The 72,089-nt window shown below is 42.8% G+C and overlaps 1 long non-coding RNA gene across 1 annotated transcript; it reads right to left on the bottom strand.

The window, feature by feature from the left end:
* Nucleotides 1–36,870: 36,870 nt before the first annotated feature.
* On the bottom strand, nt 36,871–58,977 carry LOC125921960 (uncharacterized). The gene is made up of 5 exons (XR_007457541.1): nt 58,738–58,977; nt 58,362–58,493; nt 52,837–52,913; nt 37,375–37,508; nt 36,871–37,036 (listed from the first exon to the last, which is right to left on the bottom strand). It is a non-coding gene; the product is annotated as an uncharacterized LOC125921960 (long non-coding RNA).
* Nucleotides 58,978–72,089: the final 13,112 nt, after the last annotated feature.

Raw genomic sequence — 72,089 nt, 5'->3', positions numbered from 1 at the left:
TCAATAGTAGAATAAATAGTTATATTTAAACAATGGAATACTATTCAGTAACCTTAATAAATGAAATATCGCTGCATACAACATTAGGGCTAAAATCTCACAAGATAATGTTTAATAAAAGAAGCTAGGCACAAAAGAATATATACCATATGATGTGATTATATAAAGTTGAAAAAATAGACAAAAATTAATCTATGGTATTAGAATTCAATGTAGTGGTCAAGCTTTGGGGAGGAGGGCTGGAGATCCAGAGGGGATATTCTGGGATACTGGCTGGGATCATTGTATTTCCTTCATCCACAGTGGTTACTTATAATGGGTTATTCACTTTGCAATAATTCATCAATCTGTACACTTATAACACTTTTCAGTCTGTATATTTTACTTTAATGATGAAGTTTAAATTAAAAAAAATAACTTTAGCAATTAGATAAAATTCCTGCCATACTAATTGATGGATATTTACCTAATCTCACTAAGCTGCAGTGTCCTTATTTATACTATACAGATAAATAACACCTAGCTCAAAAGATTGTTTTGAGGACTATTAAGATAGAGTATGGTGTATACACACACACACACACACACACACACACACACACACACACACATAAAATAAGATCCCAGGGTCTGGCACAAGTAAATAATAGACAATAAATCAATACTGCTGTCATCATCCTCATCATTACCAAGGCAAGGGGAGCCTTCTCCCAACTCTGGGCCATGCTTTGTTATGTGAGCCCCTATAGCAGCTCAGCTCAGGTCTGATCTCATAAAGTCCTAACTACCTGTATTTGCTTTTAGACTCTGCAGAGTGATCCTAAATCAGCTAAGGGGGGAAGAGAATCATGTTGTCTCTTTCTGTTTATCTGCTGATCACAAAAGATCCCAAGCATGTGTGATGAGACTGCCCTTCTCCCTGCTCCCCACATTGAAGTGAGGATGGGAAGAAGGCCTAGATGGTTAAAGCCTTTGAACAAGGCAGTTTCCAAGGTTAACTAGTTAGAAGATACTTTTCATGTGACCCAAGCTCAGGCATTGGTCCTGATGTGATGATTTCAGCATCAAAGTACAATTATTAAGGTCAATTGAAACAAGTGGGGTCCTTGGAGGAGTATGAGCTGCTAATTAATGAGTTAATAGAATGGGTAGAATAATTAGATGGACAAAGGGCCCAGCAGTTAAACAGGGTCAGTCACAAAAGACAAATATAAAGGGGGTTTGCAGTATATTCCAAGGTAATAAGTTTCCTAAATATCCTGCAGAGGGTTGCTGAGAACATAGACTCAACTCCTAGGGAATGAAATCCTGTTGGTTCCACTAATGATAATAAAAACAACAGTAAAGACACAGATGTTGTTTATAACCCTAAATAGAGCAGATCAGTCTATCCCAATATAGGGCATTGCATTATATAGTCTTGGCCAAGACTTAAAATACATTATTTTCAGAGGCAAACACCAAGTCTTGGTGACAAACTTAAATCTAGAAAAGAGAGTGGACTTAAAAAGTCCAAGTAATCTGGGGTGCCTGGGTGGCTCAGTCGGTTAAGTGTCCGACTTCAGCTCAGGCCATGATCTCACAGCTCATGGGTTTGAGCCCCACGTCAGGCTCTGTGCTGATAGCTCAAAGCCTGGAACTTGCTTCAGATTCTGTGTCTCCCTCTCTCTCTGCCCCTCCCCTGCTCATACTCTGTCTCTCTCTGTCTCAAAATAAAACATTAAAAAAAAAAAGCCTAAGTAACTTAACAACTAAATTTTGCAGTAAGAAAAAGGGGCTCAGTATTGTAATTAATGGTTGGATTTTAATTAGTTGGGGAAAAACTGAATTTTGTGCTCCAAGAAATGGTAAAAAAAAAAAAAATCCAGAACCTCAGTGAGTTTTGGGGTCTGAGAATTGTGACCTAGAACATATCAAACTAATATTATTGAACATTAGGAAGATGCCAAAATAAGATCATCCATAATGCTAGGAATGTATAAAGCAACTTTAATGAAGAAATAAACTCAACATATGGCATTTGATATATAGAATAGTTTAAAGTTAGATATAATAAGTCTTGTTATATTTGTGTATGTTGTCTGCTATCTAAGGTATTGAAATAGTCAAAAGAATCAATCATATTGGATTTGCAATTTCAGTTAAAGTTAAGGGAATTCAATCAAATTTTCTATTAATGCATAAATGCTCAATCCGTTGAACATTAAGTAAAGTTCATATCATTGTGGGTGTTCCTGTCTTTGCATAAAGCCCTCTCATATATTAAAGACTAATCCACATGCCCAGCAGAGTCAGCCTCTTGAGACAGAAGGACCATGACTCACAAAGCATCCTGTATTCCAGGAAGATTCCTGTCTTCGTAAGCTCGGGCTGCCATAATAAGTAGACAGACTGGGTGACTTAAACAACAGAAGTTTGCTTCCTTACAGTTCTGGAGTCTAGAAGTCTGAGATCACGATGTCCACAGTGTTGATTTCTTCAGAAGGCTCCCTCCTTGGCTTGTAGTGGGCACTCTTCTCTCTGTCTTCATGTGGTTTTCTGTATACGCCTATGGCCTAATCTCCTCTTATAAACTCACCACACTGGGTCAGAGTTCACCCATATGAACTCATCTTACGTTAATTATCTCTTTAAAGGCCATGTCTCCAAATACAGTCACAATCTGAGGTATTTTAACATATGGATTTGGGAGGAACATAATTCAGTCAATAACAATTTCTAAGACCCAAGAATCTGGGGAGTCATTCACTGCAGGCAGAAGGACCCAGCCTTGGAAAGCTGCTGAGTAGCAATTCTAAGGAGAGAGAGAGAAGGAACTGAATAGAGGAGCTGAAATTGGGCAGGTGGGAGGGTCTTGAGGAAGGTGAGAGAACAGTGAGCCCTAAGGTTGTGGTACAGAAACCTGCTCACTACACATTGGTCACCAGGGTGCTTTAAAATATCTCAATGCTGGGGCACCAGGGTGGCTCAGTCATTAAGCATCCAACTTTGGCTCAGGTCATGATCTCCTGGTTCACTAGTTCGAGCCCTGCATTGGGCTCTGTGCTGACAGCTCAGAGCCTGGAGCCTGCTTTGGATTCTGTGTCTCCCTCTCTCTCTGCCCCTCCCCTGCTGTCACTCAGTCTCTCTCTCTCTCTCTCTCTCTCTCTCTCAAATAAATAAAGACATTAAAAAATAAATAAAAATAAAATAAAACATCTCAATGCCCAGGGCATACCCTAGAACAATGAAATCAGAATGTCTGAGGGTAAGACTTGGGCTTCAGTAACTTTTAAAGCTCCCCTCACCCCGGGTGATTCTAATAGTGTAGCCATGTAGCCGAGGTTGAAAGCCTAAAGGTTTGATCACGAGGTCTCAAGCTCCAGTAGCCTGCACAAGGAAAGTTAGACTAGAGGGTATAACTCTCAGATCCCTCACTCTGCAAAAGGTGATGAATGATGGTCCCCAGCCCCACACTAAAATCAATGGCAGGTCCCCCTGTCATATTCACTCTGGGCCAGGGGATCATATGAAAGGGGCACTGGTGGTAATGACCCCAACCTGAGAAATACTGAGGCCGATACTCCTGTCGCCATTGACTCTTCCCAGGCACTTTGCCCCTGATATTGAGCCTCCATTGTGTTTCCATAGCTGTGTTCAAACTCCACACACACACTCCTTACCCTCTATCCCCAAGTAGCAAGGAGGAAATGAGAAAGCTAGTTTTATATAGATGCAGACATACATATTCCCAAGTATGTTGGGAATGTTTGAACCATGTTATGGGGTGACTACTGCTACCCAACCCTTGAAGAATACTACATCATGGAAATACTGTACTTAGAATAACACAATATCACCAAGGGCCTCTCTGACCTGTGCAAATACAGTCTTTAACAGAAATGATCAAAAACAGATGTTTCATATCTAGAATGTTTTCTCACAGAGAGTTTCAATAGAAATATTTTAGCTGTTCAGATACATCCAAATAAAATATTTGGTCTTGAAACATTCTATTTTAAAAGTCAGTGAATTGTGACTTTATGACAACAGAAAAAGCACAAATCAGGGATCTGTTTTATCTTCCATTTCTCGTCTTCAGGCAAGCAAAGGTGAACTGTGAAAAGTGATGAAACTCTGAACTCTAGTGATTCAGGGATGATTTTTAAAATATATGCATCCCTCATGCAATAAAATTGAGAAATGCCAGTGACATGTACTCTTAAAACCTGCTTGGTGGCTCCTTTCACATTGATTTGCATTATAAAACTAGAAGTGGCTTTTGATTAGAAAAAATTTATTCTGAGGATATAATAAAATTATGCATATAGCCAAATTTTAAAGTCGCATCTTCAGAGATAGATGTATCACTCTAAAGAGACATAATATTACCCAAATCTCAATATTATTAATAAGGTGTATTAAACACCAGAGAAAAACATGGAAAGTGAAAATATGCTACAACAATGCTTCTCAAATTTTAATTTGCATGAGAATCAACTGGGGATCTTGTTAATTCTGATTCTGGTAGGGCCCAAGATTCTGCATTTCTAACAAGCTCTCAGAGGATGCTAATGCTGCCAGTCTGTAGAACAGGATCTTTGAAAGCTTGATTTCCTCCTCCCCTAATTATACCCACTCCAAAGGCAGCAATTCCTAAAGCTTTAGTTTTCCACTAACATTTTCACCAGCATTGAACAGTATTGACCGTTACAACTTTATCAGCATTATCACCCCTCCAATTTTTATTTAATTTCTTAGGGGGTCTCTTTGCATGCAATTTTTTTCTTACCACCACTTTGATACTTGATTGTATAGCCTATTAAAAAATGCCTAAAGATCACCAACTCATTATTAATTAGCAAGGACTTCTCTCCAGTGCCTTATAGGAAGTGTACTAGTAAGACAATTTCCTAATATTTAGCAATGATCACCCATAGCACCTCCAGTAATGACAACTATTGTTGACTGAGTACTTACTATTTGTCAGACATAGTGGTGATTTATTTAACTCATCTTAATTGTTATCAGAACTCAATGAAGAAGATATTTTCTTTAGCGAACAGTTATACAATGCTACGTGTCAGGATTTGTTCTAAGTGCTCTACAAATATTCACTCACTCAATCCTCATACACTGTATAAGGTTGGTGCTATTATTATATTCATTGCACAGATGAGGAAGTGAACATAAAAAAAAGCTAAGTAACTTGTCCCAAATTAGTTAGAAGGAGGTGGTTTGATTAGAACCTAAGCAGTCTAGCTCCTCCTCATCCTCCTGTTTCAGAGGAGGAAACAGGTGACCAACCCAAAAGTTAGCTACTTATAAGAGGAGGAGACAGAGGTCAAAGCAAAGTCTGTGGACTCCCTGTGACCCCCAGTCTCTGACCACTCTCCATTGTCTCTCTAAATTGGCAAGAAGTGCTGCTATTGAACATTTGATTCTCATTGAGTCAATATGATCTCATAAAACAATGGATCATTTCTGTCTTCCTTAAAGACTGTTAGAATGATTTTACCTGCCTAAAATGTGGTTCTAGATATTAGATCATATCTGAAGTTTAAATATGACATACTAATGCATACAGTTATAGAGGGAGCAGAAAGTTACATGAACAAATAATCCATTGGCAGCAGCAGAAACAAAATTGTCTCATGATATCCCTAAATTCCATCTGTTCAGTGGATTGTGATTCTTACAGCAAACTGTAATAATTTAATCAAACTACCAAGTGTCTTAAACATATTTAGTTAAAACCAGGGATATTTCCAATTTTATGATGTACAAATTAGGAAATATCTATTCAGTGATTAATTGGATGTTAACTTCTCTCTCATATAGTTGGGTCTTGCTTTTAAAAAAAAATCTAGCCCAATAGTTCCATGCCTTTTGATTGGAGCATATAACCCATCTACAATCAATGTACTTATTGATATGGTTGGATTTAGGTCTACATTTTGCTATTTGTTTTCTATTTGTCCCATCATCTGTTTCTCCTTTTCCCTCTTCATACAAGTTAATCAAATATAGTTGAGTATTCCATTTAGATTTCTCTACTTTTAAGATGTATGTCTTTGTCAATAGATGAATGGATAAAGGTGTACTATATATATATGTATATGTATATATGTGTGTATATATATATGTATATACATATACATACATACACACACACATAAATATAATGGAATATTACTCAGCCATGAAAAATGAGATCTGGGGCTCCTGGGTGGCCCTCAGTCTGTTGATTCTTGATTTTGGCTCAGGATCCCAGGATTGTGGGATTGAGCCTTGCAGCAGGCTCCACACTCAGCATGTTAATATTCTCTCTCTCTTTCCCTCTGCCCCTCTCCCCTAATTGTGTGCTCTCTCTCTCTCTCTCTCCCTCTCTAAAATAAAAAATAAAAATAAAAATAAATGAATGAGATCTGGCCATTTGCAATAACATGGATGGAGCTAGAGGGTATAATGCTAGGTGAAATTAAGTCAGGCAGAGAAAGACAAATACCATATGATTTTATTCATATATGGAATTTAAGAAACAAAATTAATGAACAAACAAAGAGAAAACAAACAAAAAAAGACAAATGCAGAGAACAAATTGGTGTTTGCCAGAGGGGAGGTTGTGGGGGGATGGGTGAAATAGATAAAGGGGATTAAAAGGCACAAACTTGCAGTTACAAAATAAATAAGTCACAAAGATGAAAAACACAGCATAGGGAATGTGGTCAGTACGATTGTAATTGCACAACTGTAAGATTGTAACATTGTTTGGTGACAGATGGTGACTACATTTACAAGGAACACTGAGCAATGCACAGAACTGTTGAATCGTTATGTTGTATACCTCAAACTAATATAACAGTATGTTAATTATATTTCAATAAAAAAGACATATCTCTTTGGTAGCTTTTTATTGGTTGCTCTAAGGATTACAATCTGCATCTTAATTTATCACAATCTATTTAGAGTTAATACTGTAACGCTTCCCTCAAAATATTAGGGTTTGTAACAGTAACATTCCATTTATGCCACTCCAACCCTTGTGCTAATATTATTACATATTTTACATTTACGTAGATTATAACCTCACAATACAATGTTATACATTTTTGTTTTACACAATCAGTTGTCATTTAAATAAATTAAGGGAAGAATAAGTAGTCTTTTACAGCTATCCAAATATTTACTATTTCCAGCGTTTGCCCTTCCTTCCCATCGATTCAAACTCCTATTTGATGCTGCCTCACATCAGCCGGAAAAACTTCCTTTTGTATTTCTCATAGAATGAGGCTGTTAATGACAAATTCTCTCAGCTTTTGTTAATCTAAAAGTGTCTGGGTTGACAGTTTTTATTTTCTTCTAGCACTTTAAAGATGTTATTCCATTGTCTTCTGGCCTCCATTATTTTTCCTGATCAGAAGTAAGCTGTCATTTGTGTTGTTTTTCTCCTATATGTAATATGTCTTCTTTCGGTTGCTGATTTCAAGATGTTCTCTTTATCCTTAGTTTTCAGCAGTGTGATTATGATGTTACTAGATGAAGTTTCCCTTGTATCTGTCTGCTTCAAGTTTGCGGAGATTCTTAGATCTCCAAGTTGACATTTTTCACCATTATTTCTTTAAATATATACATATTTTTCTGTCGCATTTTCTATCTGGTCTCCTTCTGATTCTCCAACCCACATATATTAGATCCCTTGATATTGCTCTATAGGTCACTGAAACTCTTTTTGTTTTTTTCTATCTTTTTTTTTCTTTCTGTTCTTCAGATTTGATTTTTTCTATTAATCTGTCTTCAAGTTTATTGACCCTTTTTTCTATTACTTCCAAAATGCTATTAAGTATTTTCTTCATTTCTGATTTCATTTCCAGATCTAGAATTCTCATTTGGTTCTTTATTTATTGTGTCAATTTCTTTGCTGGTATTTCCCATCTATTCAATCATTATGACACCTTTTCCTTTGAGTCCTTGAACATATTTATAATAGCTGAAGCAGAGTCTTTGTCTGCTAATTCCAATATTTAATTCCAGAGTTGATTTCTACTGATCACTTCTCCTTTTAGTTTTAGATCACATTTTCTTATTTCTTTGCATTGTGCCTGTTATTACTTTATTGGAGCTTAGTGGAGAAGCCTGGAGGAACACTGCTGGAGGAAGGACACTTCTCTTCCTGGTTCTGACATGCTGCATTATTTTCACTTGCTTCTGTTGCAGAGTTCATCAGTATGTGTGTGGGCGGGAACATTCAGTGGTGCACTGCTCTGAGTCTGTGCCCAGAGCACATAGTCTTTTGGTGACCTGGCAGTCCTTTCCCAGACCTAATGACCACCACGCAGTGGCCATCTGATGTGGACAATAGCACATTTCAGGCCTTATACTGGGTACTCAAATTTCCTTTGTGCAACTGCCTACCAGCCTCATTTTGCCTACATCCCAGAGAACTGGTTCCTGTTGCCCTCCTGCCTCAGACCTTGCAGTGGCAGTGGTGCTCTAACTCTGCCTTGCCTTGCCTGCACCCCAGAGAATTGTTTCCTAGGGTCCCCCAGACATGCACATTACCCACCCCAGGCTGCACCACTCCACCAGCAAGCAGGCTCCTAACACCCTGACTCCCTCTGGACACACTGGCCAGTATCGCTTGCCTAGGTACTGGGAGGCTGTTTCCTATTGCCTGCTGATGTGGACCAGCTCTAGATTGAGTGACCAGTGAACTTCTCTGTCACCCACTGCATTATATCCACACCTTCTCCAATGAGGTCTGAACCCTAGTCTTGAGAAGGAAGCCCCTTCCAAGTTTGTTCTTCCTTGACTACTCTCCCTCAGCCCCAGAGTGCCATTTTGAGTTCTCTGTATATGTTGATGTTTTTAATTTTTTTAACTTTGAGTTCTCTTTACATCTTTCAATAATCACTTTTATCATAATTTAATAATTCTTTATATTAAACTTCTCTTGTTTAAATTACTCTGTGTGGTGGGGCGCCTGGGTGGCTCAGTCGGTTGAGAGTCCGACTTCAGCTCAGGTCACGATCTCACGGACCGTGAGTTCGAGCCCCGCTTCGGGCTCTGGGCTGATGGCTCAGAGCCTGGAGCCTGCTTCCAGTTCTGTGTCTCCCTCTCTCTCTGCCCCTCCCCTGTTCATGCTCTGTCTCTCTCTGTCTCAAAAATAAATAAACGTTAAAAAAAAAATTTTTTTTAAATAAAAATAAATAAAAAAAATAAATTACTCTGTGTGGTTTCTGTTTTCTGATTAGACTCAGGATGATACAACCTATCTAGTATTTTTTAAAATTATATATTGGACATTATAATTTACATGTTGTAGAGACCCTGGATTGTATTATCTTCCCCTGAACAGTATTGATTTTTTTTTAATTTTTTTTTTAACGTTTATTTATTTTTGAGACAGAGAGAGACAGAGCATGAATGGGGGAGGGTCAGAGACAGGGAGACACAGAATCCGAAACAGGCTCCAGGCTCTGAGCTGTCAGCACAGAGCCCGACGCAGGGCTCAAACTCATGGACCGTGAGATCATGACCTGAGCCTAAGTCGGCCGCTTAACCGACTGAGCCACCCAGGCGCCCCCAGTATTGATTTTTTAATTGTTTATTTATTTATTTATTTGAGAGAGAGAGAGAGACAGAGAGAGAGACAGAGAGAGAGACAGAGAGAGTGTGCATGAGTAGGGGAGAGGCAGAGAGATGGAGAGAGAATCCCAAGCAGGCTCCATGCTGTCAGCCTGATGTGGGGCTTGATCTCATGAAATGTTAAGATCGTGACCTGAGCCTAAATCAAGTTGGACACTTGACTGAACTACTCAGATGCCCCTGAACAGTGTTGATTTTTGTTCTAGTCATCAGTTTAATTAATTATGGACTCATCACCCTGAATTTCTGTAGACTTTGGTTTTATACTTTGTGAGGGCAGGTCTGTTTCAGTTTTGCTTTGTTTCAGTTTTGCCTTTACTCCTAGGGCAAATACCCAGTCCTGAGGCATAGTAATTTTTCCTGTAAAATTCATAGGAATTTCAATTGAAGGTTTGAGGTATTTACCAAGCCCTTTTAATTCTGCAGATCCAAACTTTAAATTTAGCCTCCCCATGCTATGCAGCAACTGAAATATCTACTTATCTTTATGGCCATCTAGCTGTTACTTTCCACTGGGCTCCTTGAAGTCTCTCCCATGCATGCACAGGTCAGAAATCAGCAAAGGATGTGAGGGGAGCTTATATACAGATTTAGGGCTCCCCCTCTTTGTCTCTCTTTCAGAGATTTCCTCCTTTTATTTCTACATGTTTTAGGAGCTTTGAATTCCATTCTTTGACATTTCAAACCAACAAAATTGCAGATTTCCATTTGAATTCTAGCCACTTTGCATAGTTTGTACTAGGGTGTGCTTTCAGGGGCAAAGCTGTATAAATATGGGTCTCCTCCTTCCTTATTTTCTTCAGTTTGGACTCTTGGTGCCTCATGATAGTTCTTTATATTTTGTCTAAAGTTTACCATTGTTATCCTTAGGAAGATTAGTCTGATATAAGCTTGTCTGCCATTACCAGGACCAGAACTCCAAATTGCAGATTAAGACATTATCCAGGGGCACCTGGGTGGCTCAGTCGGTCGAGCATCTGACTGTTGATTTCAGTTCAGGTCATGATCTCAGGGTGGTAGGATTGAGCCCCATGCTTAAGATATTCTCTCTCTCTCCCTCTGCCCCTCTCCTCTGCTTGTACACTCTCTCTCAAAAAAATAATACAATGAAATAAAATAAAATGCAAAAATAAATATATAAATGAGGCATTATTCAAATAAGTTGTTGACAGAGGGATTAGCAATATTAATACTGGAAAGGATTTCATTAAACAAAAATCAGAGAAACCATATCTCTGAGTCAATTTCTGATATTAAAGTAGCAAGTTATTTTTTCAATTCAAATTGTCTTTTAAGGAAAAAACAAATTTTGCTTATGTTATACAATACTAAAGTCTGGATACTGAGTTTGCCCTCGAAGTGCCCTATTCAGCAATCAACAGATTGTGTAAAATATGTTAAATATTAAATATTTTAAAATTAAGATTTCAACTAGGGAAAAAAAAGGAGTTGTTGCTTAATGTTTACTTATTTATATTGAGAGAGTGTGTGAGTGGGGGAAGTGCAGAGAAAGAGGGAGACATAGAACCCCAAGCAGGTGCCTTGTTCTCGGCACAGAGCCTGACATGAGGGCAGAGCCCTACATGAGGCTTGATCTCGCAACCATGAGATCATGACCTGAGCCGAAATCAAGAGTCAGAGGCTTACCTGACTTAGCCACCCAGGCACCTCAAGCATCTGACCTTGATATTGGTTCAGGTCATGATCTCACGGTGGGATCGAACCCTGTGGTGGGACTGAGGTTTTGTTGGGCTCCGTGCTGAGCAGAGTCTACTTGGAATTCTATCTTTCTCTCCTTCTGCCCCTCCCCTGCTCACTCTCTCTCTCAAAATAAATAAATAAACTTAAATAAATAAATAAAATAAATAGATTTTAAAAAGCTTTCTTTCCAAAACTGGGCTGATTACGACATATGAGAGTATATTTTGATGAACATGGTAGAAAAGAACATAAGGGGTCAGACAAGATATTTAGATACAAATGTTCCATATTTAGGACATCTTCCTGTTTGTGTACCATAGCACTGTCAACAATGAGGTTAATCTTGAGAATCAGCTAAATGAGGATATAAAAACAAACATTTTTTAAATATATGCATTTTAAAGTTTATTTATTTTGAGAGAGAGAGAGAGAGAGAGAGAGAGCGCACACATGTGAACAGGGGAGGGACAGAGAAAGGGGGAGAGAGAGAGAGAATCCCAAGCAGGGCACAGAGCCCCATGTGGAGCTGGATCCCATGAACTATGAGATCATGATTCTGATTCTGATTTCTGAGCCAAAATCAAGAGTTGGGTGCTTAACTGACTGAGCCACCCAGGAACCCCTAAAAACAAACACTTTTAATAGGAAATAGAAAATTTGGAAATGTGTGAGAAGCTTTAATAATTTTCTATTTCTTTCTTATGTAGTTGCTTGTAGAAACCAGAATGACTACATGACAAAACACAGGGTTGTATTTTTACTATCTTCTACCTTTTTTATTGTGGTATTTTGTGGTTAAGAATTTTTTTTATATTAACAAGTATTCAAATGCATACTGTATTTTAATAAAACAGGGAGGTACCAGTGTTGACTATAAAATCCTTTGTTTCAAGGGCTATCTGCAAACTGCTATCCTAATGTAAGATTGTCTCTGGTTACCTGAATTCTTAGTATGTTAAAAGCTTCCCATCCAGGGTGGTATCTTCTCTAGGTGACAGCAACATACTATGATTCTTTTTTTTTTATTTATCTTTTTAACATTTATTTATTTTTGACACAGAGACAAAGCACAAGCAGGGAAGGGGCAGAGAGAGGGAGATACAGAACCTGAAGCAGGCTCCAGGCTCTGAGCTGTCAGCACAGAGCCCGACACAGGGCTTGAACCCATGAACCATGAGACTGTGACCTGAGCCGAAGTCAGATGCTTAACCAACTGAGCCACCCAGGCACCCCAACATTCTGTGGTTCTTAAAAGTGGCAGAAAGGTCTTCCTTAAATGTAAAACCCTGGGATTCATAACCTGTTATCCTTTCTTGACTCTCACAGACTTTTTACTGCACATTCTGTATGCACAGAAAGCTTAAGACCACATACTATTATTTGTCCAATTCCAGAGAATTTTATTCGGTATAGGTAATTACATTCTGACATGGCTAAAAGCATTCATTTGTCTTTTCCAGCTCGGCCAGGTTTAGGGCCTCTCTACCCTGACTCATGGTTCAAACATGGCTGGTTGGTTTTGTTCTCACAGGCTTTAGTCCCATTTTAGGCCACCTCCTGTAGGACCTGTTTTGAACCTGGGAATGGCAGCCCCCTTTTCACTCTGGGCTGCCAGTCACCTCGTGGGCTTTAGGTTGAATCTGGTTTGGCAGTCACCTTGATCCACCGTCCCTAGACTTTGATCATCAAGAGATGTTTTGGAGTCTCTTCTGAGGTGCTGGCTGGCTCTGTGACACAGTATCTCCACCAAGCTTGAGTAAACTGGTTGCCAATATGTGCCATTTCATTTTTTATTGAAGCAGAGTTGCCACACAATGTCACATTAGTTTCAGGTATACACATAAGCGATTGTACAACTCTATACGTTATACTATGCACACCACAAAGTGTAAGAACTTTCTGTCACCACACAATGCTATTACGATTCCATTGACTATATTCCTTATGCTGTGCTTTTTATTCCCGTGATTTGTTTATACCATAACTGGAAGCCTGTACCTCCCACTCCCCTTCACCCATTTTGCCTATTCCCCCCCCACCCTCTGGCAACCACCAGTTTGTTTTCTGTTTTTATAGGTTTTGGTTTTTAGATTACACATATAAGTGAAGTCATATGGTTTATCTTTCTCTGTCTGACTTATTCCACTCAGTAGAATACCCTCTAGGTCCATCCATGTTGTCTCAAATGGCAAGATCTCATTCTTTTTTATGGCTGAGCAATATTCCTTGGTGTATATATACCATATCTTCTTTATCCATTCATCTATCTATGGACACTTAGGATGCGTCCATGTCTTGAATACATGCCATTTTATTGATAAAATTGTATCAGTCCTAAAAAAGTCAGGTAAGGCATGCCCCTTTGTGTGGAATTCTGACCAACTGAGAAATGTGCAAGCTGGTCCTCAGTATGTCTAGGTTTTAATTGTGTCTATTAGGTCCTATAAACCAGGTGACTTATGTGTGACTGATGAATATAAATGCCTAATTTTAATTTTTCTTTTTTGTCTTACCTAATAAAGAATAAGGAATACGAGTTAATAATTCCCACATCAGTTAATCTATTGTGGATGGGGCTGGATGGGAAACCCTACTCACAAAGCACATGGAAGGCTGAGGTGGTGGCATTAGTCCCAAAGGCAGGAAAAGAGAACCAGCCCAGGAATATATTCCCCCAATGGAAGCGTAGGCTGGGAAGCAGAGGCTATAGGAAGAAATGCCAAAAAAAGTGCCTTCTCTAGGTCTGTGCTTAGTCCTGTCTCAGATCACTGATGAGACGTAGAGATGGCTGAGAAGTCTGGTCAATCTTAGAAAATTATATGGAAAGCAGGAAAATAAATGGACTAGAGGTACCAAAAGTTTGGGTTGGGTATCATCTTGAGACATTTGAAATATGCTTAAATTACACCTTTGAACTTAGCTGGCACCATTTTGTCCTTGGTTAAGATTGACCCTACATGGTAGGAGATCTGAGCAGGGCTGTGATTATCTCAGTGACTTTAGTGTCTACCAGTGGCCACGTGTACATTTTTAACATTATTACTATTATTATTATTATTATTACTTAGAGGAGATAAGAGATAGTGGATTCACATATATGTGTATTTTGTGAGTCCAGTTCAACTATCTTCTCATGGATTTAAAATACTATAAACATATTTGGCACACCGGTTCTTTATTGTATTCTGTATATCCCTGCACACACTGCAAAGAGTTGTAGAAGCAAAGTTATATATACTATGTACTTTATGGAATATACAATGTATTTTCAGGAGTATACTGGATTAAATTATAGGCTTTTTTTTAATTACACATTGATTTTAGAATCTTTATGCTAGGTAAGACTAATTCTATTCTATAGGGCTCTTGATAAGCAAATAAAATATGTTCTATTTATATTTTATCTTCACACATGAGTTTATTATATTCATTTATTATAATTGTTATAAAAATAAACCCTAAAGCGATGTCTTAATTATTAGTTTTGGACAATTTACATTTATTACATGGGGGTATAAGAGGAATGGTCTTCTTTACTAGCTGCCCTAAGATATCGGGAACTTAGGAGGACTCAGGACAGGGGTGGTACTCACCTTCGATGAGGAATTATGCCGAGCCAGTTGACAGGAATACCACATACTTAGGGATGCTTATCACAAAAGCATTTTCTTGATTTCAATTCCTTGCATTTCTCACCTTGGTTTTCTATAAAAAAAAAAAAAAAAAAAAAAAAAAAAAATTAAAAAAACAACTATAAGATAGGAAATGTATTCAACAGTGAGGGTTGATGAAATTTTTGTTAGGTTTTCCAAAAAGGACCTGAGAGAAGTTAGTATATAAGGAGCTAGCAGATTAGACAGTATAAGCATGACTATCACAGAGGAATGATGAAAAACACTTATGCAAACTTTGAAAAAGTTGCATGAATGCCCAGAAAGACTCTTTCATTCTGGAGAGAAACTGCTGTGCAGGAATTACACAGTCTCTCTCATCCAGCTTGATGACTGATATTATCTCAAATCACACAGCCTGGGAAACTGATGACCGCAGTGAGCTGAAAAATGTAATATTAGGAGCTGTGCCAGTGTCAAGCCCCTGCTATCAATTGGCAATTAAGCTAAGGCATTTGATTTGAAATCATGCTTACATGAAAATTTACCTATAAACCTGGCAGAAATACATGCTTTGGAAAATATATTTAAGACAACAGGAGTAAATACAAAATAATACAATTATTTTGAGTAAATCAAAATAATGTTTTTGCTCTTTGCAAGAAAAGGGGGATTTTTAAAAAAGATCGTTTTGTCCACATTGCTTAGGTGATAGATACTTCTGTCTCTGTGAAGGCCTAATTGTTAAAAGATTGATCTAGAGTCATAGTTAATGGGAACAGTCTGCTGACTTCCAATTCAGAGTAGAACATATCTGGTATTCTTGGGAAGATGTTTGGAATCTCCAATCCCTGTAAAGGAATGTAGGCCGTCCGCCTCACTGGGCAGCCCTTCCCGGTGCAGACGCACACATAAGCACACACATGCACACACACACACACACACACACACACGCACATATGTACACACACAGCTTGTGCTGTGCCTTTCTCTTTAGAATGAGGACTAAAAAATTTGAACTATGCAGGAAAATGATAAACTATTCAGGGAAAACTAATGTGAGCAATATAATAGGATCCTTAGCTCTGGGCAAACAAAGTTCTGTTCCAGGAATGTAACTGAGAGGTCACAGTAAACTGAAAACATTGTTCTATTTTGCTTTTGTGGCCCCAAGGAAATGAACCAAACCAATAATGAAATGCTAAAAATCATTAAGAAAGACACACGAAATGAAAAGAAACACCCTCCTGCCAGTTTATTGAACCTGGAATATGTCGTTCTAGTCATTGCATTTAAAGAAACAAAAATATAGCAGACTTTTAAAAAGTGGAGGAGACTTCCATATACAGAGATCAGAGACATTCCCTTTCTACCTAAAAAGGCTGAGGCAGACAGAACTCAAATACCTACAATGAGAGAGGCTATGGCTAGATAAACAGTCTTACCAAGAGTGAGTGTACCAAACCCAGAGTTCCCTTGTGAAGTTAAAAAAGGTCTAAATTCAGATAAACAAAAAGAAGTCTTACTTTGCACAGGAGTAACTTTTATGCACGTCTTTAAAGATGTAATCTTAAACATGCAAGTCTGTTTGCCAGAGATGGAGGTGGCAAACATCCACAATGCCAAGAAAGCCTTGGAGAGTGACAGTGATGCCCGTTAGATAGCGTTAGATGGTCTTGGGATTAAATTCCAGTCAGGGGATTTGCTACGAGTGACTGGAGATAAATTAATTGCCCTGAGTTTATATTACTTTATAAATTGAAGGCCATGACATTATCTACCTCACTGAGTTGGTGGGGGGATTAAATGAGACAATGGATAAAAACACCTAGCACATGGGGGCTGAAATAAAGGGGGAGAAGGGTGACCGAAGGGACACCGGGCAGAAGGGCGAACAGGGCAAGTCCAGGGGTGCCTGCTTCCCAACCCTGGCTCTCCAGGCTATCCTGGGATTACAAGTCCCAAGAGAGTGAGTTCAGGGGCTAGCCCTGCCCACCTGGACCTCTGGGACCCCTGGTATCGGCCACAAGGAGCGCGGGGGGCCTTCTCGGGCCCCTGACCCTGGACCCCTTTCCTTTCCCGGTCCTTACAGGTAGACTATCAGTGTTCCTGCCCACCCAAGCCCCCCTGGGCCTCCTGGGCCCCCCAGAGCCAGAGGCACCTCCTCAGGGGTTAGGACCTGGACCAGTACCAGATCACTCAGGACAGGGTGCCGGAGGAGCCGGAGGGCTGGCTGGCTCATCTTTGTGGCCGACGGGGAAGAGCTATACGTCTGGGTCCCAAACAAGTTCCAAAAGGTCCTGCTGGAGGCGCGGACGCCGCTCCCAGGAGGGACGCACAACGCAGTGGCCGCCTCGCACCCCCGCGGAGCACCATGACACCCTTGCACGAGGGCAACCCATACCCCCAGCAGCAGCTCCCCCACTCCACCGCGCAGCCCTGGAGGGCAGATGACATCGCGGCCCGCCCTGTCTGCCTGCGGGACCCCCAACCCTCCCCTAGGGCCCAGCACTCTTACTTCCAGCCAGCGTGCCCCACCGGCGGCCCGCCCACGCCTACGTCCATCAGGTGCTCCACCTGGTTGAGCCCAAAGGCCCGCAGCCAGGTGGCCTGCGAGGCATCCGCCTTGCAGACTTCCAGCGCTTCCTTCCGGCAGGCGGGCGCGCGCGCGGCGCGGGGCTGGCCGGCACCTGCGGACCCTCTGCAGCCTGGTGCGCCGCGCCCAGAGCGCACGCGTGCCCATCGTTAACCTCGGGGACCGGGTGCTCTTTCCCAGCTGGGAGGCCTTGTCCTCCGGCTCCGAGGGCCGGCTGAAGCCCCGGCCCACGTCTTCTTCGTCGACGGCAGACGTGTGCTGCAGCCCCTCACCTGGCCGCAGAAGAGCGTGCGGCACGGCTCAGACCCCAAGGGGGCCGGCTCCTCGACAGCTACTGCGAGACGTGTCGGACCGAGGCCGCGTCTCCACGGGCCAGGCCCCCTAGCTGCCGGCGCGCAGACTGCCGGAGCTCAAAGCCGCGAGCTGCCACGACGCCCTCACTGCCCTCGGCGTGGCGTGGGCGTCGTCGGCGTGGAGAACAGCTTCATGACCTCCTCCAAGTGGAGGCCCAGCCGGCCCAGGCAAGACAGGTGGCCGGAGGGGAGGCTAGGTGGCAGGGGAGCAGAGAAGCCGCAGTGCAGGAGTGTTGGCTGGCACCCCCCCCCACCCCCCCGCAAGGTGGGAACCGGGCTGGGACACTCTCCTGTATGGTTCATGTTTCATGAAACCCTCAAGAAAGAAAAGCCAAAGAGTGTATTTTTCAAAAAAAGTTTAAAACAAAAGCAAAACAAGGCAAGACAAACATACAAACAAAAACACCTAGCACAGAGCCTGGCACATAAGAGGTCAACAGAGGTTAACTGGTGATATTATTCATGGATAAGAGTTCCTTGTCTCAAAATGTTATTATATAAGCCCCCACTAGGAGCTCACCAGAAGAAACTTGGTGGCTTTGATGCTGTGTATGAATTCTTAGGCTCTCAGACAGGGATCAACAAACATTTTCTGTAAGAACTGGAGAGTAAGAAGTTCAGGTTTTGTGGGACAGACGGTCTCTGTCAAGAATACTCAACTCTGCCCTTTAGCAAGAAAGCAGCCATAGACAATCTAAATGAATTTGCATGGCCGTGTTCTAATTAAACTCTATTTATGGACATTGGAATTTGAATTTCACATAATTTTCAAATGTCACTAAATATTCTTCTTTTGTCTTTTTTTTAATTTTATTTTTAAACAATTTAAAAATGTGAAAAACATTCTTCTGGACCATACAAAAACAGGTGGTAGGCTGGATTTGGCCCACAGGTTGTAGTTTGCATACTGCTGCTCTAAGATAATGAGGGGTTCAGACCAAACCACACCAGAATGCGCCACTTTGGCATGCGGCTTATTTTGAGCTGAAGGCAATCAAGACCCAGCAGACACAGGAAAAGCTTCTTAACTCCCCCATAACTGCCTAAGAGAAACTAGAATGGGGGTCTGCACCAGGAAAAGAGTTATTACCAGAGATAACCTTTTCATCTGAAAGACTTAGCTGCAAGTCAGAGCAACCTTTGTTTACTGAACATGTGCTCTTTTTACCTTCCTATGAATTGTCTTCTTCCCGTTTGAAGCCTCAGGCCCCATCCCTTTCCTTAGCTTAGGAGGTATATAAGCCTCAAGTGCCTGGCTGCTTTTGGGTCATATCTTTGTGATGCTCCCAAGGGTACATAATTCTGTTTTTCTCCTGTTACTTTCTTTACCATGGGAGGGGTCTCAGCTGAGAAACTAGAAGGGTAGAGGGAAAATTCATTACCCTTCCCCACCGATAATTCAGTTCTAAACTTAGTTCTGGCGAAATTAAGAGCAGTTCTCAATCTCTCTAATTTTGTAATACTCCATCCTCATTCGAGGACACACGTAATCTGCTGCTCAGTGTGCTGCTAACCTGTATTAGGTTAATGTTAATTAAAATATACTTTAAATGTTTATTTATTTTTGAGAGAGCGTGAGAGCACGAGCCAGGGAAGGGAGAGAGAGGGGAGAGAGAATCCTAAGCAGGCTCCGCCCTGTCAGTGCAGAGCTGGACAGAGGGCTCAGACCCATGAACCGTGAGATCATGATCTGAGCCGAAATCAAAAGTCAGACGCTCAACCAACTGAGCCACCCAGGCACCCCTGATATCTTTTGAAAAGAACAGAAAATTTTCAAGATTCCATCTTAAATTCTGACCATCTGTAGACCTGTAGAATAAGGTAGGAAAAATTGAATCAGCACCACACTGACAAAGAAAATTGTGATAAATTTTCAGATAAATTCTGAAAATGACAAATGTGAAATATTTTAAGAGCCATTGCCAATCTTCTGTCTCTCTATTTGTGACTCAGTGAATCATAAGACTGGATACTCAATTAATCAACGGCTGGAAAATATTATGATAATGAAGCCCAAGATTCTGAAGGTAGCTTTGTAAACATCTTTTAAATAGTTTTTCTCATGACTAATGCTAGTACATCTTCAATGATGTTCGTAGTAAATGACAAAATTTATTCTTGGGATTTCTGCTAGTATGCTTAAATAAAATTTCCTTTAAAATTGGAAACTGTAATCCTTTATTAATACAGTGCTGTGGTGATTTGTGTGTGGGAAATGATACCTCCCTTCACATACACTCCCCCACCCTTCAAAGAGAATTAGAGCTTCAGAAATGACACCTGAGAGCAGAAAGCTCAGGGCCAGTGTGGAAAGATGGAAGGAAACGCAATGAAGGATTTTCTGCAAACCTCCATCTCCTGAATATGACTTTTAGAAACTTTGAACTATGAAGAAAGTGTTTTAATACATAATGCTAGCATATTTGTCCTTTATAGCAATACAACAGGAAAATATAGTTTTAAATATTTTTTATGGAGGAAGAGGCCCATGAAGGTGAAACTGCCTAGGGCCCTCAAAAGTCATAATGGGGGGCACCTGGGTAGCTCAGTCGGTTAAGAGTTGGACTCTTGCTTTCAGCTCAGGTCATGACCTGAGTTAGAGCCCTGCATGGGGCTCTGTGCTGACAGCATGGAGCCTGCTTGGGATTCTCTCTCTCTCTCTCTCTCTCTCTCTCTCTCTCTCTCCCTCTCTCTCTGCCCCTCCCTACTCGTGTTCTCTCTCTCTCTCTCTCTCTCTCTCAAAATGAAATAAACTTTAAAAGTCATAATGTGGCCCTGCCTCGTAGGCCCTCAACTCACTGTCATAGGCTGCAAAGGGAAAGGAGAAAACATAAGTTACAATCTCACTCCCCAGCTTTACTCCTTGGTTCTAGTCACTCTGGGTGCCCAACCCGGCAAAACAGGGAGAAGGTGTTCTGGACCTTGTCCTTTTGGTCCCAGCAACACACTGAGTTGAATATCTCCCCGAATGGAGCTTCAAGGACATCCTCACCAAGACTGCCTGCTGATGGTCTTACAGAGCAAAGTAGATGGCGTGGACTCAGTATAGCAGCCCCTCTCTGTGGAGCAGCACCTCGATATCCTGGGAAAGGGGTGGAACCCACTTAGAAACTGTGGAGCCAGGTTTTGGGGAAATGTCTGACCCAGGACTTGCGGCACGAACAGAGTCTGACTTGCACAGGGCCTCTGGACATTGCGCTAAGACTGAGAGGGTCGACTCCCTCATCGGCTTTGCTCTGTTTTCTTTTGCTTTGTTCTGTTCTGTGTGTCTGAGCCTCCATGGACACAGTTTCTGCAGTGTGAATCCATTCCAGAAAAGAAAGGAAGTCAGAGGTAGATATCAGGGGGATGGGCAGTGTGAGTAGCATACACAGGCGGAGGGTCCCCAGGCCCAACTGCTCAGAGAGCAGCTCATCTCACTCTCTGGGGTCAGCTGGTAATGCCACTTCACCAAGTGTCCACCACAGTGATGGAAGACCTGGACAGCAGGGTTTCCTGAAGCCAAGAGGCTATACTACGACCTGGTCCTAGACCAGACCTTGTTCCCTGCCTCTGGAGTATAGAATCCCCAAAGGCCATAGGACCTGATCCCAGCAAGGCTAGATTAATGTCTGTTTTTGGAGCAATAGTAGCAGTCATATCAGAGTTTGTAGAGAAATGGCTTCCTACGTGTAATTTTTTTTTTTAATTTTTGATTTTTTATGGTTTTTAACTGGAGTGAGGAGTCTTAATCCTGAGTCACCCTGGATGTGTCAGTTCTTCTCTTAGCCAGCTGGAGGAACTGACGCTCAATGAGGGCTCTGGGGGGCATCTCCAAGAGAGCTGGTGGTGATGACTCAATGGCAAGTGAGGGAACAGGTTTCTGCAGAGGTTGCAAGAAACAAAATGAGGGAGTTCACAGTAGACTATCGCGTTTCTCCACTATCGGTGGAGAAGGTTACCACTAGAGTCACTAATCTTTGTATGTAAGTTATTACAAAGGCTGTCAGCAACCTTTTTATAGTCTACTTTATGGGAGTGGGGATGGCTTCTAATTTCTTCCAGGAGGTAGTCTATATATACATTTATAAGCCAAAAGTACCATTCTGCAATGTTGTTTAAATGATCCCAGAATAGTTCAATAGTGTACTAGGGGCCCTCCGTTTCTAGGTACCTGGTCAGGGTTTGGAGGACTTGGGCTTAGACTTTTTTTGCTGATAGCTTCCAGGAATGATGGTGCTGAGGTTATGTGCCCGTCCCCACAAAGCAGATCTAACAGGTCAACAGATACTGCAGGTAGATGGTCAGAAGCCACACGACCAGGCCCTCTGAGATCGATCTATCACTGCCCAGACAACGTCATCCAGGAGAATAGGGATAATAGTCAACCTATGTAGCCATCTGGTCGAGAAAGGGCATGGGACCACACTTTCTGCATTACAGGCAGTAGGTGGAACCTGCCCTTCCTCAAGCAGAAGCTTGCCTTACTTCATAAAGGCAGTAATGTCCAAAATGGAGATTATATCCCAGTGCCTGGCAACTTGACATCACATTTTGCAAAGGTTTCTATGTGGAGTTAATAAATGCATAGCAGAGGGAAGAGGGAAATGGTCCACGTGTGCTTTCAGACACAAGGGTCGGCTGCAGCATCTACTTGGCACAGCGTGATGAAGAGCTTTGACACTAGTTCAGAACGCCTCATGACCAAGAGGTGCTGAACAACCCTACACTTTGCACAAACAAAAAGCTGTCTGAACTTGCACTTAAAATTTTTTTTTAATGTTTATTTATTTTTGAGAGAGAGAGAGAGAACATGAGCTAGCAGGGAGGGACAGAGAGAGAGGTTAGACAGAGAATCTGAAGCAGGCTCTAGGCTCTGAGCTGTCAGCACAGAGCCTGATGTGGGGCTCAAACTCATGAACCATGAGCTCATGACCTGAGCGGAAGTCGGACGCTTAACCAACTGAGCCACCCGGGCTCTCCTGAACTTGCACTTTAATAAATGAATTAGAAAGGAATAGAAGGATCCAGTGAGCAGGATTCCTCAGAGAATACCAGGGGGCACCTGAGGAGCCCTCGGCGGCGGCCAGATGGTTGTAGAGGAAGGATGAGCATGTTTCATACCCCTCCCAGGGCCTTCTCAGAGTCCCTGCAGGGCTTTGGTCACAGACAATGTCCCCTAATTTGGTTTCACTGTAACATGACATTGTGGTTGATCATAGACAGGATTGCTGTAGGCCTCAGGCACAAACCCTCTGAAGTCCAGAAAATCTCAGTTCATGAGAAATTGACCCCAATCTTGGTGGGTGGAGATAACTGCTTGTAGGTTTCCATTCTGGCAAAGAGGCATGTCTGATGAGGACCTGTACCCTGAGGCGAAACAAAACTCAGCAAACACCCCACCTTCTAACTCTGGAAGAAGAAACAGACCTTGTTTGGGATGTGTGTGTATTAGATTATATCTAGATGTTGACATGCTTTCCTGCCATCTAGTTTCAAATTTCCCAGGCTTTCTAGAACGTATTTTACAAACTATAATCCTTGGCCTATTAGTGGATTGTGAAATCAATTTGGTAGGCCACAACCAATATTTTTGTTTTATTTAAAAAAAAATTTTTTTTGATGTTTATTTATTTTTGAGAGACAGAGACAGACAGAAAGAGACAGAGTGTGAGTGGGGGAGGGGAAGAGAGAGAGAGAAAGACACAGAATCTGAAGAGGCTCCAGGCTCTGAGCTGTCATCACAGAGCCCCATGCAGGGCTCGAACTCACAAGCCGTGAGATCATGACCTGAGCCAAAGTCAGATGCTTAACCAACTGAGACACCCAGGTGCCCCTATTTTAATTTTTTTATTATGGAAGACATATATAGAATATATAGAATATTAGGAAGAATAGTATCATGTCCTGCCATGTGCCTCTTGCCCAGTTTCAACAGTCACCGCCTCAAACTCAGTCTCGTTTCATCTACATTTCATTTCATCTGTCTCATTTATTTTGAAGCCAGTTCCAAAACTTCTATCATCTTATCTGTAAATACTTTGGTATATATCCCTAAAAGATAATGATTATTCACATTTTTTTTAAATTTTTTTTTAACATTTTTTAATTTATTTTTGAGACAGAGACAGAGCATGAACGGGGGAGGAGCAGAGAGAGAGGGAGACACAGAATCGGAAGCAGGCTCCAGGCTCTGGGCCATCAGCCCAGAGCCCGACACGGGGCTCGAACTCACGGACCGTGAGATCGTGACCTGAGCTGAAGTCGGATGCTTAACCGACTGAGCCACCCAGGCGCCCCGATTATTCACATTTTTAAATGACATATATAGAATATAATAGAAAGTGAAGGTTAAGTCATCTTTTACTAAACTTTTATTACAGTTGTGTGTGTGTGTGCACAGTGCACATTTGGCTGCAGTGTAAAATGTATTTCTTACAGTGCAGTTCAGAGTCATTGTTCTAGAAGAAACTCTCTGTTAGGGCCCAGTCCTCAGAGACAGCCTCGCATCCACCCACCCACCCCCCCCCCCCCCCCCCCCCCCCCCCCCCACTCACTGATGTCAGAGGGGAATCTGGCTCAACCTGATAGGAGAGAAGTGTTGGGGTGGAACGCTGGGGTGGGTGGAGGGTGGTCTGGATGGTGTGATGTCCTTCCTGTCTTCAGAGGCACATTCATGGAACTTTCACTAGGGGGAATTTGTGACGGGGCTAAAGAAAAAGTATAGGATAATAAATATTTGCAGCCTCCCCCTCTTTTCAAACGAGGCCTTGGAGCCTGGCTTTGTGTTGCTGCTGAGAACAAAAGATGAATTGAAGGAGGCCTACAGAAGCAAAACTCATCCTATTCAATGAAGAGCTGAGCAGAAGTGGGAAGGGCAGGTGGAAGGGAAGTGGTGAGGCTGGAGGAGATCAGGGAGGAGAGTTTGAGAACAGGTAGGGAAAGCAGCCAGGAGGGTTTTCCGCGTGGCTGCTGTGGAGACGGGCAAGGGTAGCTCAGGAGGGATTTTAGGATAATTTGCTCTGATTCATGGAGTGTATCTTGCGTTAGACTCATTTTAAAAACTTCAGGAGAGTTTTAAAATCCTTTCCAGTGCTATTTGGATGTTGAGCTAGTGTTTCTGTTGAATGCCACTTTAGGAAGAATAGCTCAGCTTGTGTGGGTCAGGGTGAATTGTTACAGTCTCCTCCATCCCCTACTTTATACACCTGATTCTCATTTTTCTCTCAGCCTACAGCTCGGGAAGCCTTGCTTCCAGAAAGCTCCTCCTTGGTGCTTCCATAGCCCTTGCCCAACTCCCCACCCTGGGCCTCGTTGTTACCAATACTTCTATACTCCATGGTGCTGAAGGATGGTTACAGGCCAGGACCCTGTCTGGCTCATCTGAGGCTGCCAGCAGAGAACACAACCTTTGTTGATTCTCTGTCTTCAAGGAAATGAGAATCCCATTGGGGGGTCTTGGGAAACAATAGGGAAAAATACAATTGGGAATAGAAGTAAGCTCTAAGTGTGTGATATGGACTACCCTGCATGATTTATGAGTTTAGAACAGAAATGATAGATTGAAAACAACAAAAACAACAATAGTAAACACTTTTTAGTGCTTTCAGTATACCAGACACTGTCCTAAGTACTTCACATATGTAAACTCCTGTAATCCTCACAAGAACCCTCTGACTTGGGTACTCTTTTTGTTCTCATTTTGCAGATGAGGAGAACAAGGCACGGAGAGGTGAAGTGGATAATGGACCCACTGCCAGTGAGGGCGGAGCTGTGCCATCTGGTTCTAGACTCTGAACTTTTAGCCATGGCCACATCCTGAGTGATGGGCAGGTGTTTATGAAGGAGGAGGATTCAGGCTGTTGAGAGGAGAGAGGAGGTAATTCTGGGGCACGTGTGAAAGTGCGGGGGCAGAGAAGGATTTTGGTGTGTTCATTGCCTTATGAAGCAGTATCTTTCAGAAGAGGTGCTGGGAAATCAGCTGGAATGGGAGGCATGGAGCCTGGTGATGGAGTTGAGAGCCGATGTTGTTGGAACCAAGGAGTCAAGTCTTCGGTTGGAGAACTGCTGTGATGAAGGTCACTGCCCTGGAAGATTAAGTGTGGGGGCCACAGGCTGGTAGGATTTGTGTGTGTGTGTGTGTGTGTGTGTGTGTGTGTGGTGAAGGGGTGGGGCAAGTGAGAGTCAGTGGTCTCTAAAATGCTGTCAGAGGGTCAAAGATAGAGGCCCGAGGGTCTCCATGTGACAAAGGGGCTCCTCTCTGCCACATGGATGGTGAGAATGGGGATCATAGAGCAGATGAGAGATTTGAGAGGGGTGATCCATTGGATAATATTCCCAATGAGAGGGCATAGAGGTGACCCCAGGGTTTCACAACCCTGTGGGGAAAATGGGAGTCTCAGGGAGTCCCTGAGAAAGGCATGTTCATGAAGATTTCAAAATGGCAAAAAGGGGAGCAAGGTGTAGGCAAGATGAAAGTGAGAGACCTGAAGGCACCAAGGCCCTTCTCAGGGCCTGCTCTTTCCACAAGGTCTGGCCCTGACCTGACCTGCTTAACCTCCTTCCCTGAGAACCAGGAATTTCCTGTCCTCAGGGTTTTTCTGCATACCTCCCCACCCCCAGCTTTTCTGACTCTCTCTTTTTAATCCTTTGGTCTTTGCTTGAACTGCTACCTTGTCAAGGAAATGGATCCTGATACCCCTGAAACGAGGGTAGTCCGCTCATTATCCGCTCCCATAGCATCTGGCACTCTTCTTCATAATTCTCATCACATTAGTGACTGTTTCAATCTGCCAGCCAATAAATATTTACTGAGCACCTACTGTGGGCCAGGCACTGTTCTGGCTGCTGAGGAGGCTGCAGTCAACAGGACAAAACCCTTACACACGTGAAGCTTACTTTCTAGGTGCAGGGTGATGGGACACAGAAAAGGTAAAAAGTACAGGAATAGGAACCAGGTCAGAGAGTGAGCAGTATTATGTGAGGAATTAAAATAGAGTGGTGTCATACTAGGTTGGGAAGTCTGAGAAGGAGACACTGGAGCCAGAGGCTGAATAGCAAGAGTCAACCAAGCAAGACCAGGGTGGACGGCTGGTGCGAAGGCCCTGAAGTGGGAATGAGCCCGCCTTGTGGCAAGAGTGAAAGATCTCATTGCTGGAACGCGGTAGATGAGGGCAAGAGTCACGTGAAATGAAGCATGAGAGGCCGGATCATGGAAACAGGGACACAGAATTAAAAAAAAAAAAAAAGAGAGACAAAGATGTTAGCTTTCTAAATGCAATGGAAGCCATGAGGAAGCTATTAAACAGGAGTCGTCTCTTGATATAATTCATGTTTCTAAAAGATAGTCTAGACGGTGTAAGGAAAGTGGATGGTAGAAGGACAAGAGTGGAAATCAGGAGGCTGTAACTTGAGCAATCTAGAGAGGGAGGATGGTGGCTTGCGCCAGGGTAGAGTTGCTGAAGCTGAAAAAGAATGAGTGGATTCAGGATATGTCTTGGAATTAGGGTCAACAGGGCTGCTTGCTGGATTGGATGTGGGGGAGACAAAGAAAAGAATCAAGGATAACTTGTGTATCTCAGAAGGGAATTATGAAGAAGACATTTATTGGGACAGAAAAGAATGTGAGAGAGGGTGGGCAGCAGGTGATGCCTCCAGAGTTCTGTTTGAATCATGTCAAGTTGGAGATGCCTATTAAGGTACGTAAGTTTAAGGGCGCCTGGGTGGACTCAGTTGGTTGAGCATCTGACTCTTGATTTCGGCTCATGTCATGATCTCACAGTTCATGGGATTGACCCCCATGTCGGGATCTGAGCTGATAGCACTGAGCCTACTTAGGATATTCTCTCTCTCTCTCTCTCTCTCTCTCCCTCTCTCTCTCCCTCTCTCTCTCCAAGTAAATAAATAAACATTAAAAAAATATATGTAAGTGTATATCTAAGTTGGGGGACCAGATACTAGTTTGTGGTTCTTAGTGGGGATCAAGGCTAGAGATATGGATTCCTGGTCCTCAACCTAAACATGGTATTTCAAGTCAAGGGCCTGGTTGAGATCATCTGAAGCTTGTTTGATTTCTGATTGAAATGATGGAGAAGTCATTGTGAAGGAAATGGGATCCAGACCTCAAGTGGATGGGGGTGGCCTCTGGGGACATTTCATTTAGAGACTGAGAGAAGGTGGGTGGAGATTTCTACATAGATGCTGCCAGATTAGAAGTCTATGTCCTAGGTTGGTGAAGCAGTTCCTCCCTGATTAGCTCTAGTATCTCAATGAAAAATGTGAAAAGTTACTAGCTGAGCATGAAGCAGGGAAGGAGGTGTTAGAAGTTTGAAATGGTGGATCAATTTTTGTCCAATACCTTTCTTTCCAAAAGAGTATCAGCCCCATGGGAGCAAGAATTGGATCTGTCTTATCCATTGCCATTCCTAGTATCCAGCAAGTTGCTGCTCATATAGTAAGTGTTCAGCCAACAATTGTTAAATGAATGAATCAGCAATTGAATAGAAGTTAGACATCTCTTCCAGTTATTTATTACTGCATGACAAACCACCTTGAGATTTGGGGGCTTAAAGCAACCACTTATTAGTATCTCTCACCATTCTGGGTGGGGTTTTTTTAATTAATTTATTTATTTTGAGAAAGAGAGACAGAGCACTTTCATGTGTGAAAGCAGGTAAGGGGCAGAGAGAGAGGAAAAGAGAGGATCCCAAGCAGGCTCTGCATAGAGCCTGATGCAGGGCTCGAACTCACTAACCATGAGATCAGGACCCGAGGCAAAATTAGGAGTCACATGCTTAGCCGACTGAGCCACCCAGACACCTCAGATCTATGGTTTTGATAAGCTCACCTGGTAGTTCTCACCTGGATTGCAGTCAGATGGCAGGTAAGGCTGAAGTTATGGCTTCTTAATTCATGTGTCTGGTGCTTGGGCTGTGATGTCTGGGCCGGCTGGGGGCTCGTTGGGCATCACTCTCTCCATACGGCTTCTCCTTGTTGCAGGCATGGGCTTCCTTGCAGTATGGTGATCTTAGGGTAGTTGGATACTTTCACAGTGGTTGGCTTCTCCAGGAACACTAGTTCCAGGAGACTCGGGCAGAAGTTGTAAGGCTTCTTAAAACCTACCCCAAGAAGTTTCACAGCACTCCATCCACTCTGTTCTCTTAGTCAAAGCAGTCACAGGCCCCTCAGATTCAAGGGGGTGAAGGGACAGGCTGTGCCTTTCAACAAGGGAAGGATGTGATGCAACTTTCTTGGGGACAAGCTACAACAACATCCATGTGACTGTGTCCTGTAGACCTGGAATTTCAGGGAAAGGATAGAAATCATAGGGATAAGGAGCTGGATTCATGAAAATGGATTGGTTCCCTTAAGGAAGTAATTGTAAGAAGGCTAAGACTTGGAGGTCATCCCTGCCGCACACATCCCCTAGTCAAAGGTCGAAAGACGAAGAGGGGAGAGGGAGAGGACCTGGGAGGAAGAGAGGCAAAGAGGAAGGGGCAAGGACTGAGGGAAAGAGTGGGGGGATAGAGAGGGAGAGGGAGAAGAAGGGAAGGGGAGGGGGAGGAGGGAGAGAAATATTGGAAGACTGGGTACCCAACCAACTTTAGCTTGAAGCCTAAATAAGAGCCCACTAATCTGAAGGGTAAAACCAAATTCTCAAAGCTGTTTATTTTCAGAGTCTACTAAGTGTACTTAATAAAATTCCTAGTAGTTGCTGCTTTAGCCCTACATGGAGCAGAACCTTAAAATGTTATGCTTGGGTTTGAGATTCTAGCTGCACCCAAGTCTGTTCCAGTTTGGTTTAGGTTCAGTCTGGTGACTGCGCAGTTTGTTCGCATCGATTCTCATTGTAGATATCACCATTCACCCGCCCCACCGCAGTGCTCGATTACGTTTCACAAAACCTTCACAAAGTAGTGATTTTGGTTCCGTTTTGCATTTGAAAGAGGATAATAGTTATGCCAGATTTAAAGCTGGGTTTGGGCTAGGGTCACCTATCTGGCTCATTCAATAATTTTCTTTTTTTCTTTGCCAGTTCAGCCAATTCCTGAGTATACTTTGCATCTGAGTCTCGGTTTTCATTGAGAAATGAGATTTTATCTTTGCAGAGTGGGAAGGGAAAATAGAAAGCAGCGGGTCCTGTCAAAAGGAAAGGTGAACTCAGTGTCAAATGATGGAACTGCAAAATTAGAGAGCCAGAGGCTCTAATGAGGAGGAATAAAAGGGCAGAGAACAAAAGGCAGCAGGAAATGATGGAAGGGAGAGGAAGTCAAACGGTCTCGGTTGATCTGATATGTTTTCTCTTAGAAATAGGAGACAGCGGTGCTGCAGCCTTGCAGCCAAGGAAAATGGCTCACTTATTTATTCACTGTGTTACTTCTCTTTATTTTTTGTAAAATCATACAGCACGTGTGATCTTTAAACAACAACAGCCAACTTAAAGTGTAGTTTGCAATCTTTTTACCTTAGGGGGAATCAGTACCTACGCTCCCGTTCTTACACAGACCCTTCATGTCTTCTCCATGCTCTGAGCTGAGGCCGGGATCAGAGGCTCGGATTCGGCCATGAGTCTGTGAGCTGTTTATGAAAAGCAATTGCTCTCAGTTTAAATTAAAGTTCCTGTGTTGAGACGGCCTCCACGCGGGAAGTTGAACGTTGACACTTAATGTTGGTTCTGGAAGGTACTCTTCCAAGCTCATCAGTCCCTGTCTTTCATCCGACAGATGCGAACACGCAGGCACCAGCATCCCAGGGATCAACTTATTCATTTTGCTGAAAAGACGGTGACTTTCACAAGAGATTTCATAAATAAAGCTACGTAGATACCTTCAAAAAGATCATTAGCAGTCCACGTATTGTACTCCTCCACACCATCTGAATGAACTCATCCTTGTCATAAATGTTCTGAGCTGAGACACAGCAGAATGGGAGATGTCTTTTGGACCTCACTTCTAATGTTTTTAAGTCACTATTCTGGGCTTTGTCAACTTCTTGACAAAGTTAGTCCTTTAAGCCTGAATAGAAAATATCTACATAGTGACTCTACGTTCATTAGGGTTACCTAACTGCCGCCATAAATAAAACTCCTAATCAGTAGCTTCACACTTGTTTGGGTGACAGTTTCCTCATCTGTAGAATGAGGGCCATGTTGTTTTGTGTATCAAACGAGCTAATATTTACAAAGCCTTTAGAATAGTGCCTGGCACATAGCAAATCTCTGTAAGTGGTTTCTGAATGAATGGATGAATGAATGAATAAGTGAATGAATGAGTAAATGTTTGTTTCTTGCTTCCTCACACAGTGTGGGTGTCCCTGGCCTTTCGTCGGTTTTTCCTGCGCTCACTCAGGGCCCAGCTTCCTTGCTTCTTGGGGCTCCACTTCCATGATGCACCCCTGGTCCTCTCCTTCCCCAGGAACATCCAGCATTTGGGCACCCAGTGTGCCCTCCTCTTCCTGACACCAAAATTGGAAATGATCTAAATTGCCTGAGTGGGGAAAGATCTTGATTCAGCTGCCGCTACAGAAAAGAGACCTCGTTCGAGAGATGTCAGTAATGACCCCCACCTCGTTGGGCTCATTTGAGAATTGTTTAAAATAATACATCTACAGTACCTGGCACACAGTACCAAGCCACTATTTGTCCCTGCTTGTTTACATTTGTCTTCTGTATTTTAGCTATTCTTCTGTTCTTCTCCTCCTTTTCTTCTCCAGCCTTTCCAAATAGGTACGTATGTTTGACATTATTTTTGTTGGTACTTAATGACACTTTCCATAACATTAGTTCTATTTCTCGGAATAAGAATAGGTGTTATCCAAAAGCATCTTCCTCATTAACAGAGGTACTAACTCGGACCAACTTTCAGGTTGAATACTCCTTCATTCCTTTCCGGGCCAGCAGTGTGGCTCCTGGTGAAGGACAAGAAGCAGGGATGGGGAGTGAGAGAGGGCATAGAAATGAGAGACTTTGTGTTCTTACCTCACATCACTCTTTTCAAAGTAACTTCTTTTATTTTGGAAATATTTTATTTTTTCAATAAGTATTTTACCAACGATACCAAAGAAAACTTCATAATCACATGTTTACAATTTCATGGCTGCTTAATCACATCCATTATATGTGGATTTTATTAGTTTCAGCCTCAGTTGAAACATTATTCCCCATATTTTCAGGTGCCTGGGGAAGGCGCCCCTCACGGCCAGGCCTCACGTGTTGCCCACACTGGAGCTTTTCTAGAATCTAGTACCTTTCCCTCAAAAGCAGCTTTAACACAGTCACATTATAAACTACAAAGAATTAAAGCTACTTTCTTTGAAAATTTGCAATTCTCCTAAGATGGCTAGAGACACTTCAACCTAATGTGTTGCTGGCCTGAGGGAAGGAATTGATAAGCAACAACGTCCCAGTTTCTTTGGACGGTGCAGCTGATGTGGCCATTTTCCCTACAGACCTCGTGCGATCGATACTCAGGTCCCCTCCCGGACTGATTACAGCACACTCTCTGGAGGTGACACTGGGCATACATTTTCACTCAAGCTCCCAGTTCTTTTAATTTCTTTTTAGTGTTTATTTTTGAGAGAGAGAGAGAAAGAGCGAGCATGGGAGGGACAGAGAGGGAGAGACACAGAATCCGAAGCAGGCTCCAGGCTCTGAGCTGTCAGCACAGAGCCCAGCGGGGGCTCGAATCCGCCTGCCGTGAGATCATGACCTGAGCCAAAGTCGGACGCTTAATGGACTGAGCCACCCAGGTGCCCCTCAAGCTTCCAGTTCTAATGGGCTGCCAGAGTGGAGAATCACTGTGGTAGACACTCATAATGCCTCCTAGATTCATATGCAAGCTCCTGATTATTATTATTTTTTCTAATAGTGGAGAGGTTACTGATGTTAATTGTATATACATGGAGACATGTGAAGGTGGGGTGCCCCAAGACAACAGGAGTGGGACACTAAGTCCACTGCCTTGGTGCAGAGGCCCCACGGTGTTTGTGAGGCCAGCCATGGTTCACTTCTCTGAAGCCTAAGAGGGGATCCACCTGGCTTTGGGGAATGAGGTGGGGGTGATGCTGCTGATGTCGCTCCCTCACTGAGAGTCCTGCGATGGGGCATCTGCAGGGGCAGGAAGGTCCCTTACCATCACAGGTGGCTTAGTCTTAACATCCTAACCGATTGTGTTCTTCTGTTAATGGTGAACCCTCTGCCATCTCTCCTCACACTCTCATTACCCTCTCTTCTAACCGGGTCCCTGTGATAAGCAAGCTTTACTAATTGTGCCCCCATGCACGTGAGATCTTCTGTGTTACGTAAAGTTTAAGTTGTGAAACTAAAGGACAGCTGTTGAGGCAGGTGGCCCGAGGAGTAAGGCATGGCATCGCCCCCACAGGTGGATGCTTACACACAAACGTTTTCCAAGCATCTGCATTTTCCAAGTCTAGGCATTGTGCTCAGGCCTGAGGCCAGCAGCATCTGCTAGAAATTCCACATTTCAGGTTCTTCCCCAGACCCACTGAATCCTCAGCTGATTCAGATGCACATTAGAGGGAGAAACATAGAACTGGGGCATGGAGGTCACTGAGATAGAGTCCTGTCTGCAAGGAGTTCCTGGATTCTGGCAAAAAAATAAATAAATAAATAAATAAAAATAAAAAATAAAAATTAAAAATTCTTTTTTAAAAGGTAAAAACATGATCTCAGAAAAATATACAGTGAGTCTGAGTCAAAGATTTATTTATTTAAAAAAATTTAAAATCTTTATTTTTGAGAAAGAGAGACAGATTGAGAGCAAGTGAGGGGCAGAGAGAGGGGGAGACACAGAATCCGAAGCAGGCTCCAGGCTCTGAGCTGTCAGCACAGAGCCCAAAGCGGGCCTCGAACCCACATACCGTGAGATCATGACCTGAGCCGAAGTCAGACGCTTAACGACTGAGCCACGCAGGTGCCCCTCAAAGATTTATTTAATTCGTTAGTAAGGAGATCAGCAAAATGGCAAAACTGGTTTAAAAGAAGATGGGAAAAACGGATAAATTTAGTCAACGAAAGAAATCGCCAAGCTCAGAATAAAACTGGTTCATGTCCTACAGGAACCTAAAAACCTTAACCTTTGTGTTTATTTTTTGATTTAAGAGAAACGGTTTGCCTCTTTAGTGGCTAAAAATCATTTGCACTGTATCAATCCTCTACAAATTAACATCTAACTTTTCCAGAATCTGGCCTCTAATCGATAGAAAGTAGCAAGTCAAAGGAAGTTAATATCCCCTTAGGCCTGCGTGTGAAATGATGCTGGAGGATGCCTCGAAAGCCTCTAGGGTCATCTGAAGTTTGGGGTAAGTTTTCTTACCAATTCAGAGAGGAGACAGATTTGGAAATAAATATTTGCAGTGAAATATCGTCAGTGATGATACAAATAGCACGTGTGGCATGTTGGGCGCTGTTTCCATTTATTGGCTCTTTTAGTCACTGTCACCACGCTGTGAGGCAGGGCTACTGTGGGCTTCATTTTGCAGAGGATGAAATGAGGCAGTCAGACTCCAGACCCTCTGCGCTTAACTGCCTCCCCTGAGAAAATAGCTAAGGGGGCGGTAGGGTGTGCGCGCATGCGCGCGTGTGCGTGAATTTGACTGAAGTAGAGGCAGGTTGAGGGTGGACCTCGATGCGCAGCCTTTTTTCATTTCTTATGAAATGAATCATTCCCCGATTTGAGTCAGGCAATGAGATACAATATGATGATTGTCCGTTGCGTGGGCTGCCTGGAAACCCTAAGATCTTGTTTGTGTAAAATCCTTAATATTTTTGCCAACTTGGGCCGCTGCCCGTGGCAATCAGACATCAGACCTCGTGTGTCAGCTCACTAAACCATCATTCCCCATCCTAAGGCTGAAACCGTTATGTTGGCATGTTTAGGAGAGACAGGGGAGGGAGACCTGTGTGTATGTTATAATTCAGTGGGATGGATGTGTCAGTGTTCTTTGTTTAAAAAAAAAAATGGATTTCGTTAGAATCTGGCATTCTCTGAGAGTCTGGGTGATTACAGGGCTCCAGCTTGATTTGGTATCTAGAACCCACTTCAGCATTACGCCAATGAGTGGCCAAAATGAGTTGTTCTTTTCTAATTAAATAAGTCCACAATCTAATCTTCTACAAATATGGTAAACAGAGGAAGGACTGCTCCAGCCTACAGCCCCGAGTAGGTGTTACTACCCTGTCCTTCTGTTCCGCCTTTTTGTTGCTGGCACGTGTTTGAGGTTGGAGTTACAACTTGATGAGCCAAATTGTCCTCCTCAGCCTCCTTTTGTTTTGTCACAATTAGCTGCACGTGCAGAACTGTTTTCCTATGTAATTGCTCCCACAAGGGGGTAATTGCACCCAAAAGTGGTTGGTTGCACCAATGGCAGGAGCAATTAGTAACAAAAATGCAAATAATTGCAGGCGTCCAAATTGCAGTCTTAAAAAAGGGACACCCAGTAGAAGTCTGACTGAAGATTTGGCCTGCTCTCTTTTTCCTGCTGGAAGTGTACTTGTTATTTGAAACCAATATTGTAATCTCTAGACCTGCCTCGACTTTCCACACCTCCAGGGACCTCTTGGAAATGGTGTACATTACAGGACTAAAGAAAAACCAGATTGATCGTAAATGTCAGCTTATTTAGGAACTAGAAAACGGAGTAACTTAGAATCAAAATTGTATTGAGGGGGGAGAGCACAGACAGTTGAGCAAATGCATTTTTACCATAACTGTGAATCTCATAATTCCCTACAAGAAACCTGGGGGAAAATAGTCACAGAAATACTAATAAAGTTAGTTTTTTACTGACTCAGCCGCTAATCACAGAATTACAGCAACTCTAGCTACACATCCTTCCCGTCCGCTTTCCCTCCTGAAATTATTACCAAATAGTGCAGGATCATGGCAGCCTCAGTGAGGCATGATGGTAACCTGCCTCCATGTTGTGAGCTTGTTCCCTGAGACATCCTTCTAGCTTTCTTCATTTAGATAGACTGGGCTGTGCCAGGTGGCTCTGGCCCTTTGCTGCTCTGGTTGACAATATTGGGCTTCCAGATTGCCCTCCATGAAATGGGGAAAATACATTTTTGTCTATTTGTGTTACACCCTGAAACATGGGCCACAAGGGAATATGCCTTTCGTCTCTCAAATTCCTCCAGAGGTTTTAGTGAAACACCTCTCCTTTGTTTTTGTGTTTCAACATCCCCAGCTCTAGCCAGAGACCTGAAGGAGAAGGGGTACAGGGGAAAACTAAGAGGGAGGACAGCAGGAAGGCCAGTCCAGAGGGCAAGGTGAGCTCTTCACGCCTAATCACTCCTGCACTCACATTCGCACACGCCAATTCTATTCTCCTTCTTTAAGAGTTTCCTTCAGTAAGCTTCTTGGACCTTTGTGAAAAACAGATCTGGAAGTGGGCTTCTGTTATTTGTCCACAGTGTTTCAGAGGTACCTGGACATGCCTGAATTTTCCTGGAAACACAACCTAAGCTGTCTTTGGGACCTCAGCCACAATGGAGTTGGTTGGCAGAGAAACATTGCCCTAGGGAAGACAGGAAGGGAAGGCAATCTTTTACAGCCAAGTGTTTTACAGCAAGGAAATAGCAAGTTCCTATTGATTACGGGCCCATAGGGGCAAGTCCCCCCACCAGAATGAAGAAAACAAACTCTGGTGATGTGTGTATTGTTTAGCATTTCTATATTAGTAAAGCCTTTTCCTTAGGGAATAAGTTTGCCACATGAATCAATGCCAATCCAACCAGGAGAATGTGGAAGAAATAAAAGAATATATAATGCATTTTCTTCCACTAGAAATCCACTTTTGTTTTGCTCACAGGGTAGAGGTAGAATTTGCAATGCTTTGGGGCGAAAAGTAGGGGGTGAGGGGTGAGCTCATTTGTTGACAAGAAACAATTTGGAGAAAACATTGGGCCACCTGTGGGCAGAATGTATTTAAAAACCAAAGGTTGGCCCAGCAGTGGAGATCTCACTGCTGCTGCTCCAGGCGTGTGTGAGCTCTTAGTCAATTTACTAATAGCCTCCTCCGCCCAGTGCTGGGGAAGAAATGTCGCGTTCCATTTACTCCCGCTGTTTGTAGCATCTGGGATGCTGCGCCATCACCCTGCCAGTATATTTCTCCCTTCCTTTGTTGCTGTAGCAGGCCTTGCAAAAGATTTACTTTGCAGATAAAAAAAAAGAAGAAGAAGAAGCATTAAGTGGTCAAAAATCACTAAGTTGAGGGGTTATAAAGTGTTTTTGCTCCAATTGAGAGAGCAAATATAAAGAGAATTGTGCAAGAATATTTAAGAGGGCTGCTCAGGTATGGTGATGTCACATGAAATGTGATCGGGCCAACTCTTTGGTTTGGGTAACAAGAGAAGGCAAGATCATTCTGAGTCCTAGTAAATCCCCTTGAGAAGTGACTGCCAACGTGTCCCAGGACTAAAAGAAATCCTATGACTGTTTGTGGAAGGAATTCTCGGGGTACAGGCTGCAGTCAGATTCTGTTTTCCTACCTTGATGATCTGGTGTGTGGTCAGTGGAAGGACTTGACATTGGTGGCTCTGTGTGCTAATGACTTGCACAGGGGAAAATGGACATCAGCTGGACTTTTCACGTGTCGCAGAGGAGAGACTTCCTCCCTGGTTGCCTATACAAAAATTAATTTAAGCTGGAAATAAAGGCTTTAATTGCGTGCTTAGGCTTTACAACCAGATGTTATCAGGACACAGTGCATTAGCAAAAAAAAAAATCACATTAAAATGTAAATGATTGACATGTACTTCTAAATTAAAAGGAGGCCATGGAAGTGGGGAGTAGCAAAGCAGAAATATAATCTATTGAGAGCTCTGGGTAGATGAGTGTAGGGCTGTTGGGGTGTGGGATGATTATTTCTGAATAGCATGAATGACAGGGAGTTCTGGGTCAGCAGAGGGAGGGAGAGCAGAGCTTTTCAGGATATATTGGAAGTCTGTTGATTTTACCTGATTGCTGTTTCCCCTTTGTCTTATAATGGTATGTTCGTTTCCTTTGGGGCACTATGCTTCTCGAACTCCGTATGGTCCCGGAAGGATTAAACTCTCCTCAGACCTTCCCCACCTCCCTTATGTGACCAGTCAGAGGTGTCAATCCTTCAGGGCACTGGTCTTCCCTGTGATGTGATGTGTAGACATCAAGAGAGAGAGGGAGGGAAGGAGGAAGGGGGGGGGGCAGAGAGAGAAAGAGAAGGTTCTATTTTTCTCTGAGGTTTCTAGTTCTAGGCATTGTGTGAGGCTGGAGCTGCCGGAGGCAATTTCCCACAGCAGTCTGGGAGAAAGTGCAGGTAAAAGAAAGCCATCACAGAGAAGAAAATAGAGCCAAGAGGTAGAGAGAGAAACAGTTCTGATGGCATCACTAAAGGTGCTAGATCCAACCATACCTGAAGGCAGACCCTTCTAGTTACCCTTTTGGCTTGAGAAAGTTTGAGTTGGATTTTTGTCATTTGCAACCAAATACATAGGGAATTAGACACTAGGAGAAGCCAAGGGATTTTAATAAGGGAGATACAAACTCTGGGTTTTGACTCAAGGTTCTCCACTACAAAGAAAAAACAAAATCTTTTGTGTTTCTTTGAACATGACTTTGCTTTGGGATATATACATGTAGGTTTTGGCTATACCTGAGAGAAAGTTATTTAATCATTTTGTTTCCTCTTTTGTAATGTAAGTAGTAATAATATATATAAATAGTAGTGCCCCCTCAGGTAGGTTAATACATGCAGAACCCTTAGGATGATGCCTGGCACATAGAAAGTGCTCAGTACATGTATACATACTTGCCTCTTATTCTCTCCTTGAACCTCCCTTCTCTCTTCCTTCCCCTCACTCCCCAACCTCAAGTCTCCATCAAAAGGTAGAAGAACTATTCTGGTAAAGGCGGATCTTAGAGTTTAGAAGGAATTGAGCTGATAAAGGCAGAAGCCTCTGTAGTGAATGTGGATAGAAGAGAGTCTGACGAGAACACACATTCATTTAGAAAGTTTTCTGTCACACGTGGACTAAACACAAATGATTCTTTTCTTTTCTTCTTCTTCTTTTTTTTTAATACTAGCCCTCTGTGTCTTCTTGGCCAGTGAAAATTCAATGCCTGGGTGTGTTTCCTGGTATAAAAAAAATTTTTTTTAAGTTATTTATTTATTTTGAGAGGAGGGGAGGTGCAGGGTGAGGGGGGTGGGGAAGGAGAGAATCCCAAGCAGGATCTACCATCAGCACAGAACCTGATGTGGGGCTCGAACTCACGAACTGTGAAATCATGACCTGAGCTGAAATCATGAGTCAGAGGCTCCACCAACTGCTCCCTGTCATATAAAATTTTAAAGATAATTTGCAAGGCTGTAGAGAACTTACTCAACTGATTTGCCTGTGTTAATAACTTGGAATAGTGAACCAAATGATCTTAACATGATACACAGTATTAGGTAACACAAAGAAATCGTAGGTATTTAGTTTGGCGATACATACCTGTTATACTAACTGCTTTATTATTCTTACACAAAATAACGCTATGTTCAAAGACAGAGGCAATTTACCATGAAATTAATGTAGCTTAAACCTCAAGGAACTTTTTGTGCATAGCCCCTCCCTAGGCCCTGGAGAAATGTAAACCACGTGTTCTCATATTCATATATATTTTTAAGATTTGAAAAAGTAGAATATTTTTACATTCTTTTTTTAAATCTTTTTTTTTTTTAATTTTTTTTTTTCAACTTTTTTTTTTTTTTTTTTTTTTTTTTTTTGGGACAGAGAGAGACAGAGCATGAACGGGGGGGGGGCAGAGAGAGAGGGAGACACAGAATCGGAAACAGGCTCCAGGCTCTGAGCCATCAGCCCAGAGCCTGACGCGGGGCTCGAACTCACGGACCGCGAGATCGTGACCTGGCTGAAGTTGGACGCTTAACCGACTGCGCCACCCAGGCGCCCCTACATTCTTTTTAAAAAGAGAGACCCCAATATTACATAAGCTACCAGCCTCATAAAGCCTGTACCCATTCCTTGTCACCCCTTGACTCTTATAATAGATTTCCTAATGTGTTTTTTTTTTTTTTAAACAATCAACCCAAACTTAGAAATAAGACCAAGAAAAATAATCAACCCAAAAGTGGAAACAGGACCAATAAGTCTATAGTAGAAATAAGACCTACACAGCCTTTTGATGGCATATGGGGGCATTGCTTCACAAACCTACCAATGAGTATTTAATTGTCTAGAAAAATGTGTCTTCGTTTGACTCCTTTTGTCACTAATGTTTAATGGTCCCAAACTTTGTGAAATTACATGTTAACTTGTAGATTTTTTTTTTTTTTTTTGTCTAGTAGAGATGCAAATGATTTCTGTCTGGCAGAAAAGATAACCTTAAAAATTATGGTTTTATAACCAGTTTTGTATCTAATCTAGCAACCTCTTTTTTTTTAATTGCCTGTAAGTACCCAATTCCAATGCTCTCTGCACCAGCTTTACTGTCTTAGTAGTTTCCTCATTAATGATTTAAATAAACCATTTGACATTTGTTCACGTGATATTTGTACAACTTTTTGAAATTTATACTGTGACAGTACGTAAGTTCTCCAAAGAAGATTCTTCTGTCCATAATTCACTATAACATGTACAAGTACATGTCACACTCTGTATGTTCCCTTAGTTTGGGGTCAGCCTTCTAACTTGGCATTCACTCTCAGCACAAAATCTGAGAATCTCTTTCATTTTATGGCACAGAGATCCAACTTGAGGGCATGCATGTGACCTTTCTGAGCCTCAGTTTTCTCAGCTATAAAATGAGGATTGCTGTTGGGGCACCTGGCTGGCTCAGTCGGTAGAGCATGCGACTCTTGATCTCAGGGCTGTGAGTTTGAGCCTCACATTGGGTGTAGAGATTACTTAAAAATAAAATCGTAAAATGAAGGTTGCTGTTAAGATTACATAAGATGAGCTCTCTATGGTCCGGCACATCACATTATGTAGTAATCCTCAGTAAATGTCAGTATCTTTCTTATCGTAGCCAGTACCGTTCTAGGTACCCAAGGCAGCCCCAGATCTCCCTGGAACCTAGAGTGAAAGTCAAAAACATTAGAAGTACAATGGTCCTTCCCTGGCAAGTAAACAGTTTTAGCAAAAAGCAATCAGAGCAGAGAGCCCTTCTCCTTCTCTGATTGTGGCTTATGTGGCTCTGTCAGCCCAAGAATCACCCAGAAGCAAAGGATAAGTTCCCTCCCAAGTGGTCCCATCCTGAACTTAACATGGTTCCTCCACAGTGTCTTAGTCAGCTTGGGCTTCCATAACAAAATATCATAGACTCGATGGCTTAAACAACAGAAAATGACTCTCTCATAGTTCTGGAGGTAGGAAGTCCAAGACTGGAATGTCAGCATGCTCATGTTCTAGGGAGACCTCCCTTCCTGGCCTTCCAACAGCCACCACCTAACTATGTGTTCACATAGCCTTTCCTTAGTCCATCTCTCTCTTCCTCCTCATCTTATTGCATCTTATAAAGCCACCAATCCTATTGGTTTAGGACTGCACCCTTATGACTTCATTTAATTTAATTACCTCCTAAAAGCTCTTTCTCCAAATATAGTCACAGTGGTGATTAGGGCTTCAACTATGAATCTAGGGAGGGAGCACACTTTAGTCCATAGCAGACAGGTTGAGACCTCATCCACGAATGCAACTTTTCACCAACTGATTAGGTCCATCTCAATAAAGTATTGCCTGTCTTTCTGTCTTCTCAGTTTTCAATCTTGGAAGCAAAAGAAGATGTTTTCAATTTATTTCTCTAATTCTTTCAGAAAATCCCCACCCTACTTCCAGAACCTGGCAACATAGTAAAAATGATTTACATGCTCTATATTCTTGGACAAATTCCATGGAATGAAGGATGTATAGGTCGGGGGGGAGGGGGGTGGGATGAAGCTGTATAGCTGGAATGTCCAGAGTGGAATATTGTTTTAGTCATACCTGTGGCATCTGGCAGAGGGATTCTCTGTCCAAGACACTAGGATCCTGGACCATCATTTACTCCATTACCTTTGTGATACTCTCCAACCTCCCCCCACTTATGAGTTAGCACCTTTAATTGTCAGACTCTATTACTATTTCTGGCTCTCTAAAGAACATGTTTTAGCTTCTTCTATCTTTAGAGACACCCACAGGTCTCATTCCTCCTTCATTTATTAACTCTTCTAAAAAGTGATTGCCAAGGAAGTCATTGAAATGTTTTCAGAAGAGGAGCAACAGGATTAGATTTGTCTTAAGAAGAGCACCCAAGGCTTTCAGGAATTTCGCTTTCGGTCAATATGGAGGAACCAGGACCAGATTTATCCTCCTGCCTTAAACCACTAGAAAACCAAGCAAAATACATGAAACAGCAGTTCTCAGATGTACAACAGACAGTGCAGGATTGCGATCTGTAATAGAAGGGAAAGAGATGAGGTGATCCCTGTGGCAGTCCCAGCTCATTGTCTACAGGGTATTTCTAGGCTGCAACATAGGAAGGAGGAATCCAATACAGTTCAACAATCTCACTGAATTGAGGAGACAGAGATCAGAATTGGGGGCAAGTCAAGGCAGCTAGAATTTTCTGAGTGTTATACTAGAAAGGAGAGGGAGAGAGGGAAGGGAGAAGAGGGAAGGAGGGAGAGAGAGAAAGGAGAGAATGCTCTGGAGAGCATTTGAGGAATGCCCTCAAATGTTTGGCCGATTATATATCTACACATTTATCAGAGCTTCTGGAAACTGGCAGAACAATTACTAGAGCTGGAATTGCTTATATTTCGGCAAGCCAGAGTAGAAAGACCTTCTAATACTGAGTATAATCCTCAGAATGGTATTATCTTAGTAGTAGAGCTAAATTAGCCATATGCTAAAGAATGCTATGAACTCACTTCAACAGAGCAGGAGAGACAAGCTCAAAAGGATCCAAATGGTTCCTAGTACCTTATGTGTGCCCCAGAATAAAATCCAACACTATTCAAAGGAATATAACAAAATGTGGCACGTAATCTTCATGGTGTCTGGCATCCAGTTAAGACACGAAATATTATCAGGAGTAAAGAGGGACATTATATAACACTAAGCCAAGCTACAATAATCCTCAATGTGCAGAGGGCTTCAAAATGCATGAAGTAAAACTGATGGAACTGAAATGAGAGAGACAAATCCACAATTACAGCTGGAATCTTCAGCATCTCTCTCTCGGTAAATAACAGAACAAGTAGACAGAAAATCAGAAAGAATATCATAAAACCTGTACATAAATATTTATAGTTACATGATGGTGGCAAAAAGTAGAACAACTCTGATATCCATCAGCTGATGACTGGGTTTTACCACAAAATGCAATACAGTTGATAAAGTCACCATGAATGTTAAATTAGCATTTACCATTGAACATTGAACCATTACATCTAGAGGGAATACAGAGGTAGGTTCTCATGAGTCTTTGGTCACAATATTTTTGCCAACTGATCAGTTCACAAATCTTCTTTTATGTTCGGTTCTGCTTAGAGACACCTTATTTGTTTAAAGACACTAGATTCGTTAACGTTGAACTCACCACCAGCAGCACCACAGCTCGTGTCTAAACAGAGCTAACCTAACAAATGCATTTTCTCTATCCTCTATAAAGCACATAGCCTTCTTGTGCTTAGGAATACTTCAGCATTTATCTTGGGGGACCATTTTCAACAGCAAAATCATCCAAAAAGAATGAAATCTTGCCATTTGCGACGTGAATGGAACCAAAGTTTATTATGCTGAGCGAAATAAGTCAGCCAAAGAAAGACAAATACCATATGATTTCATTCATACGGGGAATTTAAGAAACAAAACAGATGAACATGGGGGGATGGGAAGAAAAAATAAGATAAAACCAGGGAGGCAAACCATAAGAGACTCTTAACTGTAGAGAACAAACTAAGGGTTGTTGGAGGGAAGGTGGGTGTAGGGATGGGCTAAATGGGTGATGGGCATTAAGGAGGGCACTTGAGATGAGCACTGGGTGTTATATGTAAGTGATGAATCACTAAATTCTACTCCTGAAACCAATACTACATTGTAGGCTAACTAACTTGAATTTAAATAAATCTTGGAAGAAAAAAAAGCAAAATCATCAACAAAAAGCACACAAAAACCCCCCAAAACATGGCACTAAATAGACTCAAAAAAGAACACTTGTTGGTACTAAGAGAACTGAATCAAGAAGCCTGAGCATCATCTTGTTTGACTGCACCTGGAAACATGTGCATAGGGTGACTCCAATGTTTTGCTACTCTTTGCATGTCACAAATGACCACAAAAATGCTGTGAATTATGGTTTTGGGGTTACAAATAAATTTTTGTGGGTAGGCGAATTAGCAAATGTAGAATCTGAGGTGCGCCTGTGTGGCTCAGTCGGTTAAGCCTCCAACTCTTGATTTTGGCTCTAGTCATGATCCCAGGGTTATGGGATCGAGTCCCACATCAGGCTCCACACTGAGTGTGGAAACAGCTTGGGATTCTCTCCCTCTCCCTCTCTCTCTGCCCCTCCGCAGTTCTCTCTCTCTCAAAAGAAATTAATAAACATTAAAAAAATGTAGACTCTGAATAATTAGGATTGACTATATATCATACAGTGGAATATTATTGGGCTATCAAAAAATGAAGTTCCAATACTAAACATGAATGAAACCTGAAAACATTATGCTAAGTGAAAGAAACTGGACACAAAAGGCCACATATTGTATGATTTCACTTGTATAAATGTCCAGAATAGGCAAAATGATAGAGGCAGAAAGTAGATTAGTGGTTGCCAGGGGTTGGGAAATGGCAAATGGGAAGTGACACTATTTGGAGCATGGGGTCTCTTTTGGGGTGATTAAAATATTCTGGAATTAAATAGTTGTGATTTTGTATAGCTTTGTGAATGTATTAATGAACACTGAATTATATACATGAAGAGTGAATTTTGCGGTATTAAATTATATTTCAATTAAAAAATAAAATAAATTAAAAAATATGTAGAAGGTCTGGAAACACTGTCAACAAATTATACCTTATTAATTTATAAAGCATTTCACACAACAGCAGAATATACTTTCTTATCAAGTATGCATGGAATATTCACTAATATAAATAATATTCTGGGCCATAAAACAAACCTTAACAAATTAAAAAGTATTGAAATCATACAAAGTATGTTCTCTGTCCATAACTGAATTAAACTAAAACTCAATACCGGAAAGATATCCTGAAAATCACTAAGTATTTGGAAATTAAACAGTACAGAGTGAAATACCTCACCAATCAAAGAGAAAATCACAAGGTAAATTACAAAATAGTTTTAGTCAAATGAAAATGAAAACAAAGCATATCAGCTAAAGTAGTGGTTAGAGGAAATTTTATAGAATTAGACATATTAGGAAAGAAGTAATGTCTCTGAGCTTTCACTTTAAGAAATTTGGGGCATCTAGGTGGCCCAGTTGGTTAAGCAGCTGACTCTTGATTTTGGCTCAGGTCATGATCTCATGGTTCTTGGGTTTGAGCCCCACATCGGTTCTGCCCTCACAGTGCGGAGCCTGCTTTGGAGGCTCTGTCTCCCTCTCTCTGCCCCTCCTCTCCCAAAAATAAATAAATGTTAAAAAAATTTAAGAAAAAAAGAAACTAGAAAAAGAAGAGTACATTAAACCCAAAGTAAGCAGAAAGAAGAAAATATTTATAAGAAAAGCAGAAATTAATGAAATTTAAAATGGAAAAACAATAGAGAAAATCACTGAAACAACAAAAAAACCAGTTCTTTGGAAAAAATCAATAAAATTGACTAACTTCTAGCAAGATTGACATGAAAAAAAAAGAGAGAAGAAACAAATTACAAATATCAAGAATGAAACAGAAGATATCATTACAGATCCTGCAGACAACAAAAGGATAATAAGGATAATATATTTATACAATAATATATATTATATATATTTATGTAATAATAATATATACTATATATATATTTTTAAATATTTATTTTGAGAGAGAGAGAGAATAAGCAGGGGAGGGGCAAAGAGAGGGAGAGAGAGAATCCCAAGCAGGCTCTGCACCGTTAGATCAGAGCCCAATGTGGGGCTGGAACTCACAAGCTGTGAGATCATGACCTGAGCCGAAATCAAGAGTCAGATGCTTAACTGACTGAGCCACCCAGGCACCCTTCAATCTCATCATTTCTATTCAGTGTTGTACTAGAGGTCCTAGCTAGTGTAGTAAGGCAAGAAAAAGAAACAGCATGCATATATATTGGAAAGAAAAAAAACCAAACATATTCTTAGGTATCATGATTATCCACATAAAAAACATCAAAGAATCTATGAAAAAGCTGCTTTTCTTTTCTGAAAAGTATTTACTTTTCTCAAAAGTAATTTAGCGACTTTGCAAGATACAATGTCAACATGAAAAAATAAATTCCATTTCCATATGCTATAAATAAGTAGAAATTGAAATAAAAATAACATTTGCCTTAGCATCAAAAATCGTGAAACACTAGGTATAAATCTAACAAAATATTGAAAGATCTGTATAAAGGAATGAACAACTGATATACACAACAATATGGATGCATTTTAAAAGCATTATGCTAAGTGAAAAAAGCTGTAAGCAAAAGATTATATGCAATATGGTTCCATTTATATGAAATTCTAGAACTGTAGTAACAGAAAGCACATCAGTGGTTGCCAGGGTCCAAGTATAGAAGGAAGACATTACCTACAAAGAAGTACAAGGGAGCTTTTTGGTGTTATGGAAAGTTCTATCTTGATTGTGGTGGTGTTTATATAACTGGATACACTTATCAGAACACAGAAGCATACACATAAAATTGGTGAAGTATATGCAAAATATACCTCAATAAAGTTGATTTTAAAATAGACAGAAAGTCGTCAGATTGCCACAGAGGATGGATTGATGAGGGTAATCAAGACAAGAGGCATAGATGTTAATTATTCAGTCACAAAAGCTAGAATTTTGAAAAAGAAAGTTGATTGACAAATAAGGGGAAAGCACAAGAAGACCAAAAAAGGAAAATACAAAAGCACAGAAACAGATGAGCTTCCGGAACACAGATTTTGTGTGCTAAGATAATTTAAAGACGAGCCACAGATTGGCATGACAGACACAGCCACCTGGGTGCACTGGCTCTCGTTCCTTTCTCTGCCCCACTCTGGTCTCCCTTGAATGCTGTGCGAAGCTGCTCAGGCTAATTCCAAGGTAGGCTCATGTTAGTACCATTGTTTCAGTTTGCCGGTTGCATTTTTAGGGCTCCTAAGGGGGAATTTGGTTCTGAGCTACTTTCTGAAGCTGGAAAGGCCAGGGGTCAAGTGGCCTCTGTGGCCACTTGTTTACTCTTTTGGTTGATGAGCACTTATTATTTCCACTGAGCTCTTAGCTAGTAGCCACTTCCTGTCTTCACATGATCCCACTCCTGTAGGGGTGTCCTGTGCAATACTTGGGACTTATATGTACTATTTTTTTTGAAATTTAACTTCAGTTGGGTATCCTGTCCCCCTAGGATTCCACCTAGGATTACCCTTCCAGGTAATCCTGGCTTTTTTCCAGGTAATTCCTGAGACTATGTTTTCCCTCAGTCTTATCATTCAGGGTTTACAGTGACAATATGTTTACACATCCAGGAACAAAAACAGACTCATGGCCAACAACCTGGAAGAGGAATATTGTCCTCTCAAGATTCAGGCTAGTCTGAAAAATGGGGTTATCTTTTCTCTAAATAGCTGTGCCCTCCACACAGGTAATCAAAACCTGCCACAATGAATCTCCTTACCTACAGGAGAAATATTTCTCTTTGCATGTTTAAGGAAAAATAAAAATTAAATTCTTGCCTTAGACTAGTAGCAAGAAGTTAAAGATGTGATCAATCCTGGGCTGCCTGGGTGGCTCAGTCAGTTGAGTGTCTGATTTCAGCTCAAGTCATGATCTCACGGTTCGTGAGTTCAAGCCCCGTGTTGGGCTCTGTGCTGACAGCTCAGAGCCTGGAGCCTGCTTCAGATTTTATGTCTCCCTCACTCTCTGCCCCTCCCCTGCTCACCTTTTGTCTCTCTCCCTCTCTCTCTCGAAAATAAACATTAAAAATTTTTTTTTAGAAATGTGATCAATCCAATCAAAGACTGATTTGCTTCTTCTTCAACAATTCCTTTTACATATAATTTGCATACAAAGATCTTACTTGATCTGACTTTTTCCTAAGTGTGTCTGAGTCTAGCTTGAAGGCAATTTCATACCAAGAAAAACATACTGAATTGTAGCATCTGGTACAAGGACTAGGGATTCTTTATTGTCTGATCAGTGCCCTAAAATGTCTTCATGAATCAGATAATATTTTAAACCTCAAGTACCATCAACTTCATTATTTGAAATCTGTGATCTTATATTTGCCATGTATTTTAAACTCTCATTAATGATGAAAATGAGGCTGTCAATTAAGCTAAATGACATGACTGGGGTTACAGTAAGTCAACTGTTACAGAGTGCTGGAGTCAGGAGTTCTTGCTTCAGTGGGTGATGAGAAATCTATGTCTCTCTCTCTCTCTCTCTTCTTTTCTGGTTCCCCATTTCTCTCAACATCCCCAAAACCCTAAATTAGAAACATAAATTGAACATATTTATGACTTAAATATTTAGTAATTGGCTATGACTATTCATAGGTTAATTTTTCACAAAAACTATAATCCATGGACCAAAAACACATGGGTGAATCTTGCCTATAAGTATCATTCTTGTGCATTATAGAGTAGGCATATGTTAGATAGTCCTAAATGAGTACATGTGACTGATGAAGAGACCAATGTGTCTCACATTCTGTGTCCCTTTGCCCCATTGCATCAGTGAGGCACAGAACCTCTTTGCCTCAACTAATTATAGCAGAGAAAAGGCTTTTAGTTTTCAAAAGTGCAAGGGCTCAGGGCATAGAGAAAACCTAGTGTGGGGTGCTAGGGTGGCTCAGGTCATGATCTCAAGTTTCATGAGTTTGAGCCCCACATTGGGCTCTCTGTTGTCAGTGCAGAGCCTGCTTCAGATCCTCTGCCCTCTCTCTGCCCCCTGCCCCCGATTCATGCTCTCTTTCTCTCAAAAATAATTAAACATTAAAAAAAACTAATGAGAAAGAATGAGTCTTCTTATCAACTCATCATTCCCCCAAAGATCCACAGGTGAGGGGAGAAGGAAAAGAAGAGAATTGGAGGGGAGGCAAAGGGAAGTTAACTGAACTCTGGTGTGGCCTGAGAGGGGGTTTCCATGTACCGCTTCCTCCTCCATGCTGAGGTCCTGAGCGGAAGGTGAGGAGAAGTGTAAAAAAACAAAAAAACAAAAAACACAAAACAAAACAAAACAAAAAACAAATAAGATCCTAGAATCTGGTGAGCATCTATATACTCTCTTACACAATCCCTCCTCCCTGCAACCCATCCAAAGGCCAGGGAGGCAGCCAGAGCCAGGGTCCCCTGGAATACCTGAGTATATGATAGAGTTCTGGGTTCATGGTCCCAGGAGCCTCACAGACTTATCTGTGCCCTGGGCTACAAGGGGGGCCTGGAATGACCTCTGAGAGAGTTCAACCTTGGCAGTCTTGAAGCCTCCCTGCATTGACAATGGATGACCAGACAGGAATGAGGATGCCTCATTCATTGGATGGGTATTCATTATTGGGTGGATAATGACCCAGATCAGATGCCTACTCTCACTCAGACAAGCACTCAGTTCTTCCCCAGCAACTTAGACAGATGGAAGGAAAAAACCCTTCTTGATTGAGATTGTTTCCATTTAAGACATACTAACATTGGTTATTAGGAGACTAAATGAAGTTATATATTTTAGAGCACTAAATTTATGGTCTGAAATACATGTCTATTACAGATAGAAGATAGATCGATGACAGATAAATAGATAAATGATAGATATAGAGTGTAATATTTTATATATTTAAATTATGTGCATTCTCTCTCTATATAGCTTAGAAATTTGCTGGGGAAGTAGATAATTAGGGGAGTGGGCTTTTCTTTTCTATCTATGATGAAGGCTCAAGAGGGTGAGCAGGAAATTATCACATTGGTTCCAATAAAGAAAATGAAAAGAAAATGCACATGTGAGTGTGCGTGCATTTATGCATGTGTGTGTGTGCACGTGTGTGTGTGTACAGAGTAGAATAGTGTAGTGTAGGATGGATAGATAGATGGATAGATAGACAGACATCTTGAACTACCACCTCTCTGCCTAGAACAGTTCTTACAATGATGGAAAAAAGCCAGACTACTCCTAAAGCTTCCATATGAACCTAAACAATACATCTCCTAGGGTCTCCAATCTACTTTGCCAGCCTTAACTGTGCAGTTTATCTTGTAGCCTCTTGCTGTCATAGTGGATGGTCAGAATTCCTGCTGTAACTCCAGGACGAGACCACACTTTCTGAAACAATTAGATGGTGAGGAGGAAACACTGGCTGAGTTTGGCTCAGCAAGTCTTTTTCTCCATTAATGACAAAGCATGAATAAATCAAAGACCATTTCTGAAAGTTTGTAGACAAAGCACAGACCTTGGGCTTTCATTTTGAGGATGAAGAAAATGTAATACATTTATTTATTAAATAGCGAGAGGGAAAAAACGTTTCTGGTTCTCTTAGGAACCACTTAAACCAAGAAACAGGTAGATCTGTGCATAGCAACCTGACTAGATATTTTAATTATGAGAGACAAAATGGTGATGTGGCTGAAAGTATGAACCCTGGAGTCAGGTGGCCTGGGTTTGAATCCCAGCTCTGCCTCAGGTGGCTTTTGTATCTCAGTTTTCGTATTTGTAAAGGGGGTTTACAATAGTAGCTCCCTCATGGGATTGCAGTGAAGATTAAATGAGTAATCTGTAAAGAATCTAGATTAGTAAGCACTATGTTATTGTACTGTTATTTGTTTTAAAATATTACTGTGTGGAGAGAGACCACCTGCTTACTCTGTACCACTTAGGCAGAATTGGGAATAGTTCAAAAAGCGATATAAGAGCTTCAGATGAGAAATAACGAAGAATTTGGGAACTTTTTGTTGTTGTTTTTTAAGTTTTGGAATAGTTCGCCAAAGAAGTTACAAAGGCTTGAAAAACAGATGCCCTTAAAAGCAGGATAATAGGGGGTGCATGGATGGCTCAGTTGGTTAAGCATCCAACTCTTGATTTTAGCTCAGGTCATGATCTCACGGTTCATGAGATTGAGCACTATGAGTATAGAGCTTGCTTGGAATTCTCTCTCTCCCTCTCTGCCCCTCTCCCTGCTGTGCCCCTCTGCCTCTCTCTCAAAATAAATAAATAAATTTTCAAAAGAGCAGGAGAGTTACTCATTGGACCAGGATATTTTTAGTGTAAATCTGTTGTACTAGGATGACCTCATGGTGAGTGCTAACCTTCTTGATCTGGATGGCTTGGAATTTCATTTAGTTGTAAGTTTCTTCGGACCCTAAATCAGCTATGTCACTGGTGATGATGGTGGATGGTTTGTCATTTCTTAAATGCACTTTAACCCTGGTGGTGGACCAACTGCATGTTAAATACCTAGCGAAGAGACTGGAACTAGAATACAGTCAGAGTTGTTTTAATATTCCAGAGGATGAAGATTTACAAAGAGCATTTTGACTATTTAGGATGGTTTTCCATGTGAGTTAATGCTATTGAACAGAATAGTACGTTTTTGGGGCACCTGGGTGGCTCAGTCGGTTAAGCATCTGACTTTGGCTCAGGTCATGATCTCACTTCTCATGGGTTTGGCCCTGTGTCAGGCTCTGTGCTGGTGGCTCAGAGCCTGGGGCCTGCTTCGGATTCTGTCTCCATCTCTCTGCCCCTCCCCTGCTTGCACTGTGTCGGTGTCTCTGTCTCTGTCTCTCTCTCAAATATAAAATAAAACATTAAAAAAATTTTTTTTTTTAATAAAAAAGAATAGAAAGTTTTCCTAAACCTAGTTGTGTGACTTGATACATGCTCCTCAGTTGTTTGAGAAAAAGGTCAAGAAGACACAGGACAGAAAAATTAAAATAAAAATTTTAAACTAGGTTCCTGGGTGGCTCAGTCGGTTGAGTGTCTGACTTCAGCTCATGATCTCTCAGTTTGTAGCCTCCAGCCTCACATCAGGCTCTCTGCTGTCAACAGAGCCCACTTGAAATCCTCTCTCCCCCTTTCTCTCTGCCCCTCCCCTGCTCATGCACGCATCATGACCAGTCTGTGGTCAGCTAATCTTTTGGCCACAACTAATTCTAAGGATGATCCTAGGTAAGTGTTCTATTTCGTGGTGTCTGGTACGTTTTATAGGTAACTCTTTCCTGAAGATCAAGACACTTACAATCAAACCAGGCAATCTGTAAGAATTCTATTCGACTCCAATGTTGTCATCATAGGAAGAGTAATATGGCGTTCGATCTATATTCTGTTCAAATCATAGAGTCGACTCATGTCAACATCAAGGTCAGTCCCTTCCCCCATGTTATACACAGCCAAACTGAGGCTAGAAGCATTTACTTACGAGATTTATCCCAAGTGAAATTGGTGGCAGAGTTGAGGTAGGAACCCAGAACCCTTGCATTGCCACCCGCCCCCCACCCCCCACCTCCCGCCCCACCTCATCTCACACCTCTCTCCTTCTTCCTCATGACACTCCAGGAACAGCAGTCTTCATTCTGTCCTCCTAACAGGGCCTCGGTATACTTGGATTTCCTCTACCTTTCTCCTCATGTATTCCTGCGATTCCTCCCTCTGTCAGGTGTCACTTCAGTTTCCATCTTTTTAGAGAGGCCTTCCCCAAAAATCCGCCAGTTACTATCTATCAAATCACCTTGCTTACTTCCCTTCCCAGCACTTGACTATTGAAATTATCTTCTTTATTATTTCTTTTTCTATTGTTGTCTCCCTGCCATTCACAGGTAACCACCAGGAGAGCTGGGGCCATACCTGTCTTGTTCCTTGCTGTATTTCCTGCTTCTAGGATCGTGTCTGGGACAGTGTAGGGGCTCCACGAACACTGCTGACTGCAAAAAGGAAGAAAAAACTTTTAAAAGAGCCATTCTGTTTATCTGGGTCTTTTGATTACACTGTGTTGCAACTTTTAATTAATGTAGCATAATAATATTTATTGAGGACATGCTATATTTTCCAAAAGCTCTGTTAGGCCTTTTTGAAACCTTTGCAATAACCCTGGGTGGTAGGTATAATTATCCTTGTTTTATTGATGCAAAAGCTGAAACTCAGAGAATTTAAGTGGCTCAACAAGTCGCAAAGCCCCATTCAAACCCATGCTGGTCTGATGTGAAAGTAATCATACCTAAGACTTGCAGCATGCTTTATTTATTATATCTGTTCCCTAGTGTTCAATATCAGGGCTGTATCAGTAAATAACGATTACAGAACACTTCCCAGATTGTGAGAGCTCAGAGCAGGGTTTAATTTCACATTAATAATGGAGTAGTCAAAAGTACAAAGATGCTTATAATTACATTGATCTTTGAATGTTCAAGTAAGCTTTGGCTTCCTCATTTGTTTAGGTTTTGATTTGTTTGTTGTGTCTGCTAGGGCTCAGGAGAGGAAAGGAGAAATAGCCTCAGTGAGGAGAGAGCTTTTGCTTGGGCCTGAGAGACCAGGAGGAGGTAATGAGAAGTTTTGTTCTCTGTTCTGACTGCTAATTACTGAGCCCTCACCTCCCCTACCTGTAATGTGGAGATTTGTGGAAAGGTTGCCTAACAGGTTGGGAGAGAATTGAATGTTGCTTTGGGCTGGCAGAATTTTTTTTTTTTTTTTTTTTTTTGACTCTTCTCAAGGCCAACATAACTTTCTGCCTTGATTCTTACATCCTGGCCATTATTAGAGAAGGGAGGTGGTAAAGAGGAAGGTCAAACAGTTGTTCTCTTCAGTTCAAGGATGTTTCTAGTCCCCCCAAAGGGCACCAGGTGGAGAAGATTCAGGAATATTATCAGTGTTCCAGTCAGCTGCCTCTAATCCTGGCCATGGTCACAGGCATCAGGTGGCAACTGTCAGGCCTACACGTGACCTCTGGTGGGCAGGCAACATCCCCCACATGCCTTCTCCCTCATGACACTCTCTCTACCCTTCTGTCCCACCTCCTCAGTCCTTTACAATATGTTACCACCATTCCCTTCCTGCTAGCCTACGTCCGGAAGGGCATATGCTAAGAATCTCCTCCCCAGCCTAGAGTTCTATTGCAAGAACGTGCTTGCATGACTGGAGCTTCAGAAAGCGTCGTGTCCACCCCATTTGTTTTGATCCAAATATCCCCTTTGGAAAAACCCAGAATTGATGTTCACCTATAGTAACACAGGTGTAAAAAAGATACCCAAGGACTCAATGCAAAGGAAGGAAAATTCAGTTTTAGGGCCCTCTAAAGTCTAGACCATCCTTTGTGCTACGGAGAAGGACGGAGGGGAACAGATGGTGAGCCGGTCTTCTACTCTGTGAACTTCTGGGACGGACGCACCCAGAGCAATGAGTTGCAGTGAGAAAGACAAAGCTGAATTTTTGAAATATGTTAATAATATTATCATCCAAGTCGCCCTAATTTACTGTTTTTCAGAGAATGCCGGAAAGCTAGTCCTGCAAGAGACAGGTATCTAAACTTTTTTGCTCTCCTACTTCCTAAGAGGCAAAGGTCAAGAGAGGAAAGAGGACTACCTGTGCATCAAATGTTAAATGAGAGGGGTGAAATATTTTTCTTTACCAGGTTACCTAGCAAGCTTAGGATGGAAACATGGGAGAAGAAAGTAGAGTGTGAAAAAGCAGTTAAACATGGCTTTTAGGAGGAAAAACAAGGGAAGAAGCTAGGAAGGAAAGCAGGATTGGAGTTCACCTGAGAGGAGCAAGGTAGGATTAGAATAGATAGGAGGTGGGTTTAGGGAATTTCTGCTGCCAGAATCCTGGGGTGCCACTGTACCTGGGGAGGCTGCATTTGTTTCCAAAGTCAAGGGATGGACACAGGGTCATCCAGGAAAGAACTCATATATGCTAACTGAGGTTTTCCAGAGATCAGGGCCAGGAAGGATAGGCAGATTTCCAGGTAGGTACACAGGGCACCTGCGTGTTGGATGACAGAGTCGTCCTGCAGCTCACAGAAGCAGCGCAGGTGCAGTGAGCTGTTCCCAGGATTGACTGGGTCATTACCACGGTCAAAGGAAGACTTAGCTGTGGGCGTGTGGGGCTGAGCTCTGATGTGGCTGAGGTGTGAAGTCTGGGTGCAGTGGTGTGCAGAAGGCTAGGGTGCACCACACTGGCGTGGGCAGGGGGCCCCAAGGGGCCAGCAAAGGTTCATGAGTCCAGATGCCTGAAAGGAAGGAAGAATGTCCACATGAGACCCCAGGAGAGCTTGAATAGGAAGGCAGATCTTTGCCAACGAGTTTCAGGGGCTCATTCCTGTCCTAACTTGGTTGCGGCTAATATCTGAATGGGTTGCCTAGAGAGAAATGCAAACAGCTGACTTTACGGAGAAGCCCTTAGTGGAAATGCAGAGATCATGTTTATCATTAGTGTTGCCCTTGGTCAAGGGTTAGAGCTACAAGCAAGGCAGCTAACCGGAAGGGACCAAAGGAAGGATGATTGGAATAGACCGGGATGGGTTACGTTTAGGCTAACTTATCAAAGTAACTGAGGCTGGGGACCCATCACTCACCTGACTGTTCTCTTTCACTGTACTAAAATGGCTGGCTCTGACACCATGTTTAAGGGGAAAGCTCTTTAGGAGAAGAGGAGAGAATTAGACAGATGTTCCCATCAAAACTAAGTTCCAGTCCAGTGGGGTAGGCAGTTGAGGCACTGGTCTGGGATCAGTAACCCACACTGCATCTAGAAGAGACAGAAATTTAGAAGCCAAAGTGTCTGTCAGGAGGGCCAAAGGAGGGGTTCCACCTTGAAGGTCATGGCAAGGCAAAGGTCAAGAGCTCAGATGTTTAGTCAGAATAACACTCCTGATCAGCCTTGTTGTATTTAACAAGGAGGTGGTCTCAAGGTGGGGAAGGAATTGGGTCTACCTATGGTTTGGGTGGAGTTTACTCTTTCCCCACAATAGGAGTTGGTCCTGGCTGACTTAATCCAGTGATTGGTTCTGGGGCGCATAACCCAGTCTGAGACAATAAGAAATAAGATGTTTGCTAAGCTTTCTATGAAAGAAATCTTTTCCTTTCCTGTTTAATAAGACTTTTTTTTTTACCCCAGGCAGTAGAGTGTGATTGAATATGTGAAATGTATAGTTGTTGTAGCCATGGGGTGGAAGGTGTGGGGCCAGGTGGGCTATAGGCCTGTCATGTGGAGCCTGAGGATGGCCCCCATGTTGTGGCAAAACGGAGGTGAGGACTTTAGTAGCCTTGTCTGAATGGCTGTAACAAAACTGACCTGAAATATCAACTGCCACTGGATTTCAGATACATGAATGAATACATTTACTATTTCAGCCAATTTGAATGGGATTTTGCTTTTATTTTTTCAACTTAGTCTTAACTGATGCATTAAGGAAGGGTGAGGGAGCAAAGCCTAAAGGAGCCGTTATGATGGCTTACAAAGTCCTCTCATTCAGGAATCAAGCCTTCTGGAAAATAAATCCTCCTGGCGCCTCTTGGGATGGTGCTTTGGAAGATTACTTGAAAGCAGTCCTGTGGGCGGGGGCTTCCCTTTGGAAGCAGCAGCCCCTACCACAAACTGAACAAAGGTGTACAAGGCCAGCAATGATGTTCAGGAGGTGAATAGTGAAAATGTCATCACTTTGTGTTTGATTTGCTTGTTGGGCTTTCCTAAAATGGTGGGAGGGAGGTCAGAATTTCTTGCACTCTGCTAAATATTTTGCTGAATTCATCTGTGAGGCTGAAGAAACAAAATTGGCCCTTTCAGATTGTTCTCCAACTTTCAAGAAAGCAACACAGCCCCAAATACCACAAGCTGGCCCAGTGTGGGTGGTGCCAGGAGAAGCCGCAGAAGTGTTCCTGGTTAAAGCCCTCCCCGAGCCCTTCCCTCATGTGATCTTTCCAGAAGGAATGTGTTCCTGAGACCAGGTTCCACCCTGCAGCCTCAGCCTCCTGGACCACATCCTGAAACTCTATTCTGAAGCATTCTTTGGTTGGGGCTCAAGAAGCACTGGTCCCAGTAAAAAGTCACCTACAAAGGAAACTGGCACGAATAGTCAGTCACTTTCAGTGGCCTGATGCCAGAGAGCCAGGAGAGCTCCCCAGCACTGCCATTCCTCTCCCGCTGACTTGTATTTTCTCCAGTGTTCCGAAGCAAATGCTGAGTCATGTGTGAGCATGAACCCTGAATTATCAGCCATCCCTCAGTATGAACTAAGTCATCTGACCCTGTCCTGAGAGCAAGTTTGGGCTTCTGGAGAAGGGAGAGAGCAGTTATCCAAGTGGCTTCAGAAGGAGCCCCGGAGGAGAGAACTGATGGAGGAGAGAACAGACGGAGGAGAGAACTGACAGAGGACAGAACTGATGGTTCTGGAGTGGAAGCCTCATGCTGGGCCTCTTAATGGCTCTTCATCCAAGTCGCCCTAATTTACTGTTTTTCAGAGAATGCCGGAAAGCTAGTCCTGCCAGAGACAGGTCTCTAAACTTTTTTGCTCTCCTACTTCCTAAGAGAATTCTGAAACATCAAGATTTTCCATCGTCAATATAGAGGCTTTTTTAAATTAATAGTAGAAAATATAAAACACTTGAATTCAGGTGAGGATCAATACAATTGACAAATATTTTATAATATGACTTGCTAAAACAAATTTTAACTGCTTATTGAATAAAGAGAATCAAATCTAGGGGCATCTGGGTGGCTCAATCGGTTAAGCGTCCGACTCTTGATTTCAGCTCAGGTCATGATTCCAGGATCATGGAATCAAGCCCTGCATCGGGCTCCATGCTGAGATTGGAGCCTACTTAAGACTCTCTCTCTCTCTCTCTCTCTCTCTTTCTCTCTCTCTCTCTGTGTCTGTCTCCCCCTCTGCTCCACTTGCTCACACACGTGTTCTCTAAAAAAAAAAAAGAGAGAGAGAGAATCAAATCTGAAAGAAAAAAATGTAAAAATTTTCCCATGAGTTTTCTTTGATATATCTCAAAACATTTGGTGGTCTCAGAAAAACATTCCAGTTATAGACTAAAGAACATACGTTACAAATCGGTATCATTTCAGTTACTCTGAATTCCGAGCAGCTCAGCATGTCCCATTCATGCACAGCTTCAGGCTTAACAAAACTCTGGGTAAAATGGGACCCTAAGTGTTTCATGATTTAACATTCAAGGAGCAGGCAACCCAGAATACTTGGATCCCAGTGTAGGTCCTCATGGTAAGATTTGGGGTGAATGAGAGGCCAGCCTCTCTTCTACCAAGGGGAACAGCCCACAGCATTGGGAAGGCAGTCTTATTCTCAGGTGGATCAGTTCTATGAAAGGAAACGTACGGAATTAAGATCTGGAAATTGATTCCTTTTAAATTACCTGTATCCCTTGAGAAGTCTTCATGTGCCCTCAGGTACATGCATCCCAGCATTGGGGACACTCCATGACAACAGGTTTCCAGGGAAATGCAGCTGGATTTCCTTACTGGCTTCTTAAAGGCTCTGAGAGGGCCTGCAGTAAAGAAACACGTCCTTGTTAAACCTAGAGTTTTCTAAAAGTACTTTTTCATTTGTTTTTAACGCTTGTTAGCATTACCATAAAAACTTTTGGACTAGTGTTATTATTGGCATTCACTGGCATAACGAATTTGAAGTTGAGTCACTTGCTCTAGGCCAGGGGTCCACAAACTCTGTAAAGTCAGATGACAAATGTTTTCATCTCTGAAAGCCATTTGGTCTCTGTTGTAGGTACTCACCTCTGCTATTGTAATGCAAAAGCACCATAGACAATTCATCAATGAATTAGGGCAGCTGCAGGTTCTAAAAAAAGCCTGTATTTACAAAATCAGGCAGTGGGTTGGATTTGGCCTGCAGGCCTTGTATACTTTGATCACCTCTGCACCAGGCTGTGTATCTAAAGGGATTTGAAGCCAGGTCTGGTGACTTCACAATGTGGACCCTGTCCCCATGTCACTCTGAGGAGGTGTCACGGAGAACCCCATAAAAGGAGGCTGCAGCACAGGAGACAAACCTCATCCCCTTGGGCATTTGGCCAAGGGCTGGCCCCTTCCAGCTTAGCTTATTCTGGGGCCGATGTGGGCCTCTTCCTCAGTGTTCGAGTGTCTGCCATCACCTCACTCATCTTTAAGGAGCGATCAATACGGACCTTGTGGCCCACAGAGAAAGTAGCCCCCATAGGCCTCAGTTGCCAAGTATAAAGTAAAGCACACAAGAACTCTTTTAGGGCAAACCAACACCTCTACTGTTCTGGGCTCAATCAGGTCCACCTGGAGTTCTTTCTCTTATTGTTGAATAAGCTTGACCTTGAGTCAAGGGCTTCTGAATATGCAAGTAATTGGATTGGTTGTTTCAATTTTAGTTCTTCAAGGCTTTCTGAATCCTGGAAAGTACTCATAAAACTGCCTGCTGCCAAGGTAAAGGCATCTACCTGGGAAAGGAAGGCCCTATGTGACCTGCCCTGATTTGAAGCCATACTCCCTTGTAGGACAACCCTCGGGAAGAGCCTAACGGGGTTCGTTTTGGGATAGAATCAAATGATGGCCATGATTTCTTGGGCGGAGATAGCTCCCTGAAAGTCATCTGGGCAGCTGCAAAATGCTGAGGCATGTCCACCAAGCCCTAATCACGGAGCCCCTTTGCAAAGGCCTCCATTACATTGTTAACCTCCCCAACAATAGAAGGAACTATTTTCATTTTTCTAAGAATGGTAGGCAGGGGTCACATCATGAAAGCCTAGAGATGGCATGCTAAGGAAGTCAGATTAGATACTGCTGGGAACTGCTAATGAAGGAGAGTGGCTTGCCCCAGTGTATCTATTAGAAGAGCCCCTCTGGGCAATAGGATGAGGAAGACTGGAGGGTTTCAGAAGGGTCCAGGAGAGAGATGAGGGGGCCTGATTTTAGGCTGTGACTCAGGGCAGCGGTGGGGGGACAGGGAGGGATGGAAAAGAGAGGGTGGCTTTAAATGAGAGGCTTCAGAGATAACTCACATGGCTATTTAAGTTGTAGGCTGAAGTAAACATATTGAAAATCAGCAAAGTGGATATGAGAGGAAAATGCTAAAAGCAAACAAGACTTTCCTTGGGAGGAGTGGAAAAGGACTGTGGATCATGACGAAATGCAGGCTTAAGCTAAGGAGCGAAGGCTTGGAGCGAGGAGGATGGGGACTACGGTCAGGAGGCTTTAGGCCCCACTCGCTCTTTGACATGGACAACTGAGGTCTGCTCAGTATTATGAAAGGTGCTGGGCAAATGCAACTCCAGCCTCCTCCTCTCTCTCCACGCATGTCATCACCCCGAGCCCTTCCTGTATAGAAATTCTAGAGCCATCCTTGCACTAAACATCCTATAAAATTCATGGTTTTTGCAACAGGCATGGTAGTCTTCCAAAGGAAGATCAGTGAGTCTGACCTCTTGCTTAAATATAAATGAAATAACCCTGCTTTATAATCATTACCACAACATGGAATAATATTTAGACGGGTCACCTCTTGAAACAGAAAAAAAAAAAACAAAAAACAAGTGTCTTTTACAACGAAGAACAGTAACTACAAAGGAACAACACTACAGAGAAGCACTCCTAGCTTAGTTGTGACTGTTTCCAAAATAGCAGCTGAGGCAACCACCTTAAATATGGAAATCCCTGTGCAAAGGCAGGTGTCTGTTCTGCCGTCTCAGAGCCTGCCAGGACTCAGAGACCATGTCATTGATCAGTGCCACCCACAATCAGGGGGCTGAGAACTTGGGGTAATTGTTGAAACTTTACCGATGGTCTCCAAGGCGTATCAGACGCTGGCAGAGAGCAGCAGGCACTACTCGCTGCTTTCTTTGAACTGTCTCCCCTTACGCTCTGGCCAGTTCATTAGCTGCCAACAGGCTGCAGCCTCCTCTCCCCACTGCGGCCACCTGACACCGCTTTGGGCTTTGTTCCTGCACCACTGGAACTCCGTGGCAAAATCAGATCCAAGTCCGCGTTATCACGGGTACAGCAGAGCAGTCTGTTCTCGGGTTTTAGATGTCCTTTCACATTTGGCTTTGCTTTCTGCTGCCGCCCTTCTAGCTATCTTTCTGACCTGCTCTCCTGGGCCGTGACTTCTAACCTATCCATTGAATGCCTACCACACACTAGACTCTCTAAGATGCACAGGGCATGGGCCCTACCCTCAGGGACCAGACAGATCAGCTGGAGAGAGAGGAATGTACACAAAGAGCAGCCTCTCTTAGCAGTGTGCAACTCCACCTTCTCCAGTCTCTAGAGAGGCCCTCTCCATGTGTGCCAAATCAGAGGTACAATGTGAGAAAATAAAATATTTCTTCTTGGGGGTCATAAAGAGTCATCAGTCGCATTTATGGGCAAAGTGTAGACAGATGTGGATAATATATACACGGCTGCGTGTACAGGGAATAGGAAATTCTCATATACTGGGACAATATACCTTTCACTAAGGTCATTAGATTTGTTTTGATTCCATATATATCCTAGCTGTGGTTTTTCATTAAAATTAAAATTTCTTTGGTACCTAGTCCCTGGGATCATAATAGGAATCTCTAGGAAACTCGGTAAACACAGGTGAGGGACGGAACAAATGTCTTATTTCAATGTAAACCTGAACAGTATGGTCCCAATGAGTCCCATCCATTTTTAGTTTCTTGTCCCTCCTTTGCAAGGTAACACAGGAGTGACACCGACAGAAAAGATGAACAGAACTCCCAAGGGGAGTTTCCAGCTTTTTTGTGTTTCTTCATCCACTGATCTCTCCACGTTAAAGAAACTGTATTTAAGACCCTGGTGAAACTTGGTCACAAAGCGTTCCGTTCAGACTTTTGTTCTGTAAGGGAGCAAAAAAAAGCAGTTCCAAAGAACTGATCTTACTTTTTTTGTTGGAGGCTTCCGAGTTCTGTCTGTTGAAAGAACATTCTGCTAATTAGTCAGACAGCCGGTGAGTTAGGGCTGCTTGGTTTTTAAGGGAATAGGCACCAAGTGTAAGTATCCCTGACAGTTGGGATTTCTGCTCTCAGTTTGCTAACACTGAGTTCCCCTCTGTTGTGATCAAAAAAGTCCAGCCCTTCTGTGGTTCCAAGAAGCACTGAATATTTGAACACAGGCCTGTGTGTGGGATGGAACAGGAAGTTTGCTAGGAGATCAGGTTTGGGGTAAACTGCAGGACTGAGTAGGGGGAGAATGGATTTTATCCCTATAGATACCAAAGAGTGGATCAGAATTTCTTGGCTCATTCACCCTAGTCTTTTGGGCTGGGTTGGCTCATGGCCCTTGGCAGTCTTTAACTTTTTCTTCTGTTCTTGTGTGACTTGTCTCATACCAGGAACTGTAACATAGAGGTTTAGAATCAAACAGACATGAATTCCAAACTTGCTTACTTTGGGCAAGATTCCTAAGCTCTTAAGTCTCAGTTTCTTCATCTGTAAAATGGGGATAATAGCATTTAGGGTTACTGTGAGGGTTTTACCACAATAAAGTATAATATGTATCTGGCTTGTTGCTCAATCCGTAGTGGGTGCTCAGGAATTTATTTTCCTTCCTGGTATTAACTTTGCCTCTTAACAGCTGTGAAACTTTTAACAAGTCATCAAAATATTTCTGGTCTCTGTTTCCCTTATCTCTAAATTGGGTAGGAGGAGGACACAAGGATAACACCTGCTCACTGCGATGTTCTGAGATGTTTCTGGATGATTGTGCCTGCAGCTATGGGCCACTACAGGAGACCTGCCTGGTGGCTCGGTGGCTGGTGGCACAGTCATTATCCTTGTGGGATGGAAGAGTGTCAGGCTTGTGTCTGAGATGTCAGGGGTGTGTCTTCTGGAAGGTGGGAAAAACTTGTGGGCACGCTCCTTGCAGGTGGACATCCTGAATGCAAATAGCATTTTTTTTTTTTCCTTTGGAAAGTGTGATGGCTAATTATTATGTATCATCTTAACTGGGCCATAGGGTGCCCAGATATCTGGCCAAACATTATTCTAGGTATGTCTGTGACAGTGTTTCTGGATGAGATTAACATTTGAATTGGTAGACTGAGCAAAGCATATTGCCCTGTCAAATATGGTGAAGGCCCAAATAGTCAAAAGCCTAACCGTCCAGGAGTAAGAGGGAACCCCTCCTGCCTGACTACCTTCCCACAGGGACTTTGGTCTTCTCCTGCTTTTGGACTTGAACTGAAACATTGATTCTTCCTGTACCTTGATCCTACTCACCTTCAGACGGGAATTTACCCCCTGAGCTCTCCTGGGTCTCTAGCTTGCAGATATTGGGTCTTGTCGGCTTCCATATCCACATGAACCAATTCCTTATGATAAATCTCTTTACATATTTATTCTATTGGTTCTATTTCTCTAATACAGAAGGTCTCTCATGTGTCACTCTTTCCTCTCTCACTGCTTCTGTCCTAAAGCAGAATCTTCTCATCCCAGATATGAACAATAGCTGTAAAACTGATCTTTTTGTTTCAGCCCTCAGATGACTCTTTCTAAAATTATCTTTGGTCTTTTTGCTACTCGAAAACCCAATGGTCCGATCACCTAGATAAAGTGAGGACCCCTCGGTCTGATATTCAAGGCCCTCTGCTCTGACCTACTTTATTGCAGTTCCCACCATTCTCCCCATAAACTGTCCACTTACCTGCTAGGATACCATCACTATTTTCCAAGGAATGTGCATTTTTTCAACTCCCAGCTGTTGTCTACGTGATTCCTCCTGCCAGGCATGCCTTTCCCTGCAGCCTATCCTAAACATAATCTCATTTTTGCCATGAGACCATTACAGCCATTGCAACCCATTGGTTTGGGAAACAACCTCCTGAGTTTCTGAGCTCAAGAATGGTCACAATAAGTGAAGCAGGGGGGAAACAGGTTTGATGGGGAAATGATTTGGTAAATATGGTAGCGTTTTGTTGTTGTTGTTGGTTTGTTTCCAAATCACATTGGATTACAATGAAAGAAATGTTATTTAGGGGAAATGTTCTTTAAAATTTTTTTATCTGATGGTCATCTGATAATCTTCTTGGAATCTAATTTAAAAAGTAGAAATAGGGGCACCTGGGTGGCTCAGTCAGTTGAGCGTCCAACTCTTGATTTCAGCTCAGGTCATGATCCCAGGGTCATGGGATCAAGCCCCACGTCAGACCCCATGCTGCTCGTGGAGCCTGCTTAAGATTTTCTCTCTCCCTCCTCTCCCTTGCTTGTGTGCTCTCTCTCTTTCTCTGTCTCTCAAAAAAAATTTTTTTTTAAAAAGTAGAAATAATTTAATTTTTTTCTAGTTAGAAAAGAATAAAAGGATAAAATGCTTAAAAAGAAGAAGACTAGAGGGGTGCCTAGGTTGCTCGGTCGGTTAAGCATCCAACTTTGGCTCAGGTCATGGTCTCACAGTTCATGGGTTCGAGTCCCACATGGGGCTCTGTACTGACAGCTCAGAGCCTGGAGCCTGCTTTGGATTCTGTGTCTCCCTCTGTCTCTGCCCCTCCCCCACTCATGCTCTGTCTCTCCTCCTCTCTCTCTCTCAAGAATAAACGAAACATTAAAAACATTTCAACAAAAAAAAAAAAAAAAAGGAAGAAGACTAGAAAGAAAGATTTAGAGAAGTAACAATTACCCGTATTTCCCCTCTGGCTTTAAAAAGGGCATTTTACAAATTTTTAAAAAGGAATTATGTCATATATGCCCTTTATACATTTTTATACATCATATTCAACAATATCTTATGAATGTCTCTCATATCAATAATTGTTGATCTCAATAATAATTTTTAATGACCATTTAGGGATAGAGTAAAATGTATTTAATTGATCCTGTACTGATAAATACTTAGCTTATTTAAATGTTGCAGTTTTGCAAACAGCCCCATCATGTATCTCTAATTATTTTCTTGAAAGAAATCTTCAAAGTGTGACATTATAATATGTATGGCTGGGCTTGGAAAATTATATTGATTTTTAGAGACAAAATTTGCAGGTGTTCATTGTAAACAGAAGAAAATAGAGAGATAAATAAAAAGAAGGTAAAATAACTCATAATTCCATCTCCCAGTGATAAACTATACCTCAGTTTTGAAAGTATTGTATCCTGGAGTTGGCAGAACATTTCCTGCAGTATTCTGATCATTTCCTTCTATTTTTCTATTTGCCAAGTCATCAAAATTTTATCAGGATACTTATGTTATAAAACCCATTGATGTTTTCACATTTTACACATTATTACTATGTTTTCTTAGAGCTTATAATTAGGTATTTCAGTGAAATCAAGGTTAATTCTGACATGATACATTGCAATGTCAAGGCAGAAAATCATGCCTCTACTGATCTATGTCTGAGCATCCATATATTTAAAAAAACATTTTTTTTTTTTTTTAGCCTCAGGCTCCTGACTTGGAAAATGATACGATGCCACAATGCTGTGTCACCTTCCTCCAGAAAGAGTTCACATGCTGGGATCATGTGTTAGGAAGTTCCCATCCACCCACATCATCGCTTTTTGAGGAAACAGTACTTCTGTCTGGATTATTCCATCTTTTTATCATCTTCCTTCATTGCCTCTGCATTACTCAGGCCATGCCTGGTGAGCACCCCGAATTTGGGGAGCCCCTCTTATTCTTTTTTAGATTTCCCTCTAGCATAGTATCTGGCTTATAGTTGCCACTTACATAATCAAGTTTGGAATCCAATTATCTATCAGAATAACAAGAGTAGGACAATGAGAGAAACAGACACATTTTGACTTTCATGGGCCTTGGGCGCTTGTGCCTGGCAGGGGCCTTTCTTCCACTTTAAAAAACAAAGAGTTAAAATCATACTGTGTAATTGCATTGGTATAAAGGCAAATATAATCCAGGCTGGATTTGTTATTACATATTCATTATTATTTTATTCCTTTTTTTCTTATTTTAAAAGAAATAAAACATGTTCCTAGGCACTGTGTCTAATAGGGGTAAGGTGTCCATCTGTGTTTTGAAAGACAAAGACAAAGAAATGCAGTTCTAGAGGGAAATTATTCTGGGAATAGAGGGAAATTATTCAGGGCTTTTTACTTTTGCACTATTCTGTGACAGCTTGCTCTAGTTCACACAGTCTGCCTGTATGTCCTATTCTCGTGTAATCATCACATTAGCCCTCGTGTTAATTACTATTACTTTTCTCATTTTACAGAAAAAGTAACCCAAGGCATACAGGTATGAAATTAAAGCTCAAGGCATACAGTTAGTAAACCGTGGGATTGGGCTCTCGTTCATTGCACAAATATTTCTTGGGCATCTGCCGTGTGCCAGGCACTGTCCTGGGCACTGGGAAACAGCAGCGAACACACCCAAGTCCCTGCTCTTGTGAAGTTTCATCCTCTGATTCCACAAGCAGCTCTGTGTCTTGTGCATGGAGAGGCAGGGATATCTCACTCCAGAGGGAGGGCGCCTGGTCCCTGAAGACAGATGGGTGAAGCCAGAGGCTTCCTGTGGGATGTAGAGCCAGCCTAGAGAACAGACGGAGGGAGGAGGTGGAGCGGGGAAGCAGAGGGAGCCCTGTGTGGGCCGCTCAGGAGGGGAGACCCTGTCTCTGAGGCAGCAAGTTCAGTTTGGCTCAGGCAAGAGACAAGAAGACAGGGCCCTGATGCTTGAGGGCTAAGGGCCCAGGAGTATTAATTTATCCTGAGCTTGTAAGTAGACAGCAAAGGGTTGTCAGCAGAGAGAATGAGAACGATCGCAAAGCTGGTGTAGTAACTGAGGTAAGAAGTCACGAGGGTGGTGGAGATGTAGAGAAGTGGGCAGGTTGGAGAAAGAGGGTGACGAAGCCGAAGTAGAATGTGCCGGGCTTGATGTCCAGGTGGATGCTGGGGGGAAGGAGGAGAGTCAGATATCATGCCCTGGCTTCTGGAACACACAGCGATCTCTCTTCGAAGCCTCCATGTCTTTGCACAGGCTGCTTGTTGCTTCTGACTGGACCCTTTCCCCCACTTTTCACCCCAGTAACTCTATTTGCCATTCTGCACTCAGCTCAGGAATCGTCTCTCTCTGGGGACCTTCCATAGCTGTCAGGATCCAGCAGGAAGGAGATGGACGGCACATTATTAGTGAGGAATTGGGGAGAATTAGTAAAGGGATTAGTTATGAAGGCGTCGGCAGATTTAAGGAAACCAAAACGTGGTTTCAGGTTTAAAAAAAAGACACCGCTTGCATCACAGAGGCTAGATAGGGCTGGTGGGGAGAAGGTTACAAGTCCCCAGAGGAAAGAGTTGTATGTCACGGGCCACCCGACAGGAGCTGCATCCTTCACGAGGGGATGCAGCCATTCTGGAATGATCCTGGAGGAGGAATCTCAGAGAATTAGCACCCCAGCCTTACCCCCTTCCCTCCCACTTATCTTTCGTCAGGGCTTCTCATTGACCAGATCCAACCAGGAGCAGCGGGCACTGGAGCCCATGATGCAGTGCCTCCCAGCCAGCCCCACAGCCCCAAAGCAGCCTGGAGGCTGGAGAGAGGACCCGTGAGGAGAATGGAAGACATCCACAACACTTTCCCAGCACCCCCATGCGGTCAGCAGTCTCTCCTGGGAGGTCCCCTGTGATTGTCACCATCCCAGCCTTGCTCTGTCTCCCACATTCACCCCCACACACTAGACTGCGAGCTCCTCCAAAGGGTATCTGCTGTCTTATCCATCTTTGTATCTTCCACGCAGAGCACAGAGCCTGGCACACAGTGAGGGCTCCATAAATGTTGAATAAAGAAAGGTCTCACTTATCGAATGCAAAATTTTGTATAGAAAATACATTTCTTAATCTGTTATCAGCTGGTGTCTCGGGGTGTTTATGGCAAGAAAGAACACGTTCCAGCATTATAAGTTTGAAGTTGATGTCCCCCGAGGACACGTACTTCCTGGTTTTATTCTTTTTTTGGTGGATCAGTGTGTCATCAGTCAACAAACATGCAGTGGCTTTCCCTGTGGGGAAGCAGAATTCCTACCAGAAATTAACAGGTGTCTGCCATTCCTTTGTCTTTTGCAACAAAGCTGATGCATAGCAACTGAGAGCAATGACCACATTATTTCATGCAACTTACATAGGATGGGTCAAACAGAAAAGTGTGTTGGAGAATTACATTTGCCGGGTCGATGCAACAGCACAGAACTCACGGCTGTTTGCAGCTCTGCTACGTTTATGGGAGGACACAGTGCACCATCAGGCACAGAGAGGATGACGGAGTTGCAGACCCCAGCACTCTGTCCTGTCTGCCCCTGCTTCTCCATTTTCACAGCCGTCCCAGGTCACTTCCTCTCTCAACCTGTCCTAGACTGAGGAAATGGGGAACATTTGTGCCGGCAGCAGTTTTCATCACATTATAATTATTCTCCAGCCTAATGTTCAAACCCTTTGACAAGTATCTCCCCACTCCGCCCTTAGTGATGGAACATGTCTCGTTGTAATTGGTTCTCAATCCTGCATCTACAGCTCCTCTATTGTCAAAGGCAGACCTTCTGTCTTCACTTTGCTGTGAATTCTCACTACTTCCCATACCTAGTAGGCCCTCAAGGGGCGTTTCTGATTAATAATCCACTTCAATATACCTGCTCCACACCTGTCTCCATAGTAACTATACACCTTGCTAAGAGTTGACGGCAGCAGTATGTGGTGACTTGGCTTCTTCCCACCCAGCCACTAATCCTATAGACGGATGATTTTATTGCTACCCCCACAAAGCCTAGAGAGCTCTGCCCTCCGTGAAAAATCAGCAGCATCACCAGCTTGCTACCTGATTCCTCTCTGCCTCCAAACACAATGCAAAACAAGCTCCTGTTTCCACACTGCACATAAATAGAGATTGTTCTTCAACTTCAGAAATGTCCTTGGCACGGAATGTATAAGCCTACCAGGCACAGGATTTCTGAGTCCTCATGTGACAGGGCATGGAGGAGATCTTGGTGGCCGCATGCAGGAGCCCCACCATGAGGTGAATCTTTATCTGTCCTGATTGTCCTGTGTTAAGGAGGGCGTAAATGTTTCTCCATCAATCCCCAGAACCTGGAGCCAAACCCACAGGGATCTGTGGCTTCATTCCATGCCTCCTTCTCTGAGGTCCTATTGCCAGGCGGGCCTGCCATGTCACACAGCTCTAGGTAGATGGCGCTCCCTGGGGCTGTGAAATGTGGTGAGCCGGGTGCCAAGCATTGTCTTGAGCAGGGCGACTCCATTCGCTGTGCTGTCTGCGTGTGTTTGCTCCTCTGGATGTGTTAGTCTTCTCCACTCTGCTTTGTGTGTGTCCCAGGAGTGCAACTCCTCTGCCCTCCAACTCCCTATTGGATAATGGGAAGCACCGGCAGGAGATTGGAAGGTAGGGATGGAGGAGAGTGACTAGTGAAACTGCCGGCCTGCCAGGCTGCTGTGGGTTTGCAGCTAAAGGCCACAGCTCCTGTCAGGCAGCCCTGCCCATTGGGCACCTTTCTCAGAGTTCTGGCAAATTCTGAGGGCCCTGGTGTCACTGGCCCCAGGGTATTGTGCTCTCCTTTGCTGCCCTCATCTTTCTAAGTGCCCTCATCTTGCCCTCATCTTGCAATGGAGGGGCAGAGAGAAAGGGAGACACAGAAGCCAAAGCAGGCTCCAGGCTCTGAGCTGTCAGCGCAGAGCTCAATGCGGGGCTCAAACTCACGAACCACGAGATCCTGACCTGAGCCGAAGTTGGATGCTTAACTGACTGAGCCACCCAGGCACCCCTGCAATTCATATAATTTTAAAAAGTGACAAGGGCTTTAAAAAATGTAAATAGGGCAATAAGATGGTAAAGAACTGGGGGGGGGGGGGGCGGATGAGCTACTTACATAGAGTGACCTGGAAAGGAATTTCTAAACAGGTGACATCCAACCTAACACCATAATGATGAGAACAAGGCAGCTGACCCAACATACGGGGAAAGAACATTCCTGACTGAGAACAGCAGATGCAAAGGGCCCCGAATGGGAAACAGTTTGAAGACTGGAAGTTAGGGAACCAGAGGAGAATAGCAGGAGAGGCCAGGGTGGCGGGGCATTAAGAAGTTTGGATTTTACCCTGAGGGCCCTGGGGCAGGGGGGTTGGGATGGTCACTGTCCTAATAGAGATCAGATACAACAATAAAAAGGTTTAACTGAAGAGGATGTCAGAGAAGGACTATTCACACAGGCGTGAGCAGGGTTGGGGAAGCAACAAAAGGTGGGGAAGCAGAAACTAGTGACAGAGGGAAGCTCTTGTCACCCCTGCACCTGGAGGGGACAAGAAGAGGGAGCTGTCACCAGCATCTGGGAAGAGAAGGAGCCATGCAGGAGGGGCCCCCAACAGGAGCTGTGTCAGACAGTGGCTTGCAGAGGCCCTTTCCAAGGGTTTGGAGGGCGGGGACAGCGGCGTTGGGTTACAGCAAGCCCTGAGCTGCCTGTGGTTAAGGATCCCCAGTGCAGATGGGCGATGCAGGAGGTCAAGACTTCCAAGAACGACTGAGCACATCTGATACAAAGCAGAGACACTGGAAAGAAGGAATTTTGTTTTCCAATGTCTACCCTTCGTTCCAGTATTTGTCAGCAGACCCTAACCGTTTTCATAAGTATCAATACCTTCAGGGCTCAGCCAGGAGACAGAGGCTCAGGGGGAGGCAGTAACAAGCGATGGGGACAGTGGTAAAAGGCAAGTGCTTGCCCCCACAGACGGGTCTTCCAATGGAAGTGTCTCAGAAGCCGAATCCAGGAGAGCTGTCTGCTACCTGAGCCAAACCACAGCTTCAGGGGCAATGCATTCAGTCAGCTTCCCGAGGTTGGCAAAACTTTCCAAAGTCCTTTTACTGCTGTGCTCCCGTGGCTGGGCTGAGGGCTGTCCATCAGCAGGCCCGTCCAGACTGGCAAAGACAGATGGCTCCCAAACCTTTGCTCCTAAATTTAGAGAGCAGAGTTCTTATTAAGACGAAATTCTAGGGAAAGAAAACCCTGTGGGGGTTATTCAGGGAAAGTAAATATATAGTCTTTTTTTTTTTTCCCTTTCTAGTTTCTGTCTCCTCGTGAGGTACGTCGGGGGGAAAAACAAAACCAAAAAGTAAGCATTCTCTTTAGAAACCTCGGCTGCCCCCCACTGGCATTAGTCTTATTCAGTGGTTTCCAAATATTTTTAGCAGCAGAACTCTTTCAAAAGCAAAATCTGTCGCAGAATCTTCATGTATAACTAACACAGGCAAAAACCCAAGGGGCCATTTTCTGGACACATCCACAGATCCTGATTCTAACCAGTTTTAGTCGCTCATTTTCTGAGCGCGTGTATGTGTAAGGGGGGGCGCTTATTGAGATATAGTTTGCATATGATAAAATGTACCCTTCGGGCGCCTGGGTGGTTCGGTCAGTTAAGCGTCAGACTCTTAATTTCGGCTCAGGTCCTGATCTCACAGTTCATAAGTTCAAGCCCGTGTCAGCTCTGGGCTGGCAGCATGGAGCCTGCTGGGGATTCTTAGTCTCTTTCCCTCTCTCTCTGCCCCTCCCCTGAGACACATACTCTCTCTCAAAATAAATATTCAAAAAAAAATTTTTTTTAATTTACCCTTTTTAGGCATACAGCTAGATGAGTGTTGGCACAGTCTCGTAATAACACCATAATCCGGACACAGAACAGGCCCATCAGCCTCCAGATTCCCTCATGCCCCTTTTGTAGCTCACCACTCCCACCATTCCCTGCAGACATTGATCTCATTTCCGCCCCTGAAGTTTTGCTTTTCCAGAACAATGGAAACCATGCAGTATTGCACCTTGTGTGCTTGGCTTCTTCCACGGAGCCTAATGCTTTGAGAGTCACCCACGACTGGGAAGTCTGTTGTTCTTGTGTGGCTTTCAAAGTTCTCCTTCAGCTTCTGATTCTTTTCTGCATAGAATAGAAAGTCTTCCATTCAAATAGTATTGTTCATTTTAAAAACGCTGGTATTTTTAAAATCAGTATTTTAAGCGCCCAACTTCGGCTCGGGTCATGATCTCACGGTTCCTGAGTTCGAGACCCACATCCCTGGTAACATCACTGAAGGAGCACATGTGGGGGTGAGCTTGTTTGACCCCAGAAGTGTCCTCACTGTGCCACACTGCTATGTCAGAGCTGTCCCTCACA

This window comes from Panthera uncia, chromosome C2 (genome assembly GCF_023721935.1).
Source record: "Panthera uncia isolate 11264 chromosome C2, Puncia_PCG_1.0, whole genome shotgun sequence".
In the NCBI taxonomy this organism is placed as follows: domain Eukaryota; kingdom Metazoa; phylum Chordata; class Mammalia; order Carnivora; family Felidae; genus Panthera; species Panthera uncia.
This window is presented reverse-complemented; position numbering and strand designations above follow the sequence as displayed.